At 46.6% G+C, this 72,089-nt stretch overlaps 1 protein-coding gene and 1 non-coding gene across 3 annotated transcripts; one reads left to right on the forward strand and one right to left on the reverse strand.

Moving 5' to 3' along the window:
• Positions 1-4,631: 4,631 nt before the first annotated feature.
• LOC8025989 (protein DEK) lies at positions 4,632-44,226 on the reverse strand. Of its 2 annotated transcripts, none has more exons than XM_029984189.4 (13): positions 44,064-44,226; positions 38,103-38,262; positions 34,304-34,450; positions 30,731-30,807; positions 27,717-27,811; positions 24,711-24,856; positions 21,355-21,428; positions 20,177-20,449; positions 15,995-16,115; positions 14,607-14,920; positions 8,464-8,547; positions 7,462-7,530; positions 4,632-6,179 (listed from the first exon to the last, which is right to left on the reverse strand). In XM_029984189.4, the coding sequence occupies exons 1-13, from the start codon at positions 44,163-44,165 to the stop codon at positions 6,168-6,170; spliced, it is 1,674 nt and encodes a 557-aa protein (XP_029840049.2). In that variant the 5' UTR covers positions 44,166-44,226; the 3' UTR covers positions 4,632-6,167. The 2 variants fall into 2 exon arrangements, with proteins under 2 accessions (XP_029840049.2, XP_042142742.1); XM_042286808.1 differs by having other exon boundaries at positions 21,355-21,431; positions 44,064-44,194.
• A 1,245-nt stretch (positions 44,227-45,471) lies between these two features.
• Positions 45,472-45,599, forward strand: LOC115323917. The gene has a single exon (XR_003919234.2). It is a non-coding gene; the product is annotated as a U11 spliceosomal RNA (small nuclear RNA).
• Positions 45,600-72,089: the final 26,490 nt, after the last annotated feature.

The raw sequence follows: 72,089 nt of genomic DNA on the forward strand, positions 1-72,089 counted from the left end.
GACTCCAATTTTCGTATTTCGAAAAGGGCCGTAGTGCATTCGCAAATGTGTTAAAAGACATGTTTTATGAATGCATGCTGTTACTAAATATTATAAAAATGACGCTTATAAAATTCAGAATTGATTAAGTCACAAATAAAAAAAAGCTAGGAGGTAAAGGGGTGTCCAAACAGGACACTACAAAACGCACGACTCCGACAAATCGTGAAAATTGAAGCGGACGCTTCTATTTTTACGATTTGTCGGAGTCGTGCAAATTTTTACGATCACGACTGCTCTCCTCGTCAGATTGACATCACACGCCACCTGCGTCTGTCTCACCTCGCCAATGCCCTCGCGTACCGCCGTCGCCTCGGCTCGAAGGCCAAGGAGGTCCGGCTTGGGTGGATTTGGGACATTCCTGTGTCGAAGGGTGCGTTTCGCCCGCCTCGGATCTGCTTTCTTTGTCGAGATTCACTTTCGTCGTGATGGCGTCCGATGCGGTTCCGTATTCCGAGCGGAGGTCTTGAGCGTTTGACCGACAGCCAACAAAGCGTGTGAGTGGCTCTCCGGACCCACGTGATGAGCAGAGCAAGGCTGCCGTGGAGGAAGCGAGGGGGAGATTTGACGGGGAGAAGTTTCCCCCCGGGAGCTTTGACGGAGGGAAATTTCCCCCCGACGGCCGGAAGCGGAGCGCGGCACGATTTGCCGGAGTCGTGAGTTTTGTAGTATCCTGTTTGGACAGGCCTTTAAAGAGGCACTCCACAGGTTTTTTCATTGTCTCCGATTTGCTTGAAATTTTGCTAAACTAACCAACAAACATCGCGAAAACATTATCCCAAATATTAGGTCCAAATATTGTTTTTTCGCGAAGTTACTGAATTTACAGTTTTGGTCCACACCGTGTTTTTCAAGCTCGAAGTCTCTACTGGCAAGAATGAAAACGTGACGTTAGTGGAAGGCAGGGGTTCACCCTTTGGGCTTTAGATTTTGTTTTAAACTGATTCGAAGCAGTTTCATGGTGTCAAATGAATGCTTGGGAAGCTCGCTGCAGTACCCGCGCTCCAGCACGGAACAAATGATTAGCATATTCTATTTTTTGGCTGCTTGCTCGACTGGCAAGCCTGCCTGCCACTGATGTAACGGCAGTGAAAAGCGCGCGTATATTTGAATTTTGGTTTTTGCATCATTTTCATTTGCCGATTTCACAATATCTATTATGAATTTCACGATTCTAAATAGCATACCGGAGAGAGTAAAGGCCGGGGAGTCAGAAAATATAGTTAGTTGAGGTAGCGCAAAAAATCGGTGGAGTACCCCTTTAAAGGGACACTGACACCCCCAAAAATTTTTTTAATGTTTTGCCAGGCGCTTCATTATGGTGTCGGAGGACTACCCAAGCAATATTTTGCAACAGAGTAGCGTATTTTTTTAATAAAGCCAAAAGACGCAACTGCTCGAAATCGAAACCGAAACCCGACGGAGGTCGGAGAAGTGGAGAGAAGAGTGTGTGTGGCGGAAGTCACGTGGCTACACCCGACCGTGTTTTTTTTTTTTTTTTTTTTTTTTTCTCCTTCCCGGTAGCAGACGACATGCGGCGTATGGGAACTGGTCGCCGTGGGATTCTTTTGCAGTTATGTATGTTCCGCTCGTTGTTCTGTACTCCAAGATGAGTTGTTTTGTACATTGAGGAGTTGGAGATGAGTAGTGAGTGCCCGTGGTGAATTTCCATGATCGGCTCCGAAAAGAATACACCCAAGATGTTGCGTGAAGAGCTGGCTCACATGTCCCGCGCCCGAAACAGAAGTGGAATTGTGCGACAGTTTCCGAAAGATCAACGGGATCGGGACCAATGGCTGGCTGCAATTCCTGTAGACCATTTACGGGCACCTCGGAAAGCGGACGCTACCTGATTTATATGCTCCTTGCATTTTGTGGAAAGTGATTACATTGAGTTCGCAGGTGTCAAAAAGGAAATCTCATACCATTTATTTCAGCGACGTGTCGTCCACAACATTTGTTTCTTATATTGTTTTTTTGTTTCTTCAGTGATAATTGTAAAAAAAAAAGAAGTGTAGACATCAGAGAATATTTGAAAAAAAAAAAAAAAAATGGACGGGGGATCGAACCTGGTCCTACCGCGTGTGATGGGGACGTCTTCCCCACTGCGCTACTGGGGCACATCGAAACTGGGGTATCTCTTTCCTTAGTAATAATTCAACCGATAAACTGTAAGTGGGAAAGTTTGCTGCCGATTTTCCTCTAGCAAAAGCACTCCCGGGTCGAAGTCGGGATGCACCACGCATTGGCGACATTCTCACCTAGTAAAGAAATCGTACGCGTGCATATTCCAGTCGAAGTAGACACGTCGCGCTTGACGTTTGCGCGAGCGATGTCTTCAGCCACAAGAAGGGAGCGACGGCTCGGCGACGTCTTCGTGCAAATCGGCTTGGTGGTCGGGCGTGTCGTACGGGATGAATACTAATTCTTTTGACCAGTCCCAAATTTCTCTTTTAAAGGCAGACAAAATTCGCCGGTACCGCGAACGACAGTTCTGCAATAGAGGTCCCACGCCCGTCGTCCGCTGCCATCGCCGTCCCTGCGAGTCCCACGATACGCGAAACGACGCACGCACAGAATGCTTCCGGTTGTCTGTGGAACTTTTTTTTCAATCAACGTATTTGCAGCTTTTTAGAAGCCACAAAAAATGGGTTTCATATTTTTTTTTCTATTTTTAATATTGAGTGTGTGCTTTCAGTGACCCACGACTTTGATTAAATTTGGTGGTCGCATCGATACCTTAGAAAACGGCCCGTGACCGCGAGAAAGAGGGTGAGCGAGACTCGAACCGGCCAGTTCTTGATCGGCGGTTTTCGGGCGGAAAGAAACCGAATTTCGAGCCGCAAATTCTGTTCTGGGTAGTTGAGCTCTCATATGTCACGTACAACTAAAAACCTCGGCGAGCATAAATACCCTGTCAGTGTCCCTTTAAGGGAAAGAAAATGCAAAAAAAAAAAAAAAAAAAAAAAAAAAAAAGACTCGCGCACACACGGGAAAATTTTTGCATGTCTATGAGTACAACTTGGTTCATTTTAGACAACAAAGAGAATATGACCTTTGGGGTGTTGTGTTCCTTACAACTTTTTTTTTTTTTTTTTTTTTTTAAGAACCGGTTTTAATTGGTTTGCACATGGTAGAATTGATAACCCAAGTTATTTCAAAAGCATCACTGGATCAGAACCAAACCAGAAAATACAATGCTGCTGAACCCGACTCGAACAACGACCAGTTCGATTTTCTGCTTTTAACCCAGTTGATCTTCTAGTGTTTGCATAAAAGACAAATAAAGAATTGGATAAAATATGTCAAGAAATCACAAGAATCGTACAGCAAAAATAGAAATCTGTTTTAAGGCAGGTTCCATATGGTACTTCACTCCCTTGTGCTGGCGCCGTAAACAGGTTGCACCTTCTCGACGGTTTTCTGTTCTTGCTGCAGAGCGTGGAGATTTGGGGCAGGCATATGCAGCGTCGCTTCCAAGAGCGCACTAGCGGTGCTGTTGTGCAAGTATTCAAAGCAGAGAGCAAGGTAGCTGCTTCTCGTGCCACGCATCAGACATTTCTAAGGCCTTATCAATAGGCTAATCGTGTATCTGTTGAGGGTATTGGGTCCATTCGCAAAGGAAATGGGAGGTTTTAATTTTTGGCGCCTGTTGCGACTCGCGAGCCTTTTATGCTTGATCGATGTCTGCATGGACACCAAGTGCCACCAGGCGCTTCGTGCGACCATCCTCCGGCTTAGTAGAATGAATGCTCAGAGGAAGTTCTTGCATACTTTTTATCAGTCATCTCTGTGTTTGATCATTTGCAACAGCATTATGCCGCTCTTTTCAGTAACAAAATGTGGCTGTCAATTGACATTTTTTTTTTTTTTTCATTATGGCATTAAGAATAGAATGATGGACTTCAACCATTCCAGGAGTGGGAATGAGACCCAGTGTCTTCATTCCGAGGAGTCGAAAAGAATGGAATTGTTGGAGGCCCCAATTCCCCGGAAGGAATCTGAATGGAAAGGGGGGGGGGGGGGGCGCATTCCACAACATTGATGCCCCTACACACCGCCGCTGAACGAGTTTCTTTGTTGTAGTTTAACCTCCAGGATAAAGAACAGACTTTCCTTCAACCTCCACCTTGCAAGACCCACCGTAGTCATCATGCCGTGGTGACGCTAATCAAAGGCAGCTCGTCGTAGATTGGACGCCAGCGCTCAACTGGGACTCGCAATCGACGCCTCTAAGGGCATTCTAATAGCCACCTGTGCCCGACCGCTATGGCAACGGGAGTAGCCAAACTCTACCAATGTCTGGGACTCGGCACTTGGCCTGTGCTTTGCCGACCCAAACACTACAATGAACAACGGCGGCGCATGATCGACACCAGATCACGCGGCCGTTTCTTCTGGCCACGAGTCGAGGGTGTGAACTCTGCATGCCCCCTTCCAATTTGGAGCCACGACTGCCATTGCATGGAGAGTGCAGCTAACGCGGGTTGCATGGGGTACGAACATCGAGGATCCATTCTAAGCAGTGTTTACTAAAAGTTCAGAAATTGTTGCAACATACCTTTAATGTAACCAAAAAGCAAAACTTTTGTTTAAAAAAAAAAAAGAACTTTTTTATTATTTTTATGCCAGGAACCGCTTGTGGAGCCGATACACTCGAAACATAGGTCAGTCAAACCACTGAAGCTTTCACATTACAGAAAAAGTACACACTGATCGATAAAAAATAATTAAGAACAAGGGTCTACAAGTGCTCTGCTGCTGCATGTAAACAGCATGCTAACAATGAAAAATGGTTTATGTACAATGCAATCAAAACAACTGTCTCAAAACCACTTCTTCGGTGTTCCACAAGATGGCATTGCGTGTTTGAGGGCGAAAAAAAAAAAAAAAAAAAAAAACAAGCAGGGAAAAACATTTCTTCAAAAATTATTTCCTTAGCTTCCTAAAAAAACACCTTGAAACCAGTGCTGCAGTCTTAACAATGCTAATCGTTCAATGTTGACGCCGTCGCGCAAGCTCAAACCTACGCTACACTTGTTTAAAAACTTGGCTAGGGCTGCCAAATTTGAGAAAAGAACTGTTCCACATTTTAAAAAACCTGCACGACCAAAAAAAAAAAGAAACCTCAGTTAAAAGTATGATTTTATAGATAAAACGAAACGAGTCCACTTACGGCCAAATCCTTTGTCCCACCGCAAAAGAAAAAATAACTATTTTCATTTTGTGTCTTAAAATTCACAGTCGTTTCATCAACCGTCAACCAACAATTCAACTGCTTCCGACAAGGCAAAGAAAAAAACAGAGTCCGAAACGTCTTGAAGAAACGAGAGAAATGCACTTCTCTTCAACCTCACAGTACCGCGGCACACCGTAAACGGGCGGAGCAAGCGACAGGTGCGAAAACCTTCTCAAATAATGATTGTTCTACAGGTATCCAGGATGGCACACATTGGACACCGCAAATAAACGGAACGTTCGCAACTAGGCTATTAAAAAATCTACGCTCGTCACACTGTGTACAACAACCACCGAATCTGCTGGCACAAACGTGTGGCTTCAGCTAGCGTCTCCTTTGCATAAACGCATGCACAAACAAACCCCACGTTCATACTAACAGCCTCTCAGCACTGTACACCAATAAAAACAAACGACAAGATTGCGAATAATCGAAATGGAAAAAAAAAAAAAATCCAGGAACTAGGTTCTGGCTTGCTTGCACCTTTTTCATTTTTAACTTCTAGTTGTCAACATGAAGGTGTTTTTCTCGCACACAAACGACCTTCGACTGTGCGTTCAAGGTCGTTGCTGCCGCCACCACTCACAAAAAAACTCTGGCCCTCTGCGACGAAACGGTCGTGGATGAAGACTCTGTGGACGACTTGCCGAAGACGCTGGTTGTTGCCGAAAAAAAAGTGCTTCTAAAATCTGCCCTAGCGGTATTTTTTTTTTCTTTTAAAAAGAGGCGACACAGTGGGGGAGGGCTCTGGGGTGGAAGAAATGGGTGTGCGTAGACTGACACAAGCACGAAGAAAGGCCAACCGTAAAAACAACGTACACAGTCGAGAAGAAAAACAAAAAACCTGACACATAGGTTCCTCGTACTTGAGACCGGTGCGGCGAACAAATCACGAAATCAGCTGCAAAAGAAAAAAAAGGGAACCAAAAATTACAACTAGGGTCGGAAAACTTGGCAACAGGTTCGTCATCCATAAGTGTACCACGATGGGTGGACACCATGCTCAAAACAACGCGAAACAAACTGCAAGAAGTCGTAAGACGTTTTCTTGATTCCAACCACACAGAACTCCGGGCTTGGAGAAGGCTGCGACAGTGCTTGCCCGGGAATCGGGAACAGGAATGCACGACAATTTCTAGTGGTTTCATCTTTAGTTTCTTAAATATGCCAATCTTGTAGCCTTTAGTTAGGGAAGGATTGACTTCCACCTGCAGGCTTTCATTACGTGAATACAGCAAAATCCCGAACACCCACAGTGACGGAAGATCCAATGGCATAAACTACGGGGTGGACGATCTTTCGAAGTGCGGCAGCAAACTTTGATAGAAGCAGGAGCAATCAACACGTGGCAGCCTACTGCGAACTCGCATGAGGGAACCAGTGCCACATATTGCAGACGCAGCGAACCACCATTCCAAACGCGCTTGCGAGTGACCCAAGTGCGTTACAGTTGTGGCAGCAGCCTATTAGCCCTTTTCAGTTTGGCCACAAACTCGTGGCATCCTCTATTAGGGAACTCTCACACAGTTCTGGTTCAGGTGCATTTTCCGATTCCTTATGTATCATTCTTTCACCAGAAAATGCGTAACAGTGGCATAAGCAATCGTTTCCCCTATACAGCGCATAGATCTGATTTCGCAAACACTGCAAAACCCACTGTCTAGTTCAGAACCGAAATTCTTTGAGACCCGTTTGCATGCTGTCGCCACCACCTTTCAACTCGCACCAGAAAAAGTGAATACTCTGCGTTTCCATTGCCCTACGTTCGTCCGTGCGCCAAGGCGGTGCCTTCAGTCTCGTCCGAGTTCTCCCCGTAAAGAACTGGTTGTGTGCGTAGTCTCCCACTAAAGAATTGTTTACACGTAAGCAAACAACGGGAATCAGGCGGAGATAGTTTACAGGCGTGGCAGCACACGACTTGCTGAACCCCCTCTACAGGCTGTCCGCTTCTAGTGGCCTCTACAGTAAATTTTAAAGCTGCATCACTAGACCCTTTTAAAAGAGCCTGTGGCAATTGCCGAAGCAACATTGGTGATTTCCATTTCTTGGGCGTGAAGTGTGCGACGAAACTATGGCAGTCCCGTACGATTGACGCAGCAGCCACTCAATGGCACACACGTATGAAAGGGGGCCTCTTCCTAACAGATGTTGCAAACAAGGTCGCACACAAGGTCAGCACTTACCGATCTAACCGTCGTCTTAATGTACTCTTTCTTATCCGAAAGGTCGTGGCCCGGGTACTCCTCGAACACCTGCAAGCAATTCAGTAAACCAATTAACCATTAAATGTACGGCAGCTGGAAGGAAATAAACTGGCAAGTTGTCAGGGGTAAAGAAAAATTGCCCCTTTACCACATTTTTTGTGGCAAAGGAAGTGCTAATGCAAAATATATTGCTGCTTTGCCAAGTCCCCGCCGAAAATCGCACCCTTTCTCGCGGCTCTCCAGCTTTCGTAGAAGTTCACCTCCTTCATGTCCGGAAAAGACCAATTGGTTTAAACCTGGCTGGCACCACTGGCGAACTTCCGCCCCGTGATCGGCCAGCAATCAACATAAACGTCCGTCCAGCCCAGTGGCGTCACTAAGGTCAGCGGCACCCGGGGCAGTCGCCCACTGTGACACTGCCCTCCCCCTCCTTTTCCCCCCTTCTGGTAGCCCGCTGCGACACCAAGATGACCTTGTTTGTGAAACAACAATGAAAAGTTGCTCACAGATGGCGTCACTTATTAAATAGCCAAATCGCCTGGGGAAGGCAATTTTCGTTTCCACAGGAGTGCAAACTTGACCCTCCCATTTCCCTCCTAAAACTCATGGAACGAAGGAAATACATTAAGAAAAAAATGGCCTCGCTCAACATGCTGTCAGAAAATAACCGGGAAGTATGAAATTGCGTTGCAAATGAGTTTTTCATTATATCTTTATAATGAAAACATCCCGAAGTCAGCTTGTCCAGTAGGTTGTTGAGCAGTCTAACCAAAAAGCTCCAGCTAGAAGAGCATAAGGCCTGGGGAGCTGCGACATCCTCTCGAGGTTTCGAGACACGCGACTCTAAGCGGTCACAAGTGTGTGAACAGGCCTTTACGTCGGACTACGACTCCGAATCAATGGGAATCCTACCGGTGACTACAGGAACTGGCCACGCAACACATTCCGCATCTAAAAAAAAAAAGGCAAAACCATTCTTACCGCGTTGATGACCTTCTTCATCGTGATCTCTTCGAGGTCTGCACCCTCCAGAATCTTCTTGATCAAATCCTTAATGTCATCTTCCTAAAAAAGAATAGAAAAAAGGAATAGAAGAAACACACAGTCTGGATTTCTCCCGACGAACCTGCGGGCATTTCTTTTGGCCTAACGCCCGTACAGCCACTAAGCGCCTAAAAAATGCGGAGTGTGACTTATCGCGTTCGAGATTCTTGCTTCGCAATTGGCCCTTGGCATTCCTATCGGCCAAGGCCGCAATCTGATTCACTGCAGAGCAGTAATGAGATGCTGGGAATCCGCCACACCCCGCACCTCTTGGGCTGTCGATGACCTTAGCTACTTTCTTGGAAAGCCAAAGGCAAGCTCGAGACCGACAGCAGACAAGGACAAACATGGGACTCGCTCCTGTCAGTTTGTGCCTTTCCCTCGCCCACACTATCAGGTCTTTTCGAATTTTAACCTATTTAGTTGTCATCTTTGTTTTTTGTCACTTACATGACACGTGCCCAGTAAGATGCAGTAGAAGTGCAGACACCAAATTCAAACAACTGAACGTCAGGGAATTGATGCCGGACAACATAGCATTAATGGTGACAGTCGAAAGAGGTATGGAAAGTCAATGGACCCGTCTGATTTTGCGAGTGCAGATGACTGAAAAAGGGCGATTGTTGGGTCTGAAGCTCGAGTCTTGCGAGTCAGAGAAACCACAGAAATTCAGTTGTGACTTCGCCCGGCGTCTCGTCGCCCTGAACCTTTCCAACTTTCACCAAAAAAGTTTCCCACGCACAAACCGGCTCCGACCAAGGATGCAATTTCCGAGACAAGCGGAACTTTTTACACCTAACATACGTACGCAGTATGTCCAACCGTTTCTTTTCCCACTTCGCAGAAAAAAATAAACCAGGCAGCCTGGCTATGCGGGCAGAAACTGGGTGAGGAGAGTAGGAAATGAGCATGCGGGGCCGTCACAATGCGCAGCTCTGGTTGGAAGCGATTAGCACGGTAGACAAAAAGTTAGCTGCCCTTGTCTCCACTGCACTCGTTGAGCGCGGACGCCAAACGCCTCGCTCGACAAGCGCACTGAAGACAACAGCAGCTAGCTTTGCGTCTGCCTACTGATCATTCCAACCAGAACTCGGCGTTCCGACGTCCCACATGATCTCATCTCCTTTTCTCCCTCTGTTTCTGCCCAAATAGGCCTAATTTTAGTTACTACCCCCAACAGGACACCAGGTAACGGGGAAATCATTAACCCGACTGTAAATAATGGTGGCAGTTACTAAGAAACGTTTAGAAAACTACGCATCACAAAGAAAAGGTTGATGCCGTTGTGGTCTGTGCCAAAGGGCTCATTAAGGAAAATTATTACTTTGAGTAATTAATTACTTTTTAAGTTTTTAATTAATAATTTTAAAGTAGGGGTGTGCGAATACCGAATAGTAGTTATCGAATCTAATACCGAATTGAATCAAGAAAAAAAAGCCGAATGTCAAATAGAATATTGAAGTGATTTAATTTGTAGGAATCTTTCAAAGTGTGCTGCGAATGAGATTATTATAGTGCAGAATATGCATCTTGTATGGAACAAAAGCTAAAATGTAAAAAAATTCAGGTTAAAAAAAAAAAAAAAAAGCAGTTGCTGTTGGGCACTAAAGATCCAATTTTATGGCACAAATATAATCTATCTACCCTAAACGTCACAAAAAAACCAAAGTTACAGCCAAGCATGCATTTTTTTTTTTGTTAAAAGCACAACCTAACATTGCAACTTTTTTAATAAATATTTCTATATTCTAGAAAAGGGGCATTTTGCGATATTTGGTTTCCATTTTAAGGAAGCAAAAGGGCACCCAGGATTTTAATTCACATAAATAAACAGATAGGTGTTAAATCTGAGTAAACAGGCGTAAACAATATAATCCGAAGTAAGAAAAAGAAAACGTGGTTAGTGGTGCAAGACACCGTCCAACAGCCGCAATGCATCCATTTTTCCGTCTATCTATCCTGTTTTAGAGAGCCTTGATTTTAAAGAGGGAGCAAGCAGAACTGAAACCACCGAGACGGCTCCAGCGCAGATTGGTCGTAAGTGTGCATGTGTTGTGTTGTCGCATGGGAAAAGGCAAGCAAACAAAAGGGTGACGGCGCCTCCCCTCCCTGCCCGATCCCGATCGACGCTTTCGTCTTTTCGTCACCTTCTCGCAGTTCATAATTCAAATACGGCTATCGAACGGTTGGAAACCATCTCAAATCTAGGCACACTATTTTTCCGTTCCGAATCAGAATTTGCAGCTTGCGGTTCCAAAAGAACGACGACGATAACTCTGCTGGTTTCATCGGCGTGGTTAACGTGGTTTTCTTTTTGTGATTGTGCAGTCGCCGATTTCTGCGAGTGCGGCCCAAGTGTGTTTTACATTGGCGCTTCAATTTGAAATGAGGGGCTTTAGTCGTGAAAAGAGTTAGGCATGGTGCGCGATTCCGGCCTCCCAACGATTCCTCTCTGGAAGCGGCGCAAACGGGATGTTTCAGTTGTGATTCAAGGGTAGATTGTCACGATCGTAAGTAAATCGGCGCGCTATAAAGTTTCCGGTGTTCGTTACTTTTCTTTTTTCTAACCTGTGCGTTAGATTTTTGTGGAATGGTAGGACTAAGAGCTGTTTTTCGAATGGTCTGTCCAACATCACGGCACAAATATCGGGAGAAAAAACGGCTTTTTTTGTCAGCTCCACGCGGACTGTGCGTCTTTGGCCAAATATATTGAATATTCGAGTGACCAAATACTAGGACGACGAAAATAACTAGGAATTCAATTTGCAAATCGAATTATTCGGGAGCTTTCTATTCAATTCGAATTCATATATTTGCACACCCCTATTTTAAAGGTATGATTTTAATGGGAAACTTGATGCAAATCACTAAGTAAGAGATGCACGGCATTTTACGAAGTTTAACAAAAGTGCTTCATTTGCTAGGTTTTGGTTTCTTATTGGAGCACATCTCCGCACCAGCAATCCCGCTCCCTGGTACCAAAACCCGCAACATATGTGCACCGCCACGCATCAAACATAGACGAGACCAGATTAAAAAACAAGACTCCGGATTGCCAAATGAGGTCTGCCGTTTTGACGCCGGTGCCAGTGTGATGCACGCAAGTTGAGTGTTTTGGCTATGGGAAGTGAGATTACAGGTGCAGAGATGTGCTCAGATAAGAAACCAAAACCTCAAAACAAGTCTTGAGCAATTTTTTTAAATGTCGTCAAATTCCGCATGGGCCTTATAGCATTGTCATATGATTCGATCTATAGATGGGGACAGGCTAATAGGGGAAAATACTAACCCCTCCCTCCCCCCTTTCCACTTTAGCAGAGCAAATGCTAGAAAGGAGGTGACCTCCCTTTCCAGTGTTACTCTGCGAAAGTGGAAAGCGATGCAGTTTTCACAGGAGCAATTTAGCCCGCGTTTCCAAAAAAAAAAACACATCATATAGCCCTTGTTTTTTTTTTTCTGAATTTCACTGGTCCGACTGGGCAGACTTTGATTACAAATTCATTATCATTGACTTTCAAAACGGTTAAAAGCATGCTTCTAAGTTTGCCACAGTAATACCTCAATGGTGTCGCAAGGGTTACCCACCGACAACAGTTCTCTTGAGGAGCAAAAATAACTACCCCACAACTCCAACTTACCACAGAAATTACCCGAGCTATTTACAATCGATAAATGCGAACTGGAGAACATTTCAGACCACTCAGGAAACAAAAAACACGCACCGCCGCCAAAAATCCCGTCAACCGCAGCAAAGCGGCAATTTCTCCCGCCGGACAAGTTGGAAAACGACTTAGTTTGTAGACACTGCTGCAAGTATGCCACCCAATACAAACGGGTCATTCTGTCTGAATTTTCTACGCCACCTACCGAGGGACTTGACTGCGGCGTCAGCGCTTGGCTATGACTCGCTGTTCCAACCGATTGTGAGAGAGTTCCAGCCGACATAGCATCCGTTGCAATACGTTCCCCAAACCGGCGTATGCACCACGGTTTTCCGTCCACACACAGTTGCACCGGCTTCTACTACAATTCTCTGCTCTCGGAGGGCGTAAAAATTATACCGGTTACACAGACCAAAAGATGAACCACTCCCTTCACCTTTCGTTTCAGCGTGTTACTTTCAGAAATCTGTTTACACCGAGCCCGGAGGAAGGACTACAGCAGACGACGCCACTGCTTCGTGGCTATTCTTGTCCGTAGAACGAGTTTCACCGGTTTGTCAATAGCTGCGCATGTCAGTTTTATAACCCCCAGGTCATTATGACTAAATATTTGTAGCAACTATAACCCTTCTTTAATCCTCCTCCTCCTCTCCCCCAACACTGTTATGATGTCCTTACCAATTGAAACGAAAGACCTTTCTTGGAGGACGCTATTCGATGAGTCAAAAACTCTGGGAACTGCCAAACTTTTTTTTTTTTTTTTTTAAATCTTTATATATATATTTTTTTTATGCTTAGCGGGTTTATTTTTATTTATGGAACAGATGTTCTTGAAACCTATGTGGCTACTTTCCCAGGAAAAATGCTAACATTTTTTAATATGCACGACATGTATAACTACTTTAATTTCTGATTAATGCCACTCTCTGGCACATTAAAAAAAAAAAAAAAAGTTTTGTTTTTAAGGGTCTTGAAGCCAAGAAAAATCCACTAAAATATTTTTTTGAACATGTTAATATTGAAATATACAGCTATTTCTCTTTTGATCTGTCAAGTTTCTTACTTTCAGGATTAATATTTGAGCCATAATATTAATTTATAATATATATATGGGCTGAAAGTGCACTGAAGCTGATGCAAAAACAAGATTTTCTCAAAACAAAAAGATTTTGGACTCCTTACAAATTTTCAGGAGGGATATCTCAGCATCTAGGGTAGAGAGAAAGGCAACTTCTGTAGCACCATATTAGCTAAATGTTGGAAGCAAATTTTTCAATATAGGTGTAGGAAAAGTTTTTAACTGATATGTTTTACTACTTGGTAGCCACACATTGAGCACTGAACTTCAGTGTGTTGTAATGTCACGAATAATAGTCCAAAAAGTAGTTCTGACATTGCATTTTTTATAATTTGTACTATCTAATACTAACATACTAGATATGTTGAAACATTCTTTTCAAAATATTTTACCTATTATTTTTAAAACCTACTAATCGAAAAAAAAAAAAATTAGCTCAAAAGTTTGAACAAGGTTGTGCTGTTTCATTGGGCTTGGTAAAAAAAGAAATAAGGAAAAAGTTTGAAGACCAGTGTTCCCCTTTAACACATCATCTTATTGATCGTCCACAGTTAAAGAACTACAATATTTTTTTTTTAAAGGCAACATAAAGATAGGAACTTTATAGTGCTCGCACGGAGCTCCCGTTCTGTCAAAAAAAGGTTCTTGCGCACCACGTGAAATTAAATTTTGAAAAAGTGGGCAGGACCACTACCTAAAAAGCACAGCCACGAGGCAAATGTCATTACCATAGCAAACACGGTTATTACCGCACAAAACTAAACGTTTCAAGAGCTCCAATTAAAGAAACCAATCATGTGCGCAAGCCTAAGACTCCAAAGAGCATCATCCTCCTTTATTGGTTCCTCCAACAAACAACATAAAACAAGCTAACCACCACACCTCAACACATCTCGAACACAAACTACTACACAACAATTTAAAAGCACATTCCGCAAACGGAGGACAGCAAAGTTTCACATTCGAAGAATTGTCATAAAAAAAATGAGGGAACAAACACAGGCAATGTCTAGACATAAAATCTCAACCTCAATAGCCAGACATATAGGGGCTAAGTGGCGACTGGCCGCTTTCCCGAACGTGGCTAGTCTCTGCTGCGGCATAAGGAAGGCCTCACAATCTCCTTCCACAAAGCCTTTCCCTTTTTGTACTTTAACGGAGAACAGAACAACCCCAGGCAAAACGGGGAGCTTTACAGGAGGGACTTGACCCACTTAACTTGCAACAAACTACGGCGGAGTGAACCAAGCTGACAACAGGAAGGGGAGGATGGAGCCGAGGTCTTACGCCTCAACCCCATTGGCTTCAACCGCCGCGCCCCGGCCCCGCCTCTTTCTCACCGTGGGCGGAGCCTTGCCGTCCGTGGGACGCTTGGTCTTGGGCTTCTTATCTTCCTCCTTGTCCTCGTCCTCGTTCTCCTCCTCGGACTCCGCTTTCTTCTTCTTGGGCTCCGCCTTCTTCTTCTTGGGCTCGGACTTCTTCTTCTCCTCCTCCTTGGGCTGCTCCTCCTCCTCCTCGTCCTCCTCCGCTGCATCCTTGCCCGCGTGGTTCTCCGCAGCCTCGGCATCTCCACCGACGTTGTTGTTCTGCTCCTTGTCCGAGGCGGCGGCGGCGTCATCGTCGTCTTCTTCACCTTCGCCAGAGTCACTCACTTCTGCAAGACGAGACCCAAGCGTCACAAGCTGCCCTAACATTCCGAAAGCCTCGACGGACCCTTTCCAAAAGTTGGAGACCCCCTGCTGGCGATGCACCCGACCAAAAGCATTGTCGTGGCCGGCCCCCTTCCGCCATTGGCCAGACAAACTCTATTTCTCGAGTATGGCAAAACTCTGCTTTGGTTAATGCAAGTAAAAACAATGTCAGACAGTAAACTGCGACGGCGTTGATTTAAGAGGCGTATTATTATTATTATTTTATTTTTTTTTAAAAGGGGGGGGGGGGGGGGGGTATAAGACGATGCAAGTTGAAGTCGGACACGCAAAAAAATACCATGTGAAAAAAAAAACATATCCCCACACACACATCTTTTTTTTTTTTTGTTCTCAAATCCTTGCTTTTTTTTTTTTTTTGGAGACGTCAGAAATGATGAAATTTAGAAGCTTTAAAAGTGACCTTTTTTACGATATTTAATAACAGCATTCGTAAAACATGTTTTTCAACAAAACCGCGAAAGCACTACGGCCCCTCTTTTCGAAATACCAAAAATACGAGTTGAGAGTGATGTCGCCTCCTGGCTTTTTAAAGCCTACCTCAGAAAACACGGCGGCGCCGCGGCGCTTGCCACATGTAGCACTGAGAATGATCAGTGATTCGGGGAATACGACGAAGTTCTCTTTAGGCGCCCGACGACCTCTCAGACTTCGAAAAGGAAATCGTCAAACGGTCAAAAAACAACTGGGTTTGGTGTCTGTGTACCGTAATTTTGGCTGCGACTCCGCCAGGGCAACCTTTGACGCAGAACCGGCGCGACGTGGCCCCTCGGGGTCTCTCACAAAAGTTCACTGCGTGCTCTCTTCGACCTTGCACAGTTTCAGAGAATTTGAGATCGCGGAAAGGGCCCTAAAAGAATTTCAAACTTGAAAATGAAGCGTCGTCTGCTCAAAGCAATAGACGGCACGCATGGAGGAGAGCGGTTGATTGCAGGACACGGGCGAACACCACACTTCAGGTCGTGGCGGTTGCGCATCCACCATCTGCGGGTGGAGGTGCTTCCCTCCCTGGGACTCACCTGTCTTGGACTTCTTTGCGGCGGCCTTCTTGGGGGCCTTCTTAGCGGGCGCCTTCTTGGCCTTGGCTGGAGCAGCCGCTTTCTTCTTCGGAGGGGCACGCTTCTTCTTCTTCTTGGAGGCCTGGCGAAGCAAAAGGAGAAGGGTGAGAGGCGGGCACCAACGACACCTCGATCTTGAGGAACCCTCCCTTGGAGGCGGCCGAGAAAAGCCCAACGGTCTCGGCGTCGACCAAAGGAGCGGTATGACCCCGTAACGACAATGTGCGTTTTTCATATTAGCTAAAATAGTATGGTGCCATACTCCGTTTCACCTAATGACTGGTGCGGGGAATAAAAGTCGAGATGATTTAAAGTCGCGATTTATATCGCACCGATTTTACTATGATGATTTAAATAAAATCATTCCCATAAAAAAAATTCCTAATTAAAATACTTTTCTTATTTACCTTGTCTTTCATTTGATGCATTGTATATGCATTTCTATGTTTATGTTCAAACATCCCAAAAATGTGGATGTTTGAACCACTTGTCCGATTTAAATGACATGTACAGGACTTGTTTCTGTTGAGAAGATTTCTGTCAAATTTTGTTAACCTAGGTGAAGTACAAAAAGAAATTGTAAATGTTCTAAGATGAAAGTGGGCGTGTCTACGCAGGAAAATGAAATTGCTTATAAATTTGTCGTTTTCATGTGTTATATTGCTTTAGGACAGCTCAGAGCATATAGCTATGGAGCTATTTATCTATATTATATCATCATATCGCGCACAGATTAATCACGTGACGACGTGTCCGCGGTTTGTCTGTCTCCCAAGCGCATCCACACGAGGGAGACGACGAGCAGACGCCAGCTAGGAGGAACCGAACCTGTTCGCCACCCCGCAGTGACGCGAAACCAACATTGCACCGTGGCACCGTCATCCAAGAAAGAAATCGATGTTTGCTACCGCGATAATGAATCGTACGCTGCTGTTACATACAGATCGAGACAAGACACTGTGATAGGCTTTGCGCGAAGCGCACCTAGCTTTACTAACCCAAAGCATGAAAGTGACACGGGCACGGGCATGATCCTGCTTGAGAAGCATACCTGCCAACATGTGGACTTTCAAACTCGTAAAAAACCCGCGGCCGCGGCAGGGGGGTTACGCGAATCGATGTGCAGCTTAATGTCAACCTGGCCAGCGTGTGAAACGCTTACATCACACATGCACATGCTACAGAATCCAAACTTTTCTCGCTTTTTGGGCGGCACGTAGCACGGAAATTTCGACGTGTAGGACTTCAGGAACACCTGAAAGTACCTCTTTCGAGGTTTCGAGTTCGGCATTGCGCCGTGAAACCACAGTGACCAGGAGAATGGTACAGTTACACATGCAACAAACACAGACGCCGTACTTCTCGCCTCGAAACTGGCCGAAACAACGAGGCCCAACATCTGAACACGGCGAACCAACATGCACCCGTGCACCACCGAACACACAAACAAAGGCTTTTTTGAACTTTGGATTGGTTTTCTATCCATGGCCACTGGATAGACAGATAGTAAAAACCACGACGCTGCTGTGGACGGTACCTATCGTCCTCTTGTGGTGGTGCAAGATACCGCAAACAAAGGAGTTACAAAAACAACAAAAAATAATAATAAAATAAAATTTTAAAAAAATTAAAAATATATTTTTCGTAAGATTTGAAGCAAGGCTCGTAAAATTAGTCCCAATTCATACATTTTACGAAAAATTCGGAAGAGCTGGCAGGTATGGAGAAGGGTTCCGCGTAGAAGCGACGAAGTTCTGTGGCTCGCGGAGGTGCGTTTGGAGATGCCTTCACGGACTCTGCGCTCGTGCACAACACTCAAGTTCACTACAGCCACAAGAGTGCTCTTGCTCGGTGAAATCCCGATTGAACGTGCAAGACTTATCGCGGCGTGCTATAGTCGGTTGCAAGCTAAGAAAAAACCGGAAATGCCTCTCAGAGGACAATGTAATCCTACGCCGAGAAACGCCAGCCAATCGTTTTCATGACGTCACGATTCCGTGGACCAATTGCGATCCTTTTGAAAAAAAAAAAAAAAAAAGCTCAACATGGCTGCTGGCCTTAGCAACGCGACGCTAGTTTCTCGTGACAATTATTCTGCTTTTTTGCACCGTGTTTTACGTGCCCGAGGTTACGCCACGAAATCTTAATGGTATCGGCTTGCGTTTGCAGCAGTTTTTGCGCGACAACGTGAGAATCCAGCGACGCTATCGCCAACGAAAATTTCGAAGCGGGCGCAAGGCTTAGCACTGCTGAGAGCTGGAAGACGGTATGTTAGACAGTATCTTGGACAGAAAATGAATTGAGAAGACGGTACATTGTACATGACTTTCTTTCTTTACTAAACAGCTATTTTGTTGACAAAAACATATTCTAACTTATTTAAATGTCCTGAATGAATTAAATAAATATTGTAGCAGTTTAAGACACGTTTCCTGAAGGAAGAAAAAGCAACGTTGCTAGCGAACTACTTTCTCGACGGTGGAGGCACTTCAGATGGGCGCAATGCGCTTGTGGGCGGAGCTAAAAGATTGTTCTTAGCTTGCAACCGACTATAGACAAGTTTTGACGGGCGCTTCTTGACGCGGACGCAGACGAGTACCGGAACCAGCGTCGCGTCAGCCAGACAAAGTTTCTGCAGTTTCCTTCACACGTGGAACCCAGAAACTCGCGACAAAATAAACGAGCGAACGCACAAGACACAACGATGCGCCATTTTTGTTTTTATCGTCCAGAAACAGAAACAAGAAAACAATGTATTATTGCCAGACTAAACGCTTTTCAAGTCCATCTCCCGCCATAAATCCGCGAGTGAAAAAGGCGCTCGACATTATCGGTCCGCGCGTGCGCAGACGAGGCGCGGATCGCAGGAATCGGTGACGTGTCGGTCACGTGGTACACTGTCCACGGATGAAAAACGCGATTCGGTCCGTCGTGTGAATCTGCTAGTACAAGACGCCAAGAGCGCGAAAGAAGAGACGGCATGGCGGAAAAAACCATGCAAGACCAGATGAACGATTGATGCAGGGTATTTTGTGTCCGGCGGCAGCTTGCGCCACCTAGGTCATGCATGCTCAATTACGGTACCTTGTTTAGTTTCGGTTTCGAAGGGTTACCAAAATTGGCCCTTTTGCGCAGGCTTGGCGCAGATTACCCATATTTTGGCAAAATGTAGCAGGATGCGGCAGAGTCAGCCCCTTGGTGCAGTTTGGCGCAGCAATCACATCACTGGCAGCGGAATATGCGCAGAAATTTGATATTTTGAATGAAATTGATTTTTTGGATTGCTTGGTTATTTGGACAATTTCAGGGTCCCCTTCGAGTATGAAAAATCGGTCGGCGACTGTATTGCGAGGTTTACGTTAGTAAAAAGTTGTTCATTAAACTGCACCTTAAAAGCTTAAATCTGTCATGTTAAAAGAACACCTGATTATCACTTTTTCTCGCTACACCAATTTAAATCAAAGAAATCTAATTTCATTAGATTTTTTTACACCCTGCTACGACTGACCGCAGAGGATACTACAAACTGTCAAAGCCAATCCAGGGCCATGTGAAGGTCACGTGACCTTGGAGAGGAAGCCCACGAACGTGCAGAGCGTGTGTCACATGCTACTTTCACGGAGCTGGATTGACTGGGACGGCTTGTCGGTTCTGCTACGAGCAGTTTCGCCTTACGACGCAAGGTGAAACGGAGTACAGAGCCTTTCACCGCTTACAAACACAAGCCGTCCCTTGGCTCCCCACACTTCCAGTCACTCAGTCTCGGCAAGCCTGTTGACGCGAAACACATTTCTGTGACGATGAAGCTCTACGGCAATCATAAACGTTGGGGGCCCCAACGTTTATGATTGCCGTAGAGCTTCATTGTCATGATTGGATAACCTCTAAATTTGGAAGCGGCGCTCCTCGGTAAGCATATAAGAAGAAGAAATCGGCCCTTTAGCTAACCACTTGAAGAACTGGTCATAGAACATTTCATGATTGTTACAAGAAAAGGATGCTTTGTGCTCTTCTTTGACTGGAATTTTGCAGTGATGTAAATTGCAAGCAATCTCCTTCCAGTGAAAAAAAAAAAAAGGGGGGGGGGGGGATGTACACTTTTTTGGGATCCCTTGGCTACGCCACAAGAGGGTCAGGACGCACCTCATAGTCGCTGTCCTGCTCTTCTTCCTCCTCGGCATCCTCCTCCTCCACCGCGCTCCCCTCCTCCTCTTCCGCATCTGAGGCCTTCTCAGCCTTGGCAGGGGCGGCGGAGCGCTTCCGCGAAGGCGTGGCCTTGGGTGTGGGCGCCTCCTTCTTGGTCTTCTTGGGAGGTGGAACATCTTCCGGCTCCTCCTCTTCCTCATTCTCCTCCTCACCCTCTTCCTCGGGCTCCTCCTCCTCGTCCTCCTCCCCGTCACTGCCCATCTCCTTCACCTGCAGAACACGCCGCACCGATTATGATAATGTAAAGGTACATCGATGGTTGCACCGTTTATGATAATGGAAGGGTCCATTCAAACACTATTTTCTTACCACAAAAGCTCGTCCGTATTTTCTTACGGACGAGCTTTTGTGGTCTCTTACGACGAGAGCACACTGGCACTTTCCATAAGGAAACCCTGAAACTGCATTTTGCAAGAGAAAAGGTAATAGTGGACAGTGACTATAAGAGTTCGGTGTTTTCCGAGTTTTATTTTCCACCGACTTCGGGGGCGCTTTAGAAGGTTTTCTTTTTTCCCCTGCAAATTTGCCATTTCTCGGTGTCAATATTTGGGTGTTGTACAAGAAAAAAGCAGTTTATGTTGAAAAAAAAAAAAAAAAACAGACCACGGATGTGGGAATTACTAACACCAATACCCCCGACGAATGCCATCAGACAAAAAGACTTCCCCTCCTCCGGCAGCGCCCTCAGGTGTCTGCAGCAGTTCCGAGCTGAAGCGCGAAACACATCTACGACGAAACCTTCCGATCCGACATGCGGACTGCCGGAATGACCTTAAGGGGCGAGGGTTTTCGTAGCATCGGAGAGCGTTGAAAACCCTCGCCTCCGACCGTCGTATTGCCTGGTCGGACGTCGGATCGGATCGGACGGTTTCGTCGCACATGTGTTTCGCACTTAATCTTCGATACCAAATTTAATAGAAAAAAAATCGGCCACGCGTAACGTTACGTAAAAACTTGATGTTTGGTTTACCGGGATGCGTAGAGCCCGTGCAATGAGCTACGGCCATGAATAAACTATCGCGGAAGGTGGCTTAGTGTCCCTTTAGCAACGGTACAATATGTTGCACGGCGTCCACGGAGAGGTCCCACGGCGGCGCAGCCGCGAGGGTACGCACCTTCTTGGAAGCCTTGGCAGCCGCCGTTCTCTTGCTTCTTGCGGGCCTCTTCTCGCCCGAAGCCGCTGCCTTCCCTGCTGGGACGCGCGGCAGGGGGAAGGAACACGGCGTCACAAGGATGCCCCCACCGAGGGCTGGTTTGCACAACCTTTAGTTACGTTACAAAAGCTGACGCACAAGTCACCGGGACATCCATGCTTCGCATTAACCTGGCACGCGACGCTCGAGACACGGACGTTTCGGTGGCTTGTTCGTAACGCAAGAGAATGATGGTGTGTGAACCGGCCGTAAAAGCTGGTTCACACTGCTCGGTTTTCTTCCGTTACGTATCAGTCACCTGTGGCATAAGGAGTAAGCTTCCGTACCGTAACAATTAATGCTGGTTGAACCAGCCTTTAAACGTTTCAACTAGGGTCACCGAAGGAGCCACTCTTTGGACTAACAACTTTCGACCATCTCGGAGAGCAACACCACTGTTGCCAGTTATCCAAAGCTTTACCGTAAACAACCTCACCTTCATGAGCTCGTTATTCGACAAATTGCGAAGCGCGGGTTTAAGGCACAAAAATTTTGCTACCTGGAGCGACGTGCCGCATATTCCGCATTGCAGGTCAGACGCCGTCCACACAATTCATTTGTCGCAAAATTATTAAGGGGGGAGGCTGGTCTTTAACTTTTTGTTTTTTATTCTTAATTTATCGTGCCGATATTTAGTATACTGATGTATTTCTCTGTGGTGATTTCAAATGTGCAATTAGTTTTCAGATAGCTTTACTAGATCCTGAGTTACCGATGAATTAGTAATTTGAATTAGGTCCTCTTTACGGGTCGTTAGCGTAAGAGTTTTCAGAATATATCAGAAATTTTTATAGAATTGCATTCACCAAGACATGTTTTGTGCGGTGATGCTATTTTTGTTGCTTTATATATCATACAATAATTTTAATTAATTAGTCTCAAAAAGATATAGCCTCCCGTTTTAAGCAACTTGATTGCAAATGTTTTTTACCAATGTAATATCATTAAATCAGTCTTAAATTAGCATCACCGCACAAAACATGTCTTGGTGAATGCAATTCTATAAAAATTTCTGATATATTCTGAAAACTCTTACGCTAACGACCCGTAAAGAGGACCTAATTAAAAATGACTAATTCATCGGTAACTCAGGATCTAGTAAAGCTATCTGAAAACTAATTGCACATTTGAAATCACCACAGAGAAATACATCAGTATACTAAATTTCAGCACGATAAATGAAAAATAAAAAACCAAAAGTTAAAGACCAGCCTCCCCCCTTAAAGGGGCGGTGCAACGATTTTCAGACTTCGGTCTAAGATATCTGGAAGTTGCCCCCTGACACTTCTGAAGTACAGAACAGAAAACCAATTTCGCCTGCGTGTCCTAGTTCTTGTGTAAAAAAAAGATAAAGATTGGCATTTCGGGCACCCCTCAACTCACTCCCAGTCTTCAGGGTCACACCTGGTCGCACTCCCAGTGACGTCATTCGGAGTGCCGTGTAGCTTCCCGTGTGCTATCTCGGAGGACGCTTCCCCTCCCTCTCTCTGCGTACATTAGCGGGCGCTATGCTGCAGCTTAGAGCCGAGCGAGGTCACGTAATCTTTCCGCCGTAGTTCCTTCGGCTGCCACTTGGGGCTGCAGGTGGGGGAAGAAGCTCTACTTTTGTTTTGCGATTGTGCAGCGGAATCGCAACATTTTTAATGAAGGAAGTGTTTTCTCTATCCTCTGGGACATGATAAACAACGTAAAAATGACGAGATGCAAATTGTTTTAATCATAAAATCGTTGCACCGCCCCTTTAAGTCATTTATGGCATCTGAAACGGCTGGAAGCGCTTTTCCACGCTACAGAAAAGTCTGACCATTTCACGATCGAGTAGAACAATAACCGAGCTCTCCAATATTATGCCCAAAGCTCACGGTGCCACGTTTTCGAAACAAAGCCAATTGCACCCATGCTGCACTCAACACAAAAATGGCAGCGCCAGCGAGTTGACCGGGCAATGGAGTGTCCACACCCTAAACATAGCATATTTAAAGGCTCCGGTTTCAACCAAACACGTTACAAATCTCGCTCCCATAACCAGTCCCAGATAAGACCCGCCGCTCAAGAGAGCACTCCCGTTTCCCTTCCGAACTCCTCTCTTCAAAGAGAACGCGAAAAGCTAGCTTAGCCTCACACTTCGTTCACCCCCAAGCCAATGGTGCGGTGGGAACCATGTGCCCACCAAACCGATCAATCGCCACCCTTTCCTCATCCGACCCCGCTCTGTGCACCTGGGTATGAAAAAAAAGCGCTATAGCGAGGCAAAAAGTCGACTATGACTGGCCCAACAAGGACATAGCTTCCACCAAACTGTCACACTCACTACAAATGAAGCGCGGAAACTGCACTGCGTCGCTTCGGGCAACTTGTGTCATGGTGTGGGAATTTCGAGCTTCAACGATGACAACAGTTCTCCGTTTGGCAATCCCTTGTTCACTTTCAATTAGTAGATGCGATGTGCCCAACCTAGTCGGTAGGGCATGTAATCAACCACCAGATGTGCAAGAAAATCCACGGCGCTGCATCTTCCTCGTTGCCGTCAGTTCTATTTAGGAACTCTTACTGTGTTCCACTCTGGAACATCCCCAAACACAGGGCGTGCAAGAGGAGCCATCGCTCCAAGCATTCTATCCGTATCTTGCCCAGCCCTCGACGCTACAGTTGAACCTCGATTTAACGAAACCCAATTTTACAAATTTCCCAATTTAACGAAGAAATTCGCATTCCCCGCGCAGCCTATGTGCAAGGTCTCCCTTCCTCGATTTTACGAAGTTCCCGATCTAACGAAGTAATTAGCGGGTCCCGGTGACTTTGTTAAATCGAGATTCAACTGTAGTACTATCATTTTGTTTCCAGACGCAAGCTCGCCCCGCTAGACAGTTACTGGTTTTCTCACTCCATCACCAATCACTCATCAATTCGCGAGAACACTATTCAAGCACGAATACGGCCGATGTGCTATTGTTTTGAAACGGGTTCTCAAACTTTTCAACCTCAAGGAACCGACGTCAACTCGACCGAAAGCCGAGGAGCCCCCGCTGCTTTCGGCTCCTGCTTTCCTCTGCAACTTCTACGACAAACCACCAGTATCGTGACATCCGACAGCATGACACTGTCTTTCCGGTTTCGACGCGTGGGCGGAGCAGGACGCCAAACGCGCCACTCGAAGACCCATTTGCAGGCACGATACCTGCGCTCCGAAGCGTAGCCGATTTGGGGGCGCTGGCCTAGAGCGGCCGAAGCGGAAATGGTTCGTAAGGGACGAGAAGGGCCTCTGGCTGGGCACTCACTCTTCTTGGCGCTGCCGGGCAGGGGTTTCTTGTTGTCCTCCGGGCAGAGCAGGAAGAGCAGGATGCGCTCCGCCCGCTCCTCCACCGTGCCCCCCTTCTCCAGGTCCAGCAGCCCGCAGATCTCCTTCTGGCCCTTGACCGTCACCCTGGGCACGCGGCGGCGAGAACGCAAGGTCAGTATGACGGTCTAGAGGGAAAGGTCCCACGCATTGTGTCGGTGGCCCCGATGGACCCACATTGCTGGCGACGCCCTAATATGCGCAAAAGGGGAGGAAAACGTCGCTCGCAAGCAGCCTTGTATGCATTACTCAAAAAAAAAAAAAAGTAATAGATTACAATTACTATTAGTCTAAGTTAAACGGACACTTGGTTTGATGGCTCCTTGGTAGGAATGTTCTGGAAACATAAGCTGCCATTACGAAGGGAGGAAAAACATAGTAACGGTTACAATGAATTTGATTATTTTCATAGGTAACCAGGTTACACTTGCGATTACTACCTAGAAAAGAGAATTAAATCATAACAAAATTACAGAAAAAAGTAATGGATTACAAGTAATTTGATCGCTCGTAATGAGTGCCCTACAAGTCCGCCTTTCGACGTTCGTACATACTGTATTCCTAGCTTTATTTCCTACGAGAAAAAGAAACATGACGGGTGCACCAACGACTTCAGAGTCGTCGCAGACATACGGCCGCGCCCAACCTACCGTCGCTTTCTTTTTCCCTTCTTCCACCGCGCCCTTCCTCACTCCTTCTCTTGGTGCTTACGACCTGCTGCATTCCGCTCCAGTCTTTAATCCCCCCGTCGAAACGGACAGTGAACTCCCAAAAACACGTCCTCTGTTGCAGTCAACAGCACAGCGAAAACGACAGGGCACCTTGAACTGCCCGCAAAAGTCGGTTTGTCAAGGCGTTGCGCCGCAATCGACTTCAGAGGTATGTCCACTGGCCTCGTTAAAAAGAAAAAACTCAACAGAAACCTGTCCTGGGCAGCCTACGCCACCACTTCGCAGACGATGCACGCATAGTGAGAAGCGCTGCCAACGGACTGCCAGCCGGTACAAGTTCTCTAGCGGGATCGTTTGCCATCGTAATCCCAACCGGCCGGCGCTGCCTCGATGTTGCCAGTGCTTCTTACTACGCATGAATTGTCTGCGAAATGGCGGCAAAAATTGCCCAAAACCGGTTTCCATTAATTTTTTTTATTGTTTCGAACAAGGTAAGTGTAATTTTCAACCTTTTTACCGTTAAACTCCACCACCTGCTTCCACCTCTGTAGTAAATTACAGCTCGACGTGGATTTTTGCAGGCCGTCTAAAGTGCCTTAAAAGCTTTAGTCTACAGGCTGTATATTGAAATGCGTGGATAGGACATGTACATTGTGCAATTACTTTCTTCGTAAAGCTTTTTTTTTTTTTTTATGTATTTAGCGTTGCGGGTTACGTTTTGGGTTGGGAGCAATTTCGATAATTTGGCCCATCGACCCAAAATGGAAGAGTTTCAATCGCTCTTGAAAATCCTGAACTCCTCAAGAAATACCGTGCCAATATGCCAATATACAGACTTTTTTTTTTTTCCCCCTCCCGTAATGAAAGCATCTCCAATTTCGGCTCCGCGAGTCTCAAATTGTGTCCAACTCACCAAACCAATTTTCTTTTGCAGCCAAGCGGTCAGGCCAAGTCGAGCCAAGCCACTCTCGTAATGCTTGCAAGTGTGTAGGTGCGGAAGTGATCAACCGTGAGACCGAGCGGCGCGCACACTTGACAAAGCTTGGGTCAAGGAATTGCCCAGCCCCAGACATTCTTCACCTATCGGATGCGTTGTTTTTTAACAAACACTCCGTAGTCCGTGATCCACTTTCGGACAGTGAAATCGTGACAGTGGTTAGGCCTAAGGGAGGTCACGTCGCTCTCCATGCCGAGTGCGCTTCGTAGGACGCTTTTCCTTCCGCAAAAGGCAGAAAAAAAGTGCCCTAAAAAGGTTTGCAATTTATAAAGCATGGTTACTGCGGCGCACCCGACCAGTCGTGGGTGCGCCTCTATCAGTGGACGTGCCACAGTACCTTGCTGCGTCATATTGGCACCTAGTATGACATTTGCACAAAGTGCGTAAAGGAAAAAAATTTTACCCCACGTAATCAACGCTCTATCTGAATACGTGTAAATTTTTCGAGAAAAAAAGTGTGTTCATTATGCGAGTAAATACAACATTTTTTGAAGTGCCTAGATTGTGCACAAACACAAGAAAAACAAACTTAAATGAAAAAAAAATAAAAGAAAGGTTATATCAATATTTAAGTTGCACATAGTTTCGAGTAAGAAGCGATCCCAAAACGCCCTATTCTGGCTCATCGTTCCAAAACAGAAGCGTGCAACAAAAGCAGATTGTGGTGCTCACAACGAGTCCACCGACCTAAATATTTCGCAAGATATTTTTCCACCATGCAAGGTGGAAAATCTTTTAGAGAGACAACCTCCTCATACCCAGCGCTGCCGCATCCGTCTCACTCTCGACCGCTGGTTCACTAATCGCTGCAGGCACATTGCCTGGCAGCCAACTCCCTTGCAAGAGCGATTTTCAGCTCATGTGATCGGCTGCGTGGGGACAGCAAACCAAGCGTACCGGCATCGCAGCGAAATGGCGGCCTGTAATTTCCTCCTCGCTTTCATTGTTAAGGTCCGATTCCGAGTTAAAGAAAGGGGCAAAGAAGAGGCTTAAGATGTGCGGTAAATGGAATTAACCACTTTCGCATACTTTACAAATGGCACGTGCAGGCATTCTGGCAGAAGATTGTGCCAAGCGAGAATAAAGTTTAATGGAGGGCAAGGTTCACGTCTTCTAAGCGGAAACCACCAGAGCGCTCGGCAGTCTCTCTCCGCCGAGTCAGTCGCATCGCCTAAAACGCCTTCCTGCAACCACTTCGCCAATGGTTCAAACACCCCGACACCGACGAGCCGCCGGATGCGGAACGACAACGCCGGCGCCCACTCTTTCTCCGACTCACTTGATAAGCGCTTTCTTCTTCTTGTCGTAGTCTGCCGAGTCTTTGTCGAAGGTGAAGCCGCTAAACTTTTTCAAGTTCTTCTTAATCTCCATCGGCTGGAAAAAAAAAAGTTCAATGTTTGATTAGATTGCTTCTTTATCTTTTTATAATGACGATAGCCACCGTTTGGCTTAAAGGGGTACACAACGAAGTTTCGGTGCTTATTTTTTGGTCTATACGTGTTCAAAGGAGCAGTATCAAATCACACACCAATATCTTGTTAAAAAAGAGACAACTTTAATACAAATTAAACAATCAGCAAAGAGCACCTGGTGGATGTTGCTAAAGCCTCGTTTGTAATGCCCGTCTAGGAACCTTGACAGGTAGTGACAATAAATGTCTCGCCTAGAATTATACATGCTTTGAACCTGATGACATCCCAACAGCTCTACGGCCACCACTAGAGAGGGGAGGGAGGAACTTCCAACTCAACAGGACTCTCTTTTGTGTGTCCCAGATGTCGCTATTCTTCCTCGACAAGATTGTAGAAGATTAACCCATCACTCAGAATTCACACAAAAGCAGCTTTGCGGTTAGTTGCAGTGGCCCAATCGTTGGCGTGCTTCGACCGCTTTGGTGGCTGGAAGGGCTAGGGCATCGTGACAATGTCAGCCTCGCCGCAGCTTTGCTCATCCCAAGAAAATCTATGTCACGATTGCGCCGGATGTGACGTGCTCTCCGCTGGCTGCTCTCCGAGCGCTTGCCAGAGACTGCCGCTTATAACGAAAAATACAGCCATCGAGCTCAGAATACAAACGTGCAATAGTCATTTATGGATATTGTGGATCATATTCAGCCTATTTGTGAACATGACGGGTATATTTCAAATTTCGTTGAAGTATCCCTTTCAAATCTGTGCACGGTTTGACTAGGCACCGGAACTAGGAGTTAAAAGCTGGTTCGCACATTTGCGTTCAACTGTGACGGGACGCGTTCCGATCTCTCGTGGCTGCTTACAAGAAGAGACCGCATCGCAGCGTTTTTCACACTATTTTTTCACCATTGGCCGAAACCCTTTAACAATGTTACGGGCGACAATTTCTCGCAGATAATGCGTAGATATGATCTTGCAGATACCGAAAAACCTCCGATCTAGTTGTACGCAGTTGCGGGGCCACCCGACAGCCCATACGGGTGTTTCACCGGTGCGTGACGGATGTGGCGTGTTCTCTCGTCAGGGCGCTTCACAAGCGATCACAGTTTGCTCGGTCACGGTCGGAGGCCAATGCGCGAGCCGATCTTAAGGTGTTCAACTGCAATCCTCGGTCTCTTCGCGTGTCGTGTGCGTCGGGGGAGTTGTAAGGCATGGGAGCAGTGATGTCCCATACCATGTCCGAAAATGCCCTTTCTGGGGTACAAAAGTTCCCTATTTGAGGTATGTTTTCCCTGCAAACTTCAAACATCGCTGCATATCTCCCTACATTTTTCTTGCCTTTCTTTTCACAGCAGCTGATTTCTGCGTTCATGCTGGCCACTTTGAACGCGTTTAGTCAAAAAAAAAACGCATGAAATCGCAAGTTTAAAGAGAGGACAATGTTGCTGGTCATGTTATATATTTGTTAACAGGATTATAGAACCTTAGGGTCATGCAGCCTTAGGGTTATTCAGACACCTCTCCCTCCTACACCGTCACTTTCTCTTGAAACTTTTAGACCACAAAACATTTTTAGGGGCTAAGCTCCTGAGGGGCTAGCCATGTCCGTATGTCCGTCCGCCGTCGGGTGCACGTGCAGCACGAGCACGTGCTTGTGTAGGGAAAAAAAACAAAAAAACCGCATCTGCACGTGGTGAATGATGTTGATTGGGGTGAAGCTTTGGTGGTGCTTGTCTGCGTAGACGGTGAGCCGCAGCATGCCGAGCCTTTCATTCGTTTTCATCCACGTCAGAAAGAGAATGTGGTATGGAACGTGGTTATATACGCATTTGAGCATTTGACCGCAGCGCGACATGGATGAAAATGAACGAAAGGCTCGGCATGCTGCGGCTCACCGTCTACGCAGACAAGCACCACCAAAGCTTCACCCCAATCAACATCATTCACCACGTCGAGATGCGGTTTGTTTTTTTTTCTTCAATCTAGTTCTCTCTAAAGTTTTTTTTTTAGAATTCTCTTGTTAATCCTTCAAATTCCCTGCAATCAGGTTAACATCCCCATTTCCCTGTTCGCCGAAACCGAAAGCTTAAATTCTCTAAAAATGGGAAAATTCCCCGCACGGAACATCATTGCACGCCAAAAGAATGGGGTTATTGTTGACAGCTCGTAGTTTTGGCCACCTGTTGAAGGCAGAGCCACTGAACGAGCTACGTCTCAAGCGTTCGCACTTCGTTTCCTGCCTTTCGCGTAAGAGTTTCCACTTTGGTGCCCAGTACTGAGGAGGCGCAATCAACGGCTGCCGTGATCCGAAAATGTGACTCCCCCCGAGCTTTCGACAAGTCGGAAAGCTCGGCGACGTCATTTTGCTCCGTCATAAACTGCTTGACTGTTTCCGAAGGACGGAAAAGATGCAACTTCAAATGGCTGGTAACAATGATTTTGAGCACCAAATGGTTGAGGTGTCCTCACTCCAGGGCATAGCATATACCGAGTAGCTCTGGTTGGAGGAAAGAGCGACGAAGTAGGAGAGAGAGTCTAAAACACTCAACTCTAGTGCATCCCACGTCCCTTCGAGCTAAATTTCTTTTCCGACATTCGAAAACGAAGTTCTTTCTTTTCTCGATCAGAGTCAGTCTCTAAAGTTTCAGACGTAAACTTTTACAAAGTGCAATAGACAAAAAAAAAAAAAAAAAGCGTACGAAAGAAAGAGGCTATTAAGAGGAGGGCGTCAGTATGCGTGCTATTCCGTCCACGAAAACAAAACCTTTGACATTCAATTTCCCCCTTTTTACGTTTGACACAATTAAAATCACATTTTGTGTGCGAAGCGACGTATCTTTTGCAAACACTTGCCCCTGGGACAACGAATCAGGCTACTCACCGCTCCTGCCCTGTTGAAAAGAATCTTGTGAAGGCCCTTGAGGCTGTCAGCCTTGTGCTTGTTGATCTCGTTTTCGACTGGGAGACGAAACAAGACGGCAGCAAGTCACAATGTTGCAGTCGTGCGGTCAGAAAGACTCTAGTGCCTTCTGACAAAGAAGGGAAAACGATGCTGACAAAAGTTTGTAACAAAATAAAAATGAAGGGACCTGACCTAAACTGGAAGACAAAACAAGAAGGCAAGGCAATAAAGTCACAACATCAAGATTGCAGGTTACAAGCACAGAGGTGGGACAGACCAAACTGGTTCTAAAGCAATTTTTGGGGCAGAAAAAAAAAAAAAAAAAAACATGTTATGGAGAAGTGTAGGAGCAGTGAAACCGCTTTTTTAGAATAGCTTGGGTGAGTAGAACGTTTGCTTTGGAGCCTTAAGGATAAAGAGGAATCGGTAATTTTGGAGCACCTTAGGAGCAACGGCGACATCATTTTAAGAGAACATCTGAGCTAGATATACATTGAGTTACTATTCGAGCAAACTAGGTTTCGACTATACGCATTGGAAAGTTGGAATGTCCGAAATTACGCATAGTTTATTCTAGGAACAAATTTCGATCGAAAATTAAGGGGCTAACCATTAATGCTACAGCTAAGTTTCATCGTACATCGTAGCACGAAGGATGTGAGAGGTGTGATCAAAAAGTTCTGAAATTGGTTTTGTAGCGTACAAAGAGAAAGCAGCACGGTGGTGAGCAGTCGAAGGCAGGGGCCTCTTGCATCATTATGACAAAGGACATCGCTCTGTAAACATTTAAAACAGTGCTACACGAGTTTGTTTGACAACATGCACGAGCATAATGGCGATCCCTCCATAGACTGCAAACCAAAGCGAGAGCGAACATTAATAATAACTCTAAAACAGACCTCTGAAATGATTTAGAAGGCTTATGTCAAAAAGCGGTGAGGTGCGCAAGGTGTTTTGAGAGGCACTGGCACCTCAACATAGCCGAACGTCACTGAAATCAAGGAGAGGTCAGATAAGGTTGCCTATTGCTCTTAGTCTTCCAGCACTTTTCTGCCGTTCCTGAAGCTCAAGTGCCAAGAACGCTTCAGAAAATTCACTGCTTTTTGACTCAAGCCTGCTGAATCATTTCAAAGGTCTCCGCTTTATATTTTCCAAGTTTGACGCAGAACTGATGTTCGCTTTCGCTTTGCAGTCTATGTTGAATCGCCACTGTGCATGTGCATGTGGTTACAAAAACTCTTGTAGCACAGCTTCATGTTCAGAAAGAGACGCCCTTTCATATAACGAGACACAGAGGTCTCTTCCTTCGACCGCTGCGCATGCGTCACTGTGCTGTCCTCTCTTCTTACGCTACAAAATCATTCTCGAAACTTTTTGATCACGCCTGAACATCTACATCGGTGGACAAGAAGTACCCAAGCCCAAGGAGGTGAAGATCCTCGGCCAGATTTTCACCCAGTCGGGAAGAGATCTCAGCGCCATCATCAAGCTTGCCACTTCCACGACGCACATTGTCGGGATGCTGAGGAGAATCAGGAACCAGTGGTACCGATTCAGAGAGAAGAAGGCTATACAGCTGGTATATGCCTTTGTGGTCTCTCAGGCCATGCACGCCACACCGTACCTGAGACTCACTTGGACCAAAGTCAACAAACTCAACGTCATCATTCGAAGGGCTTTCAAGTGCACCCTTAAACTACCAGAGTATGTGGAAACGGAGGACCTGCTCAGCACAGCCTCTAGAACAGCGTCAAGAAACACTGGGAAGCCTAGAGGATATCACAAATCAAGCTTCTCAGCAAAACAGAGAATGGAAGATGGCTCCTGGAATGGCTGCGACCGGCCACACCGGATGTCATAATACACCAAGAACCCAAACTGCACGAGGCAAGATCACGGTCGAGAAGATCCCGAGGAATATGAACTCGGAAAGGAATGCTGACAGAAGAAGAGTTTGTTTACAGACCATATCCAGGACATGGAACAAGAAGCCCGGAACCCTGTATGCCGACGCAGCCATCCTACCAAGGGGCAACTCCGCCGCCCTGCCCGTGGCCGATCCTCGTGGCAACATGGTCAGGAGGGCGTTGGTCTACACGACCCTCACAAAGCATGCAGAAGCCTAAATTGCTCTGTCTGCCAGAAGTGCCAAACAAGACCACATCACCGTCATCACAGACTCGCAACGGGTGTGCTGCAACTTTGCAAAGGGTGAAATAGGCGACCAGGTGGCGAGAATTCTCTCCGAGGCGCAGTTTACGAGCATGAAGATTGTCTGGGCACCAGGTCATGCAAGCGTCGAGAGAAACGAGGTGGAAAACGCCGCAGCCAGAGCCTTTCATTCGAACCGGGACCTCGTCCACACCTTAACCAAACTTGTCGAACTCCAACATGAAGTATGAGTACTTGAGGATGATCAGGAAAGCCAGAAACTCTTCCAACACCACCTTCAAAGTTCACCACACGATTCTATGGAGCACCCCCATAGAAGACTGCAGACAGGAACCATGAAGATGTCAATGGAGCTCCATCAACGGTACCTCCAAATACATCCTTTGCCAACTTGCTCTTTTCGCGGGTAGAAATGGGGGGACCTGTACCACTTGATGTGGGAGTGAAAGCACATTAAAGGTTTGGCTTCGATTTCCGAACCCGACGAGGAACAGCTGGAACGCGGGCCTCTGTTTTAGCGATCCAGGAAGCTAACACTGTTAAGTACTAGAGTGACGGTGGTGCAAACCATGATTGGGGAGCCCTAAGGGCACCCAGCCAAAATTGATTCTTCGATCAAGATCTCCAATCTCGTTCCAGTCCCCATCCCCTTTCTTTCCTGAAATAAATGTTTTCAACACCACCACCACCCAGTATGATGCAACGACACGACGGTTATAATGTACAGATGTATACACTGAATGAACGGTTGAAAGAACAGACCCGGCCGAACCAAGGAATCGGGTGGCGGCTTGCACCACCCGGCAACAAAATAACCGAGGTTGTCGCCCAAGCTTTCCTTTCACTTCATGCTAAATATAGTGTCACTGTGACCTTTGGAAGAGCGTGGCATAATTTTGCATGATTTCATGCTTTTGGCACTGCTAGGGACAGCAAATTGTGAATGCATCGAAATGGCAAAATTGGCACAGCTGTCCCACCCCTGCAAGCACATAAAAATCTTCTAAAAATAAAAATAAAAACACCGCTAGCAAAGGTTTGGGACAAAACCAGGACAGGGACCGAGCTACTCTGGCCTAACATTGTTCTTGACAAGGTCACAAGTCAAGAGATTGCACAAGGTACCTGATTGATCAGACTTAATTTGGGCGATACAAAAGTATGATGGGTTACGATTGTCCTTGAAACAAAACTATTACTTCACTGATAGGATGCACAAGCAGTCAAAGTATACAAAAGGCAACGATCACGTTCAGGAGGCGTCGGGAAGAGACGCCCCGTCATTCCCATCCCACGAGTGATCATAGCAAACAATGAAATGTTAGTACAGAAAGGATGGTGTTGCTCCTAGCACCCAAAAGACCGTCTGTGTGCACTCACTACGTGGGCACTGTCCAAGGGGAGTGCCTTTGCCCTGGGGCACCTCCGTCTTCTCCTTGGCCGGCTGCTGGAAGCTCACCTCCAGACGTTCCACCTTCTTGCGCTGCCTGGACCCGGACAGCTCCAGGGGCTGGTCCAGGAGACCCACTGCAGAAGACGGGCAGGTGTCACACATTGCGGCATGAACTCAAACTCACGCGGACTCGCTCACACTCGCGTAAGCTCCGATTGCAGTAAGACCTTGTATGAGCCCAAGTACCTTCGTGACGTACTTCTGCGAAAGCTGATGATCTCATGTCAACTCACACTCTTGCAAACTCAAAAAAAATTTACCGGTGGGTTTAGAACACTAAGCACTCCACATTCACACCTTAAGAGCAATAAATGCTAGCGTGCACAAGATGTAAAAAAAAAAAAAAAAAAAACTCTGAAACCACTTTAAATCCTCCGGAAGAATTTCCCAACATACTCGCAACATGACTGAGTAATTTCGTGAACTAGTATGTATTCACGTACACTCGCAGAAAGAATGTGAATGACTCGGAGCATCTTCCACTAAGCTAGGTTAGTTTTAAACGTGACGGCGAGCGACTTAGAGAACTGTGATGAGTTTGTAATGTGATGACAGGTGGCTTTGCGAACACCGCGAGCGTGTAATGTGATGGCGAGCAACATAGTGGACTCTGGTGCCCAGCAGACACAGTCTTCTTCCAACAGAACATCCTCCGTCGTGCCTGCTGGTTATCACTTCACGAAAAAGATGCCGCACAGCATGGATGACTTGGTCACATTTCAGGCAAGGCGTCACACTCGTAAGAGCATTTGCGACTCAGCAAAGTCTCGACCTGGCCAAACCAATGCCACAACGAAAAAAAAAAACGCAAGGCCCACACACTTTTCTCTGTTCGCCCACAAAGAGGCGGTGGCATATTTTATTTATTTAAAAATACCGACATCAGAGCACCGGCTCGACTCGAGCACCACGACGTCCTTCCGCTCACGTCGTCTTCTAATCGGTGCATTGCACCGGAACGAAGCCGGCCAAGGTGCTCTAAAGTACCGACGATTGCGTCACGACTGCTCATGTTCCACTGCGACACATTGCTTGGGCTTCACTTGCCCCAGCCACAACGAGCGCCTCGTCACAAGCCGCCGTAGGGCAGTCGGCCATACTCGGGAGCAAATGTCGGAACCAGCCTCTAGGTAATGTCTGGCAAACTCGCATGCTGTATACAACTTCCATTCGCTGCACGAGAGCACACTAACATTGAGCCCACCACAGACAGGATAACGAGCGCAACGACACTTAGGTGCACTCGGTGCCCAGGTTCATTGTTGCCAGTTATCCGATGCTCTCCTCCAAATTGTGGCTGCAAACACATTCCTTCGCAAATTTTTAGACAGCACAGGAGGGAGCAAAATAGCATCGCCCGAGTTTTCCTAACACCCCACAACTAGGTCTCAAAAATCTGCACGTTTGAATTCTGGCCGTCGAAAATTGCGTCTGCTCTGCGCTAAGTGCCCAAATGGCGGCTTCCGGAAGATGATCGGAGAATGAAGCGCCTATAGCCCTTTTCACCCTCCGCCGCATGGGCGCTGCCATCTTGGAATCACGTGATGCGGCCGCCATTAGGTTGCTTCAACTTGGTTGCTCCGCTCTCCCGTCCGCGCCTTGGCGGATGCGTTGAATTCGTGTTTGTCGCCGCGTCTCTTGCCTTACTCCGTAAAGTGTCGTCAGATACTTATACTTACCATGCAATTCCATTACATCATTATGCGCGCATCTTCTGTAGTTGATTTTGTAACACGTTTTGAATATTTTTTTACCGTCTGCGTGCGGGATACAGGAATCAGCGTTAGAACTTGCGCACATTGAATACATATATGACTTGAAGAGAGCCTCGAGGGTTCAAATACCAACATCTTATGAGAACTGAGGTTTGGTTACTAATAAGAGCGGAACATTTGCAATAGGAAGACTAATGTTATTATATAAATGAGTGCGCATTGGTGCCAAGGAAGGAAACAAAAACACCCAGCGTAATTAGCCACGTGTTTTTCCCGAAAGCATGGTGTTTTGTAGTTACAACAATTCGAAAACAGTTTCTTTTGATTACACTAGAGAACTTGTGGACAAGACGCGGGAATAAATGTTTAATTTGAATTACTTTTTATGCTAGAAATAACGGTACCTTAACATTAGGCAACTTGTTTCTTCGCAATATCCCACCTATATATGTTTTACGTTCTTAATCACGTGTGCGATATAAGCATTCGCTTTATCGGTTTATTTATGAATTCCACGGAATTGTATATCGTGCTTGGTTCCATGTCCATAGTCTTTAAATTGCTTAAGTCATTTTTTAATATAACCATGCAGATTCAATTAATTTATTTCAACACAAATATTTGGACTCCCCACGTAAGAAACTGTCACAAACAGCTTGATAGTGCCTATGATTCACAAAATGTAACGCCGAAAAGAATCCTTCAGCATGAAAATTACCCGAGTGCAGCCGGTTGTCGACGGCGAATAGGGAGTTACTTTCAGCAGCTGGCGACGTCAAAATGTGCAAAGCGCATCGTTTCCAATCAACGAACAGATTTTGTTCATTGGGGGACGCGTGGCGTTCGACTTCAGCCAAACTTATCGGAGATCATTTCTTTTGCGCTCTTCAATTTCATTCGGCAAATTTTACGGAAGATGAATATTAGACTTTACTTGAAGTCTGGCATTCACTTACCTCACCCTTCTCATACCTTGAGAACGTCGTAAGCAAACATCCATATAACAAAAAGTTTATTTTATAAGGCCAATATTTTGAAATGCTGTTAATGAGTACTTTAGTTAAAGAAATTTTCTAGTGAACCCTACTATAGTTACTTTAGTTAAAGAAATTTTCTAGTGAACGCTGGTGTATCAAAATATTTTTTGAGCGCTTAATTTCCTTAAATAAAACCGGTCGAGACAATATCACTTTTTATATTATCTACGTGATTATATGAAACTTTTGTAGTCATTATAAAAGACGTTTCCAGTCTCGCAGTTAGAAAAGGTTGGTGTACGGAAACCAAATATCGAACAGTAAACTTGTCAGTTCATCTGTTCTTGGTGAATCAGCAGATTGTTAATCGTGTTGTCGACCTGCTTTTCCACCAAGCACTCATGCAATATAGTCTGTTGGAATATAAGGTTAGCAGTAGCAGCTCTGACTTGGAGCGCGAGCTATATATATCTACCTTCCGTACCACTCGGTGCTTGCACAGCCAAAGCACGGCGGCAGGCAACGAGCGCACGCTGCAGGCGGAGATTGTCCTACTCTTTATTTATTTATTTTTCTTCTGGAAAGTAGTGTTTGCGGGTACGGCCGTGGACAATGGTACTTTTCCCTGTGCATCAGCGGAGTTGTTTCACCGCCGAACCTGGCCGAAATTAACGATGGACGGAATCAGACGCATATAGTGTTCGTAAAAAAAGATCGCAATTTAGGCTCGAAACAACTTCGTGGTTTGCCAAGTGGCTCAGTACCAATATTTCATTCGCTGTGTGCTACAAGAAAAAAATTATATCGCAAAATAATCGAAAATGGCATGAAACAGCATCACAATCCCGTGCACGTTGAAACCGAAACCGACCAAATTGAAGCAACCTAATGGCGGCGAGTGCGCCAGCGCCCTCTACCCGCCGGTCAAGCAACTACTGAAATGAAAAGGTCTATACCCGAAGCGCAGGTGCTTGTTCCCGCTACAAATGACCTCGTTTCGACGCCAAAGAGGTGCCGATCGGCAGCCTGCTCACGTTTGGGTTCCTCGTCGTCCCCGCTGTCCCCTTCCTCGCTGCCCTCGTCCGTCTCCGGCTTCTTCTCCTCCTTGGCCTTGGACTCCTTGGCGCGGCCCACCCCCTTCTTGGCGGCGGGCTTCACGGCCTCCGTTGACCCCGCATCGTTCTCCTCGGCGTGCTGCAAGGAAAAACCCGACCAAACGTCGCTTCAGTGATGCTCGTAGTTCACACCTTCCGGCAACTACCGGAGAAGCGAAACAACCGTTGTGCTAGTGTGAACGAACTCGAGAACCAGACCGACAGGGACGCCGACGCGAGTTATCTGTCTGCGTTTCTGACGCTGCGCTCGGCCGACGTGGACCCTGTGTTATAGTTAGACTGCGACTTGTGTTGGATAAGTAAAGCGCCAATCAAACACGAGTCAAAGTCAAATGCAGTCAAGACAATGCCAGTAATCCAGTCTACGGGCCATTAGTTGGCTAAACACCGAGCTCTGTAAAAAAAAAAAAAAAAAATACGGACAAAAATAAAAAAATAAGCCCCTATACTTTGATCTTCTTGCCAATAAACAGTTCCCATGCAGGCTTTGCCACCTCAAACTACGGAACTTCCGGTCAGGGGAGAGTACTGTTTTGCTCTTGCCACGCAACTAGGAAGCGTTGACGGTTTATTAGCGACTGCCACTGTTCTTGTCTTGCCTCTTTTTATATTTTTTTTACTAAATTCAAGTACTAACGTCTTTTTTTTTCGTCGCCCATATTGTATACACAAACTATGTAACTGGGGACGAGATTAAACGGAAAGTCTATACCCCATTCACCACCAAGCTGGAAGGGGCAATAGAAGGTATGTTGGACCCGCTGTACATCTATCTTTTGCCACGCGATAACGCTCCTGTCCATATGCATTCATACCCGGCGAGCGCACAGCTCCCACCACGCTGTCAGCTTAGGGGTGAACGGAGCAGGGGGGACGCTGTACCTAGCTCAAAGCATGCCCTTAGTGTACCATCCGGTAAGGCAGAGACTATTTTAACGCCCAATTTCAAATTAATTCTTAATATTATTTTTACGCCCGCGATGCCACTTTTTGTCCCCCGCTGAAATATTTCCTTATCTTGACATCTCAAACTTAGAAATTTGGGGCTTTGGAGCTTGTACTAAAGTGATAGAAAGTGGCAGTCAAACCAATATCATCTAGCTTGCAGGCGGCGGCGCGGTTCAACACAAATTTTCTGAAAACAAATGTGCAACCGACTGCAGTTTGTATGACCTTCCAAGTAATGTAAAATGCAAAAAAAAGAACTTCTTAAAGTACATTACTTATCAGGCACACTAAACGTTTTATTGGTTGTGCTTAAAGGGGTATTCACACGAGGGAGAAATCCCGGGGATTTCTCCCCGGCACGCGCGCATCACGAGATGAAAACGCGAGGCTTTTGCACATCGCAAAGCCCGACGTTTTCGTCGTGGGATGCGCGTGCCGGGGAGAAATCCCCGGGATTTCTCCCTCGTGTGAATACCCCTTAAAGGACACATGCAAAGGAAGAAAACATTTTTTTTAGACAGCTTAGATGGAAAAAGGATGTCATAAAACGATTTTACAACGAAGAAAAAAATTTATTAGAGCTATATTTACGGCGCTATACGAATTTGTAGTTGGCGCTCGCGGGAGCCGCCGCTGATCACGTGGTAGGCCCGCGCGACGCCGCACTGCGTCGCCGCCGCACGCTGAGCGTTGTTCGAACACCGCTTCAACGCCTTTCTCCACGCTGCCGCCGCACAAGTTCGCCTGCTTCGGGGTGCCGCCGCCGTCGTCTGACCGGCGCACAGGTCTATCATATCTGCTTGCGCCTTTTTAAGGAGTTTCCTTTGGGCTCTAAAAGTTACTTATTCATCTTAGTTTTTTGTTATACTTCAAACAAAGATGAATAAGTTACTTTTAGAGGCCATAGGAAGCTTCCGAAAGAACGCAAGCACCACGTGATAAATAAGGACCAGTCACATGATAAATACGGACCACTTTTCCGTGGTGCCCGCAGGCGCCAACTTCAAATTCGTTTGGCGCTGTAAATATAGCTCTAAAATTTTTTTTTCTTCATTGTAAAATCGTTTTATGGCATCCTTTTTCCATCTAAGCCGTTTAAAAAAAAATGTTTTTTTCCTTTGCATGTGTCCTTTAACTTTACAGAGTGTGGCACCGCTGCTTTTCATGATTTATTTTGTTTTATATAGACAAGAGAGCGGTATGTCGCATCATAAAATTTGCAGTTGATTGGAAAATGTGTGCACTTCGTACAACCGCACCAAGACTTTTGTTCATTTGCACCGGTCAAGAAACATCAAGAAGAGATTTTTTCGTTCACAACCTTTTATTCAACATCCCGATCGTTTCAAAGTTAAGCCGCTCGTTATACATGAACTAAACTCTAAATCTAAACTAAACAACTCGTGAAACACGGTTAAAAACAGGGAGGAGCCAGACGCAAAGCGAGACTGCGACCATAAGAAGGCGCTCGCACAATATGGAGGCACAAAAAGCGTGCTGCATTTCTCAGTGTTACGTAGTACACTGATCACAACAAGTGTGCCACATTTCTCAGTGTTACGTAGCACTTACATTTGTTACGTGCAGGCAAGACAGCTCGCCCTTGTTGTAGATTCAAAATTTTAAGTGAGACGCGTGCCAAAATGACATGCAAGCTCAGAACGCTCAGAACATCGCTGCTAGGCGTGTTGTGTCCGAAAGGATCAATTGCCGAGCCAGTCCCACTCACACGCTGAATAAGAGATTTCCACTGCCAACTAGAACCGTAACTTCTAAGAAATGCAACACATGAATCCGTCAAAACGTCAACACAACACCATCAGAAACTAAACAGAACGAAATGGCTACCACTGCGACAGCTGTAGTGAAGTGGGACGTCGAAATAATAAAGCCACTAGTTTGACATCTTACGGAAGCAATGTCACAGACGTCGAAATAGTCATGGCCATACGGTAAACACTCGCACAACTGCTTGCACCCGACTGGCATGTACACCAAATCCGGGTTGTGAAACAGATCACAATGCAGTTGCACCTTGTGGAACGAAAGGCTTCTTGTTTCAGAAGTAAAGGAGGGTTCTGCAGAGGCCGAAATGCTTGCATCGCACAAACAAGGTGTCCCACGGACGCTTAAGTATTTGTTGCACCTCTCCTTCTGTCCTCCTTATCTTTCGGTCTCTAGGAAATGACCATATTACGTTTTCCACCAAGCTGTATAGGCGGTAGAAACTTCATCCTCGCCGTGCCAATCTATTGGGCAGGAGATCGAACTATAGGGGGCGCTCTGACCCGTTTGTTTTCCCCACGCTCGGTGTTTACTCAAAACAAGGCCTGTGCACATGCCGACAGGCCTTATGGGCATGTCATCTTCTACAATAGAGCGCGGGGCACATTTTAATGTAAAAAATCTAACAATCAACGAAGCGACGTTAAGTGCCGGATCTATCCTCAGAGAATGGGAGCTTGACCCACTTCGGCTTTTGTGCTAAGCTAGGATCGTGCATGCTGCATTGTTCATGCAGGCCGTTGTGGAAACAAAAGAGCCCCTCCTCCCCCTCGCTGGAGAGCACGAACTCCAGCCGAACGCTGACGCCGCGTTCGGTTCTGTCGGCCGAGCGCTGCGTCATTGTATTTGTTGTCCCCATCCGTGTAGTTGTTAAGTTAACCGCTTGGGGCGTCACGGTCTGTCCTCCCCAATTGCCCGCCATTTGTCACCCCACCCTATGCTACGCGTAGTAGTATGAGCAAGAAGTGTGATTACACGGTGCAGAACCGACAATTGACCAGTTCAACGAGCGCAGTTTGCACCGCCCCATCAAATCAGCTTGCTTGGGAACAGCCTGGTTAAAACATTCGAACACGCTTACAATCATTGTTATATTTTTCGTCGCACTCAACATGTTGTTCCAGCAAAGAAAAAAGCAGACGAGTCAATTGCACATAAATCCTTGTCGCCACAGAATGCGAGATTTAATTTGCTCGACATCCACGGGATGCAACTACTCTGCTTAAAAGTACAACTATCCACTCTCCCAGCTTCTGCCCGAAATTAAAAAAAAATCTCTCGGCTACTTGCATCATCTGCGTAGTCCCCGCATCTAAGCACTTCGTAATAGCGATGCAAGACAGCCTGCCGTAACCATTATCCCACTCTCTCTTCACGTTACCTTTAACAGAAAGCTGCAAGCTAAATCGCTGACTTGTAGGAACCTGTAAAGCTCGCCGCCACAAAATGCCGCCGCTGGCAGCTTTTCAGAGTTTTGAGAACTGCTGTCACGGCTTCACATCAGTGAGGATGAGTACAGCTGTTTATGGCTTATTACATCCAAAATTTGCGTCATGTAGACTAAATGTGCATGCGTGTCGGGAAGTGACAACTTCCTGGCAACCCTGCCGATGAGGACGTTTATCTATAAAAAAATAATGCAGGTAGAGCCCCACAGCATTACCCGTAAAAGTCTCACAAAATGTACTTGTAGCAGTTGCATTTTGTGCAACAAAATGTAGAAACAAAGATGTGGTCATTTGCTATTGTCTGAGCACATCTGGCATTGGGGAGTGTTCGACGAGATTTGATCAAGAGTACACAACACAGAGAACAAAGAGATGTGCCAAGTTATAAGTAGCAGAAAGCATGGACGTCTGTCGACCATAGTTGCTGCGTTTCAGAAGGGATCATCTTTTTTACTTGCCCAGCGTCTAGTAAAAAGATTGTACTCAACAAACAAGACAGTGTTTCATTGCAAGCGGTGCCCTTTTCTCTCAGCATCTCCACAAGTTACTCATACCACATTAACCACAATATGTCACTGTTTACGCTACGCCTGTTCAGTGTACAAAAGTTTACGAAGTGTTTGCCACATTAATTTTAATCTACACACGGTAACATACGACAAGGCTCTCCACTTACAGAAAAAAAATCTGCGACAAAGGGGTAATAAATAGGCGGCTTATCTGCTCCCCCAAGTAGAGAACATGTTTCTATTTCACGCAGAATACCAGGAAAAAATTTGCCTTGTTCTTATGTGCGGGTGCACAACGGAGGATACTGCGCACCTTGTATGGCACGCTGTAATGCTGCCGTGCTTAATCTCTTTCTACTTTTGAATGTCAACATTTTTTATGTATACAGTACCATCAGGTGTGGACAGCACAGCCCCCCCCCCCCCCTCAAAAAAAAAAAAAAGACGATTGAACTGTCTGCGCAAGTAACTTATACTGAGATAAGCTTACTAATTAACCACGAACGAACACCGATATCAACGACGGTATAAATTGCCCAAATATGAGACTTGACGCTCAGGCACCTTGCGCAACGGCAACCTTCGTCCGGTACGCAGCGCATGTCAATCAACCCGTGGACTTGTAACGCCGCACGAAATGCGGTTCAAACCGGACAACCGCGAACACGAGCTCGAAAGTTACGCACGCGTTAAAATGCGTTCATTCCCGCATCGAAACCGAAGAGTTGAACCACAGTTAGTCCGAGTCGAGTGAATACCGTCAGGAGAACGTGAAGCGAGGAAACCCCCCACGGCGGACTCGCAACGTCGCGCGAGCCGGCAACTTGGTTTCTCGATACTTTAGGCGCGACCTCGCTTAAAAACCCCGTGCAAATTTGGTTCGTAAGAACCGCGGAAAAGTTTTAATGAATTCGTACGCTCGTCCACACCAAACTGGAGCCGCAAATCGCCAAGTACAGCGACGAAGCTGGCGAAAGCCATGCCCGCGTTAGGCCTAAACAAGCGGCCCGCGCGCTGCCTTTTCCCATTGTTTTCAACGGGATCTAGTCCTAGCTGCTAGCGCCAAAAAAACCTACGGCGATGGCCCGCGAACGGACGATTCCGACGCTGTCAACAAGCTACGTGCGAGACAGACGTCCGACTTTGCTCCCTTTCGAAAGTAAGCATCGTTTTCGACGAGTATGACTTACGTCTTTGACGTTGTTTTCGTGCGGAGTGCCTTCCGAATCCGACATGGTGATTCTGAGCTCCTGTCGTAGGTCGTATTCAAAATGGCGGGTAAACGAGTTCATTTCAGGCTCGTCCAATCGGAGAGCAGCAAATTTCGTGACTTTGCCAACTTCTGCTCCTTTGTAAACGGCGGGTCAATATTATTTGTTTTCGCCCGGCAATATTAAACGGTCCTTTTAAATTAATCAAATATCAGTAATTAAACTCCGGAATTCTGAGAGAACCGGGCTGTTTTGCAGACAAGATAACGCAAAGGCGTTATCATTTTTAATAGTAATAATATTAATAACGATAACCACGATGACTAATCTTCAAGGATCAGTAACAGACGATCCGAAGTTTGTCGTTGGTATTTTAACTTAATTTCACCAAAATCACAATTTTTTTTTTCAATATTACTAAAAGCTTTTGCTTAGCTATGCTCGTCTCTGTGAAGTCCATAGCTGCTACACCACTAAAAACTTTTTTTTTCTTTTTTTTATATATATAAGGGGGTTTTGAATTTTTTACAAGACAGGTCTTGCTCACCTTTTAAAAGTTTGACCGTTTGACTTTTTAACAAAACTCCGAAATCCACTCATAACTTTTATTCTTATTTTTTACTGTGTTCTTGTAGGAGATGCAGTTACAAAAAGAAATCTAAAATATCGTGGGTGCAGGCTTTCCCAGCTTGCTGGCCTAGCTACGGATCCGTAAACATTTGCTTCAAGCATAGCACAGCATAGGCCATGCCAACGCAAACAACAAACGGGCAACCGTTAGTAGTCTTTGATATTTGCACACCGGACACGTACGTTGCGACGCACCAGCAAAGAGCAACGAGTACGAACATGCCGTTTGAGACTGGTCCGGTGCCTGGAGCGCCTGGAGCGCGTCTCTGACTGGTGTGTTTAGCCGTAAACCATACATCAAAAGTGGTGCCCAAGGGGCAACAAATGACGTCGAAAAAGCCGGAATGTCGTGCAGCACATGCTGTCGGATGTCGCGATCCTAGCGCTTGATCGTGGAAATGCTCTCGAACATATTCGCGAATGTCGCGAATACGAACACTTAAAAAACTTTCGCACAGATGGCAGCACAAACCCCACAACGTGGCGTCTCCTAACCACAGTTAAGAGAACTATATCTTAGGCACTTGCGGTATCTAGAAAATGTTTACTCATTTAATTAGCTGATGCGTTTTCTTATCGTTGTAATCATCTTTAAACAAAGAGATAGGTCTCTTTGCGCTTCACTATTTATAATACATTCACAGAAACTATTTTGACGCGAACAGTAATGTTTTTCTTTATTATTTATTCAATCCCTCACCGCGGCAGAGACGTACATGATCGTGGTATAAGAATAAATATTTGTACCGTCGTTGACTAAAAGGGCATTTGGCGTCGCTGCCATGCATTGCACTTCGTGCAGTGCACAGAATCGCCATCAAGAGATTCTGAATGTATAATTTTTAGAGCTGGGGCAGTTGGTTGTCGTAATGCACCGGCGCCCCGCATAAACGAATTCAAATAACAGATCATATCGTATGCAGCACTACTGTTATAAGAGAACGGATTCTGGCTTCAGAAATACATTTAGTCCGGAGGTGGTGACATAGCATTGCTGAAAGTCGGGTTACTGCGCAGGCGAGCTGACGAATTGAGAAAAAAGATAACTTGCGACTAGGGACAAGAACTGGATAACATAATACCATGTTGGTGTGTCGTCCAATTTTTGTCCCTGGTCAAAATTATTTTTTTTTTTGTTTTGTTTTTTTTCACCATAACCTATTACTGCTTTCTTTCAGACCCTCAGATAACCTGTTCAGCACTACCGGGTGAAACAAGGAGACGGTAGGCTCTTTAGATCGACCAGAAAATTCGGTTTCTTAACCTATCGCGCAACGACTTTGTGCAGCGTTGCCCACAGATGGTGCATTTTTTTCGTAAAATTTGCAAAGAGCGAACTTACCTGAGGAAAAAGTAAAGAAAGAAAAAGGCTTAGCTCCTATGGAAACGCAGCGACGCCTCCGGTCTGCAAATAAAACGGCGCCGCTTCGCACGGGAGACAAGAGATGGCGCAAGCGGTCGCGACCCCCATCTGCCGCCAACGAACGGGCAGACGACGCCGAGAGTCGGCCCTTTTGCAGACAAGAAACTGCAGTTCCTTGCTGTTACCGCGCCTGTCTTTTTTGTTTCTGCGACTGTCGCCGCCTACGGAACGCGCTCCGCTTTTGAGTCGAGAAGATCGTCTGCTAAAAAGGCCTGCTCTCGGCGCCGTATGATCGTTCGTTGCGGCGTTCGTTGCGCCATCTCTTGTCTCCCGTGCGAAGCGGCGCCGTTTTGTTTGCAGACCGGAGGCGTCGCTGCGTTTCCATAGGAGCTAAGCCTTTTTCTTTCTTTACTTTTTCCCCAGGTAAGTTCGCTCTTTGCAAATTCTACGAAAAAAAATGCACCATCTGTGGGCAACGCTGCACAAAGTCGTAACGCGATAGGTTAAGAAACCGAATTTTCCGGTCGATTTAAAGAGCCTACCGTCTCCTTGTTTCACCCGGTATTATCGCGGTCAGCCTCTGCGCTACTAATAAGAAAAATTCGGATAACAACGATAAAAAGCGACCGAGGTAAAGCTTAGCAGTGGTGAGAGCAACTGCCGCTACTTTCACGTGGAGTAAAAAGATTCAAGTAACACCTTTTGGCGGGCTAGTTGGTTCATGATTTGTAGAAATAAATGAACTGCGTAACGGACGTCCTCGTCCGTTACGCAGTCCTCGTCCGTTACGCAGTTCATTTATTTCTACAAGTAAAAAGATACCTACGATTTGTGAAACTTGTGACTGGATAAGCGAAATAGATGACTTCTGGTATGACGTCATTTTTGCGGAACTTTAGTTTGTGCCGAGATCGTACTAAAGGCAATTAAAAAAAAGATAACATGAAAAACAAATTGGTTAATTTTAACACACACTTTTGTGCGATCTTTAATTCTACAGTTTCCGTCTTCCTCGTTAGTATAGTGGTCAGTATCCCCGCCTGTCACGCGGGAGACCGGGGTTCGATTCCCCGACGGGGAGAACTTTTTTTTTTTTTTTTTTTTTTAAGTAAAATAAATTTATAAAATCGTGTTTTTATGCATCATAAAATCAAGATACGTCAAAAGCGGTGCTCTCGTTGTCGTTTTGTAGGAATTACTGCAAATATACAACAACAAAACGGTATGACATGATCTCATGTTTCCCAAACAATGTGCCGCTTGCCCAATGCTGATTCGCGACAGATTCAGCGGGGAATCACAAAACAACTCGAAACTTCGGAAAAAAAAAAAAAAGAAGTGAAGTTTGCTTTTATGCCGTAACATAAGAGAGAGAGAGAGAGAGAAAAAAAAAAAAAAGAAAAACAGCTAGACATTGAGCCAAAACCGAGAGTAGAGATGTCCAAGCTTTGCCCTCGTTTGAGAAACTATGCTGAAACAAACGAGCTCACTTTAATCACTGGGAAAAGCAGTGTTGGGAAGTAATTTGAGTACATTGTACTTACAAGTACTACTTCAAGTATACGTTTAGAAAACCTGTACTTTACTTAAAGTACATTCTCTGGGTATGCACCTATACTTTAATTAAAACATTTTTTTCGGGTACTTTCCGAGGAATGTAAGACTTCCGACTTGTTAACCTTGAAGAAATACTGCGGAAGATATTCTACTTTTATCAGAAACGGGGCCAGACGACGCATCGCCCACCTGGTTATTTCTCTGAGTGAACTAATGGCAGCTATAAGACCGATACAAATAAGTGCCTTATAAACTGGTTGTGAGAAATAGCTTGTCAGCGACACTAATACAAATACTCTGTGGCCATTTGACATTATCTAATATTCGCCGCCATCTCCGAAAATAACGGGTACACCCAAAATTACCTCTTGGGCAATGCATGCCAGTTTTAGAAAAACACTGTATAGGGGCATGAAAGGTAGGGATGCCGCGGACCCTCCCGAAGTTCGGTTTCGAAAGGCTCAAAATGTGCTAACCTTGCTAAGGTTCGAATTGGAAAAGTTCGCAAATTTAGAAGCCCGCTGAGGTTCGAATTCGAATAATTCGAAAATTTCAAGGTTTCCAAAAGTTCGAGTGCGAAGATGTCGAATTTATTTTTATAGGTAGTTCGAAATATTCGAACATTCGATTTTATTTAAGAATCAAATTCGAAAAAATCTAATATTGTGAATTTTTCGAGGCACAAGGTCGAAGAGGTCGAAATTTTCGATTTTAAGTTCAGAGTCTCAATTTCACGGATGGAAATCAAAGTCCGCAGTTTCAAACTAAGTTTTTATGAATTCATCTCAAAAAACATCGCGAAATGTGCTACAAATTTTAACAAAAACGTTGCTCATTTCTCTGATGCCGTGAATCCTTCATAATTGTAGAATTACCCGAGACTATTATGAGCTTACACCAGCTCACTTGTGCCCTCACATTTTGTTCGTTAATGCCCCCCCCCCCCCCCCCCCCCCCCCATTAATGCTACTTCCTTCTCAATTCGGTGTTTCTGATGGCACTACCTGAATTACTATAGTTATTTGTCGTAACTGATGAAACAACCGCTGAACTGGTTGAAACGGTTCATCGAAAAGCCACGAGGCGCTCAGGTGAACTACTTCCTACATATTTGCGAAATAGTAGCAATCCGATCACACGTCGCCTAAATGCAATGCTGGCATAAGACAACTATGAATGTGCAGGACAACGCATTGACATAAAGGCTTTCGCTTCCTGATAGTTTTCAGCTGCTCCGGGCGTTTATTTTCGGCAAGATGACCCGTGGGATGGAGAAGACACTGAACACAGCACCCGACACAAGTCAGGGTTGAGGAGTATGCAACCTGACTAAATTAGGGGACCACCCGGCCTAATACAGCTGATCAGGTCAGGCCCGGTTGTTATCGGGCTAACCATATTACCGCTGCCTGGATCTTTTATTCTTCGACGAATTTAGATATTGGCCGCTCTAAAATGCAGCCGGTTAGGTTACTAACGACGATAATGAAGTAAGCGCCGATTCGGCGTTCGGTGTAACGCATCGGTGTCGCTCTCCGCGCGCGCCTTTCCTTGGCTTGCGGTCAAAAACAACTAATGCTTTGAAGGACGTTCCCAGCGAAGCACCCCGCAGTGGTCAAGACTATGAAAAGTAATATGTGAAAATTGAATAATAGAGGAAACACAAGAGTGAAATAAACTTGTGAAAACCCTGACGGTAACGTCTTCAGCGAGTGTTTTCCCGAATTTCAAGGCTGCAGACCAGGGATCCGTTGGCCTGCAGGTTACCTCGCGGCAACCTACGGAGCTGTGCGATGGAAAAGCTCTGGGCGGAAGTCGAAAGAAAAAGATGTGAGGTACGAGGCCGAGGCCACCCCCTAGTGATCATTCAGCGCTTTACAAGCGCGTCGTTTTGTAGCACGATCAGCTAACGGTAAGGCTCTGAGTGCAATTTCAACTAAACTTCACGCATTGACAACTTGCGTTGTTTATATTTGTTGCCTCGAACCTATACGGGGTGAACTTAATTCGAACTTTGTCGAATATTTGTTCAGAAGTTTGAAGTTCGTCGAACTTTAGAATTTTGCAGGTCCGTAAGTTCGAAAATCGTCGAATATCTTAGCGTAGCAAGTTTAAAACTGTTGATTTTCATAGCACAAAAAATGTAAGTTCGAAAACAATCGACATTCTCGACGCCCGAAATTCGAAAGTTCGAAAACCGTCGATATTTTATGTAATAAGGTCGACGTTTCGAAACTTTGCGAACCTTTCGACCTTCTTGGTTCGATCTTCGAGCATAAGGTTCGCAAAAAGTTCGCCGCATGTCTAGTGAAAGGGCATCAAAAAGTATTTGCACTTTACTCTGAAAGTACACTTCATTTTAGTACTTTACTTCAAGTACACTGCACCCGGTGTACTCACTACACATAACCTTTCATGCACTTCATTCACTTCAAGTACATTTTAGATGTACTTTACCCAACACTGATAAAAAGTAATTCCTGCTGGCATGCGCTTTCTTTTATTTATTTTGCGGTGGTTTCGAGCCTTGCTGAATCGCTCTCGGTTTTTTTATGCATGAGCTAGGCGTACTGCTGAGCGATATCCTTTACCTCAAAAGTTGGAACAGCTGCAGATTTGTGAGACAAACATAAAAAAAAAAAAAAAAAAAAAAAGTTTTTTTTTTTTTTTGTAGGCTGTAGATTTTCTGGATTTGTAAGCGAAATCGGCGGATGTTCTCGGTGTTAATTTATTCTTTAAATATTGACGCACTTAGGTGATTTTTTTTCTCTTTTTTTTTGTGTACGGTTAACACGGTGAATATCGGGGGAAAATTTGACGTAAATCGAAGAGCTCGAGTCTAAATGAGGGTAAGGTTTCGACAAAAAACAGTCCTCGTCGGAGCAAAAACTCTCAGAAATAGTTTTTTTTTTTTTTTTTTTTTCGTTTTTAATTGACTGTGTATTTTTTGACACCAACAAATGTTTATCCATCCAAAAAAAAAAAAATTATCTCGAAATTTTTTGGCTTAGTTGTGGGTAAAGAATAGCCAGACAGACTCCACCCACGAAGTTCTCAACTCTTCCCACTTCAGCAGAGCCAATGCTGGAGAAGAAGCGAGTGGAGAGGAGGAAAACACCCACCATGGCGACCTGAGAGCTTTTGTGGGAGGGGCTCTGGCGTCAGGGTCTTGGTACTGACGTCACGCCGATGCGGCGGCGCTGCTAGTGATACGGAGCATGCGCAGACGGTTCACTTCACGCGAATCTAATAGCGAGTTCGTTTCACGGCACTCGTGCCCACGCGTGCCCACTCGCAGCGTGGAACGGGTTCGTTTCGGCCGGCACCCCACGAGTGGTTGCACTCTCCGAGTTCGTTTCAGCGCTGACACCCCACGCGTGCATGCACTCGCTACACCGAGAAAATCGGGAGTGCGCCAAAATGCAATCCCGTCATGCCTCGCTCCGGTGGGGCCGGCGAGGAGCGAGAGCAGACGACGAGGGTTCGTCTGCTACGATGTGTCGCAAAACAGAAAAAAAAAAAAAAAAAAAAAAAAGTAGATTTTCTGATAGAAATCGCGTCCCGCGGGCAACGAAATCAAACGCGAGCTTGAATTGTGGGCGTCTGCTATTTCACGAAGGAGGCATTTGACAACCCGTGATTTATTTGCAGGTTTTAAATCGCTTTGTTGCCGTACAAACGCTGAAATATACCAGTGTGTAAAGAAATGCTCAGAACAAACGCAACAGCGGCCCCCGAGATGTCTATCACCATCCGTGTTCGGGTGAAAAATTTAACAATTGTCGACAAAACTCCCCCAGCAGAAAACTCTGACTGCCCAATAAGCATCAGAGAAAGCTAAAGATGGAGAGTTTACCCGAGGATTGGGCAACATCATCATGTTTAACATTTACCTACGTTAGCTAACTTGCCCCGTCGTATTTTGTTCGAGAAAGCTCTCGTTCTCGACGTCCTCACCAAGGCTAATATCTAATCCACCTATAATGACGATCCAAATCGAAAGTCGCAGTTTTGCTGGATATTCCAACAGGCTAGTTTTAAGCCGTACCCTTTCAGTGGTTCACGCATAATACCATACTCAAACGGATCAAGCTTCTGCTCGGACAGCATCATCAGTCTTCTTCAGTGTAAACGGTTATAAGAATTGAAAGATCGCAACCAGCTGCTTTGTAGACAGCTGGTTGCGGAAATTTACGCCGTCTGTAATTATCTCTACGGCAGCCTAGCTGCTTGAAGTCACCGCAACTATAAACTACAGGTTGCAGCGACCAACGGTTATAGATGAACGTTGGTAGCGACTGCATTCTCGCATTCCCACGCGTCACTCCGAACAGAAAGGCGCTAGTTTCGGTTTGAAGTCGGTACCTTTTCTACAACATAGATGGCGGCAGCATCAGTCTTCTGCACTCGGTGCATTTGGCGAGTTCGTTTGAGTCCAGTTTTTCGTGGCATCGCACTCGCAGGGTGTTGCACGGAAAACTGGACTCAAACGAACTCGCCAAATGCACCGAGTGCAGAAGACTGATGCTGCCGCCATCTATGTGGTGGAAAAGGTACCGACCTCAAACCGAAACTAGCGCCTTTCTGTTCGGAGTGATGGGTAGGAATGCGAGAGTGAAGTCATTACCAACGTTTATCTACAAACGTTGAACGCTGCAACCTGTAGTTTATAGTTGCGATGACTTCAAGCTACTCGGCTGTCGTAGAGATAGTTACAGACGGCGTAAATTTCCACACCCAGCTGTCTACAAAGCAGCTGGTTGCGATCTTTCAATTTTTATAACCGTTTACACTGTAGAAAACTGGTCATTCTGTCCGAGCAGAAGCTTGATCCGTTTGAGCATGGTATTATGCGTGAACCACTGAAAGGGTACGGCTTAAAACGTCTGTTGGAATATCCAGCAAAACTTTTCGTGGGACTTTCAATTTCGATCGTCATTGCAAGTGGATCAGACATTAAGGACGTCGAGAACGAGAGCTTTTTCGAACAAAATACGACGGGGCAAGTTAGCTGACTTAGGTAAATGTTAAACATGATGATGTTGCCCAAGCCTCGGGTATAGTCTCTATGTTTAGCTTTCTCTGATGCTTATTGGGCAGTCAGAGGTTTCTGCTGGGGGGTTTTGTCGACAAATTTTCAATTTTTCACCCGCACACGGATGATTATGAACATCTCGGGGGCCGCTGATGCGTTTGTTCTGAGCATTTCTTTACACACGGATATATTTCAGCGTTTGTACGGCAACAGAGCGACTTAAAACCTGCAAATAAAGCACGGGTTGTCAATTGCTTCCCTCATGAAATAGCAGACGCTCACAATTCACGCTCGCGTTTGATTCTGTTGCCCGCGGGACGCGATTTCTATCAGAAAATCTACTTTTTTTCCTTTCGGTTCCGCGACACATCGTAGCAGACGAACCCTCGTCGTCTGCTCTCGCTGCTCCTCCCCGACCTTGCCGGAGCGAGGCATGATGGGATTGCATTTTGGCGCACTCCCGATTTTCTCGGTGCAGCGAGTGCATGCACGCGTGGGGTGCCGCCGCTGAAACGAACTCGCAGAGTGCAACTACTCGTGGTGTGCCTGCCGAAACGAACCCGCTTTACGCCGCGAGTGGGCACGCGTGGACACGAGTGCCGTGAAACGAACTCACTATTAGCGAGTTCGTTTCACCGCCCTCGTGCCCACGCGTGCCCACTCGCAGCGTGGAACGGGTTCGTTTCGGCCGGCACTCCACGAGTGGTTGCACTCTCCGAGTTCGTTTCAGCGCTGATACCCCACGCGTGCATGCACTCGCTGCACCGAGAAAATCGGGAGTGCGCCAAAATGCAATCCCGTCATGCCTCGCTCCGGCGGGGCCGGCGAGGAGCGGGAGCAGACGACGAGGGTTCGTCTGCTACGATGTGTCGCGGAACCGAACGGAACAAAAAGTAGATTTTCTGATAGAAATCGCGTCCCGCGGACCACGAGATCAAACGCGAGCTTGAATTGTGAGTGTCTGCTATTTCCCGAAGGAAGCAATTGGACAACCCGTGATTTATTTGCAGGCTTTAAATCACTCTGTTGCCGTACAAACGCTGAAATATACCAGTGTGTAAAGAAATGCTCAGAACAAACGTAACAGCGGCCCCCGAGATGTCTATCATCCCCCGTGTGCGGGTGGAAAATTTAACATTGGTCGGCAAAACTCCCCCAGCAGAAACCTCTGTCTGCCCAATAAGCATCAGAGAAAGCTAAAGATGGTAACTTTACCCGAGGATTGGGCAACATCATCATGTTTAACATTTACCTACGTCAGCTAACTTGCCCCGTCGTATTTTGTTCGAGAAAGATCTCGTTCTTGACGCCCTCACCAAGGCTAATTTCTGATCCACCTATAATGACGATCCAAATCGAAAGTCCCAGTTTTGCTGGATATTCCAACAGGCTAGTTTTAAGCCGTACCCTTTCAGTGGTTCACGCATAATACCATGCTCAAGCGGATCAAGCTTCTGCTCGGACAGCATCATCAGTTTTCTTCAGTGTAAACGGTTATAAGAATTGGAAGATCGTAACCAGCTGCTTTTTATAAAACTGGGTGCGGAAATTTACCCCGTCTGTAACTATCTCTACGGCAGCCGAGCTGCTTGAAGTCATCGCAACTATAAACTACAGGTTGCAGCGACCAACGTTTTTAGATAAACGTTGGTAGCCGACTGCATTCTCGCATTCTCACGCATCACTCCGAACAGAAAGGCGCTAGTTTCGGTTTGAAGTCGGTACCTTTTCTACAACATAGATGGCGGCAGCATCAGTCATTCGCACTCGGTGCATTGGGCGAGTTCTTTTGAGTCCAGCTTTCCGTGCAACACTCTGTGAGTGCGATTTATTCTGGGAGAGAACTCAAACGGTGCCAGTGCGTGTGAAACGAACTCGCTATATGATATCTGCGCGCGCGCAGCGCCCTCGCCCGGCCTGGGCAAACACTGGCTTGTTTGTAAATGGCGTGTTGTTGGCGCACAGTCTGTTCGTATACGGACACGGTCTCCTTCCAAAACATTTGTCTAATAAAGCTTCGGCTGCTGTTGTACTCGATGGTGCATTGGTATCGTCCCCACTTTATCAACCCACTTTTCTTCTTTTGTCTTGCCTTTTACAAGATATTATTATTATTATTAAACTATCACAAGTGCGCCTTACTTGGCGCGCCGCTTACTATCAGGGCAGGCACTTAACCTCGTTCGCGATATCTAAATCGCCGACATCGAGATACACTCTATAATTACCAGACGAAACGCCGCCCCACCAGCCAACTCGATTTGCAATAGGAATAAATCCCCCACACACGCCCCAGTCAATTCCGCGAATAGACAGGCACATCAAAAACATAAAGCAATCACGTGGGCACTTTCGAACCAACAGAACGATCACGTGGGCCCCTTCGAACCGACAACACGACAGCCCGCCGCGATGCACATATAATAGCGAGAGCGTCGTATAACGGCTATAATATTCGAAGATAAGAGCACGCCGCCCGTTCGCTAATAACTTTCCAAAATAAAATCTAGTTCATGGTTTCGATTCTCAGTAATGTAAATCCTTGGACACCCGATCGACATTGAGCGAGGCAAAACCGAGGGTGGGTTCGTAGTGCACAAGGAGGCGCGTGAAAGCAAAACTTTATTATTATTCTTTTTTTTTTTTTTAATTCATCGCCGACAATAACAACCTTTTGCGAAAGGGAAACGTTATTTTATGCACGCAGCCTTGGGGTGCACCGGAGACTTTGTTGAAGGCAATCCCCAACCGCCGCACGACAGGTTTTTTTCTTTCTTTCGATAAGCAGACGATTGTGACGTAGCAGACGGGCAGGCAGAGACGCCGTGGGGGTTTGTACAGGAAGTTGACCTCTGAGGCGGCTATACGCTTCGTTTCACCTCAAGATGGAGTGTAGCGAACGTTACGAGCCGTCGGAGCCAATCAAATACTGCGCGAATGTCACGTGACCTTAGGAAAGGCCGCGGGGAGAAACGCCTGGGGCGCTTGGTCACGTGATGCGCTTCTAGCGCTCTATCTGAAGAGAAAGGAGGGGGGTGATCCCCCAGCCTTGAATGCTCTTGCTGAGGGACTTTAGCGGGAAATGTTTACGGCGAACTTGCGTGTGGCCTTCTTTTTACTGAGTCACGTCCACAATGAAAGAACGGAGCTGACGTGTGTGAGACAAAAAATAGTAAAATAAAAACGGGTAGGTAACTGAGCGGACATGTCGTTCATCCTTGTTTGTTGCCTCGAAGTTCGCTGCCGCAGTGTGGGCTAACGCGTCTCAGCTTGGAGCGTGGAGCGAAAGCTTACGCCGCAGAACCTCCTGGTTCGATGAAGCCTTAGGTTCGATCCCCACCCCTTGCTCGTTTCGATCTGGATGAGTTTCGTATCGGCGCGCGTTCGTGTAATCACTAAAGCGTGATGCACGTTCAAGACCCCAGGTTAGCGGTTGTACTGCACTGGATAAATTTTTCACCTACATCTAAGAGTCAATATCACCCGTTAAGGCGTACTATAGTATCAAGGCTGTCTAAACACACGAGCAACAGAATTTTTTGCTGACGCAGACCTTCTCCTTGGGGGGGGGGGGGGGGGGGGGGGGGGGAGGGAGGGAGGGAGGGGGGGAGGGGAGGGGGTTGAGTATTTATGATGATGTGACAAGAATATGTGAGTGTGCTTCATTTTTTTAAACTTTTTCTATTACTGTAGGTATTTTCCCAGATTCATAGCCTCGCTTCTAGATGCGACCCCTACCTTCTCACGGCTGCGGTTTTGATCGAGCATGGTAGAAAAATACAAACAATGGACTGTCATGCGTGTATGTCTACAAAAAGGAGGCGGCCAAAAAGACAACCGAAACTTCATTCTCTTGTTCCTTGCCCTAAAAAGAAAAAAAAAAAAAAAAAAAGTACGTTTGGCAATTTGAGATTGAGATATCGTAGAAAAGGGTTTCTGAGGATGTTCGAGCCTTTGGACTTTGGGGGGACAGTATTCGAGGTCTTCGGGCCATTTTGTTTTTGTTTTGTTCGTCCGGCAAGGGGCCTTTCCCCGTGCACCTCCCGCCGGCAGCGGGTAAGTCGGGCGGGTTTTTCATTTTAGCGGCTCTCTTCAGCCTCCTCCGAGGCTGAAGAGAGTCTGTGAGTGCGTGCCAGGGGACGCTGCGCGCGCTGTCAGCCGGGTTCCGTTACAGGCTTACCCAGTAAAGAGTGTCGTACGTCTACAGTGTTGCACTGTATAGTTTTACATTATATGTACACAACTCAATACAAACCATGCATACGCAGACTCCGTATGCAAAGTAGGGGACTCCGAGCCGGTCCGCTATCAACGCATCCACATAGGGAGTTTTTTCGTAGACCGCTTTCCTCCCTCCGCCAAGGTCACCGCGACGAAGAGACCGCGCTACTGCACCTGCGTGCCGCTAGCCGTGGCGTAGCCAGGGCTAGCGGCACGCAGGGTCAAGGGTCGAAACACTTTCCGAAATTTCAACGTTTTCTCCTTTCCCTCTTTCCCCTTTCCGTTGTGAGTTTGTGTGTGTGTTTCCTTGCTTTGTCAAGGCAATACAAATCATATGTGTTTCTTTTTCTGTTCGACAAAAGCAAGGGGCCAGGCCCACAACATTCCAAAGCAAAACGAAAATGACGACACTGTCCGTGGACTGCGTAAAAAACGCAATTCTGGCTCCAGACTTTCGTTTTCACGACATAAAGGCCCACGTCGTTGAGGCCAACGACGTCGGTCTCTATGCCGCAAGCCTCGACTTCGAGCGAATCTCCAGCCTGTGCATAGCATTCGTTTAAATAAACTGCCTGGGGAAGTTCTGGTTTAAACACAGATGTGGAAGAACCGCACCACTTTGCGTGTCTCAGCGATGCAGGCAACTTGTCTTTGCCCGGAGGCCTTGTATCCTATGTAAACCGTTTGCTGAAAATCCTCCGTTAGCACAGCTAAAACAGGACGTTCGTTCTTGAGACTGTTTAAGTCGTACCTGAGAGCTTCAACGTTCAAGGAACGCTTGCTAGGGGTTGCGCTTCTGAGCATAAACCGGAACATCTAAGTCAGCCCCGAAAGTGTCCTCTAACTTCTTTCTATCGAACGACGGCGGCTTCCACTAAATGTTTAGACCCCACAAAATGATAGAACCTGGTATTTTTCTCTGTCCCTTTCTCGTAAAACGATATCGAAGAACGGAAAGAACCTAAAGCATGACCATACATAGCACGATAATTTCTGAAGAATGTGATCCGCGCAGGAACAGTGAGCGTGGCCCTTCACTTGCTCATTTTTCCCCAGTGCGCCTCGCAGTTTTTATAATTAATCGTATTCTAAAGTTCACTATTATTATATTTTATGATTGCGTGTTTTCCTTGTTCGCCATTAAAGTTTCCCTTTTAAAAATTAAACGAACGAGATGTGGCAAAAAAAAAAAGGTTGAAATTTTATCTTTTAAGAAACAGAAAAGTAGTAACTAATTTTGTGTTTGTAGAATTTCTTTACCTCTCTCTAGTTTTTTTTGCTTGCATTTTAAATGGTTTTAACACACACACACACACACACACACACGCACACGCACACACGCACACGCACACGCACACGCACACACACACACACACACACACACACACACACACACACGCACACGCACACGCACACGCACACACACACACACACACACACACACACACACACACACACACACACACACACACCCTGAAGCCACTTTTTGGTTTTTGGCTACGCCACTGGCCGCGTAACCCTTGGCTGAAGAGTTCCGGGTATCGTAGCGGGTTGCGGAGAGCCTTGCGGTACGGCGAAAACGATCTACGAAAATTCCCTAACCATCTTGTCCAAGTTGACGCCACATTACAAACAGTGTGGTGTTCGAGTGTATACTTGGACAACGTGTTGATCTTTGCCTCAACTTTTGATGAATTCCTGAAGCTGGCTGGACGACGTCCACGAGCTCATGTTCCAAGCGATGTACGACCCGAGCGTGAAGGCGGGGCTGGTGCCCTTCCACGTGAGGTGGGCCAATCTCAGGGAGACAGTGGGACCCCCACTGCCTTCCCGTGATTGACCCACCAGCCGCACTGGAGATACCCTTGCGGAGGATCTTGGCAGCACTCTTGAAGTCCCCCACTGTGGGGAACTTCGAGAATGCTGTCAAGATCCTCCGCAAGGGTATCTCCAGTGCGGCTCTTGTGGAAAAACGCAACGCAACCGAGCGTCTTGTCCGGCGAATGAAGCGGTCTGCAGTAAGTACGGAGTTCCCGTCTGACTCAGGTGCAGTCACCGTACGGCGTGCAGGACTACTGGCGCCACGCCGACCAGGGGCCTTCGTCGTTAACCCGCCAACCCGCCTCCGGAGCCTCGCTCGCCCACAGATGCTCCCGGGCTTTATGGGCCACGTTGCAACTGCAGCGTCTAAAAGCCTGTCAATATTAAAGGCTATCCCGACATAAACCATTCACGAAAAGCCAAGCGGCTTCGAGATATTCATTGCCCAACTTTTGCGTTTTTAATGACGGGTGCAAAAACCGCGCTCAAGCGCGTGCCAAAGCAAAGCGGATCCTCGAGTTACAAAGTGGGCGCTGAGCCTTTCAAGCTTCAAGCTGATCTACAGACCACGACAACAACAGTTACGACTTTTTTGACGCGCGGTGCGGGATCGGTTCGTGGAAGAGCTCGTGGGCGCACCAAAGTTACCACTCGTGAAGCAGGCGCAAAGCTAGCAGCGGCAAAACTCGGATGATTAGAGTATCATCCGCGTTCCGCCACTGCTAGCTTTGCGCCTGCTTCACGAGTGGTAACTTTGGTCCGTCCCCGAGTGCCAGCCAGCCAGCCAGCTAGCCAGTTGATGTCAACACCAATTCAATTTCCCCGCTAAATTTAGCGGGGAAAGTGACGTCACTTGACTGGGTGTCGCGTCACTCATGAACAAATTTTGTTTGTCCGCTAGGGGGAAACTCGACGTCACGTGACCTCAACGGGAAGCGCCTCCGACCACAGAAGCGCTGCTGAGCGCCCAGTTTACCCATGCAGAAATCGACTCCATTACATCGAATTTGTTGTACAAGCACGAACCACATTTTAAGAGCTAACAAACAGGACCGCCCTCAGTATTTTCCTATTGATAATGTATACCCAGTCGCCCTCTACGATATCCGGGTTCCTTCAGTCACTAACTAGCGGCACGCAGGCGCAGTAGCGCTACAGTGGCTACAAGGCCACTGTAGTAGCGCGGTCTCTTCGTCGCGGAGAGCTTGGCGGAGGGAGAAAAGCGGTCTACAAAAACTCTCTATGTGAATGCGCCGTTGTGAGCGGGCCGAGTCGGAATCCGCTACTTTGCATACGGAGTTCGCGTGTGCATTGTTTGTATTGAGCTCGTATACATATAGTGTAAAAATAAACCGTATAACACTGCAGACGTACGACACTCTCTACTATAGGTTTTGAATGCAGACCTCGCGTGTTTGTCTATACTCCCCGAATGCGCCCACGTGCCCTTTTGATTGGCGTGCCCCCTGCTTGGTTGAAACGGATAGCTAATCATCAGCTATTCCCGCAGCCAATCAGGCTGCGGGAATGAAGGCAGAAGAACGAATCGCGAAGCGTTAATTGAGCTGTTCGTTATTATAAGGAGAGCAAACGATCGTAGCACTTTCTTTTTTCTTTCATATCGTAGACAAACACCGAATGACAGACTGATACACTCAAGAAATACAATCAAAATTAATTTCACTGAGCGTAACGTTACATAAAGAGTGAGAGTCTCGAAAACCAGAGCCATGTAGCCCACACATCTCTCCCGTGACGCCTAGCAGGTGGCGGTTTGCGGGGAACAGAGCCCACGCGAATGCTTCGCTCCTTTTTTTCAAATAGAAACCGCATGCGCGCTACTCCCGGAGGAAAACAGCCGCGTTTATAAATAATGAGTGGTTGCAGACTGACAAACACGCGTGCGGGCGAGCACGTAGTCGTTTATTCCAGGAGTACCGTCGCTGCTATCTTAGCAGACAACAACTTGTTGTCTGCTAAGATAGCAACATAACGATTCCCTCAGTGCGGCGTTTGACTGGGCCTGTCCCGCCGAACGCTGACGTAGCACTCGTGTCTCAATCACGTGTTTCGCGTCGGCCTCCGGTAGATGAAGTAGGAAGGCCATCATTAGGGCCTTGTTACCTATATTCTCGTTTTCAACTCAAGAAGAAAGGAAGCTTTTCACATTGTTCGTACGTTACGCAAAGTACTTAGAGTTCTTTTTTTACTATTATGTTAAAACACCTGAAACTGGGTGTGAAAAAAACCTTGAAACAACCAAAAGGAGAAGAGACAGGAAAAGAAGTCACACAGACGACACCTCAAACTCAGCTAATAAGTTTATTCAGCAAACCTCTTACATACATGATGCACATTTGAAAACAAGGTCGTCACCAATACAACAAACAAAAACAAAATCATTTTTTCTTCCCTATCTTTGGGATACGGTCCATTGGTCACATGCACACTCGTCACGGGACGATTCGTCACAGGACGATTCGTCACACAGGAACATTCGTCATAGGATGACTCGTCACGCGGCCGACCGGTCCCACAATAGTTCGTCCCCCCAAATATTTGTTGTTCAATTTGGTTCGGGCGGACAAAGTGGCTCACCTCATACCTTAGTATCTGTTTGGCTTCTGAAAGGCGAAGAATTTGTAACAAACGTTTTAGCTTCTGTTTCGGTCCCGAACATTGAATGTTGGTTCGGCCTCACAAAGTGGGTCACATCTTATCTTGGCATGTCTTTCGCTTCTCAAGGTCAAAGAATTTGTAACAGACGTTTTAGCTTCTGGGTCCGTCCCGAACGGTGAATGCGAAGGCCATATAAGAGTGACAATTTTTTAACTCTGACTACATTTAAAATAATACAGGTGATCGCAACAGAGAGAGGCTGTACACATTCCCTCGTACACATTCAGCAGAAAGAATTCCGATACTTATTGATTTTGTCGAATAGGTGTATGCAAGGCAAAAGTAAAAACTGATTTAGCTGCCAGTCGGATTTTTGCTCTTTCAAGCCAGCAACTGAGATCAACCTGCTGAAGACTCGCAATATAATGAAAGTAAAAGCGGAGGAGGAGTATTGTAAGATTAGTTTTCCTAACCATTGGTTTATGTGACAGTGGGAAGTCGTGAAAGTCCTCAGGGAATGTGGGCAGTTGTTGAAATTTGCGATTTACTATCGTCGCCTGCCCGATCGATGTGACCAGTTACCCGCATGAGGAGTCATCCTGTGACGAATGTTCCTATGTGACGAATCGTCCTGTGACCAATCGTCCTGTGACGAGTGCGCATGTGACGAATCGTCCTCATCCCCCTATCTTTTCCAAACGTTGCAGCCAGGTCGTCGCCAACCAACACAACAAACAAAAGCAAATTCATTTTCTCTTTCCTGTCTTTTCTACAAACTTTGCGGCTGCGAAGTTTGTGGAAAGGATATGCCTTTTTTTCTCTTTTTTGAGCTTAGATGAGGAGGGGCCGAAGGCTGCACCCACCTTGCCTTCTCCCGCAGTTTTATTTATTTATTTTTTTTCTCAAATGCATACATAGTCGAACATTCTCTCTGCTATGTCCTTTTGAAGTGTCTTTTTCTTTTTCTTTGTTATCTTGTCCAGCAAAGCTTTACGTACCTTGAATACTCTCCGTGAAGTGTGAGATTAACAAACAGATGTCCAGTTAGAGACACCGATTCTTTCACCTCCGACTTCATTCTTTTATGTAGAGGCTTTTCGAACTGGACGGCTCTTTTTGACATTCCATTCGCCGCCGAGGTTCTCTGTAGCCCGCTGCGCAAAACCCAGGGATATCCTGCGTTCAATCTCTCTCCCCCCCCCCCCCCCCCCCCACGCGCACACACACACACACACATACCCCTGCCAATTTTGATCTGGATGAGCATCTTACCGGCGTGTAGTCGTGTATCACTACTGCGTGACGCAGGTTAAGTAGGCTGGCAGTGGTAGCCAAATTTATCATCCACAGAAGCTGTCTAAAATATATACACACAGCACAATTTTATTACCACTTGCTGGAACCGAGACACTTTCCGGTGTCGTCTGAAACACGATTCAGTGTAGTATACTTGATTGATAAAACGGTCACGAAATCGTTCGAGCACATGTGAAAGCGTATATACACGAGCGGCGAACACTCCGTTCCAACCGAGCTGTCCTTGGAGGCCGTGCAGAAACGCCAATTAGTAGGGACTCGTAAAGTCGTCGGAGTCCTTCCCGGAAACCAGTCGTTTTTGCGGCTGTCTTCGGTATACTCTCGACGGATCATCAGCGAACGTGAAAGGCCTTCGTGAGAGAAAACGCTCAAGTGGAAGCGACGCACGCGGACGCTGTCGTCTGCCGCCACCCACAAGTTCTCGCGTATTCGTGTGCGGTATATGAGAACACTTCGATGAATCGCGGAGTCGCTCTTGCTTACTTCCTCGAAATCTGTACTTCGACCAATTCGCTCGTAATCATAGAGTTCGAAAGCATAAAGTTTTATGGGTAATTGCTTTTTTTTTTAGGTTTATTAAACAACATTGGTGGTTGCCATTTCTTGGGCACGAAGCGCGTGATTGGATCCGAGACGACTCCGAATGCTGACGCAGAGCTCGGATCCAATACGAGCTCAGCCGAGTACAGGCCGAGCGCTGAAGCAGCCCTGATGCTCAATGGATGATGGGGGGCACGTGACCAAGCAATGGCAAACTCAGGTGATTGTCGCCGCAGCTACTACAGATGCCCGCAAGTTTTGAAAAGGACCCCAAGCGCCCCCCAAGCGAGCAAGATGGCCGCGTCCGGAGGCCGTACTTGCAAACGTGTATGGGCCCTCTCCACAAGGGCGCCGCCATCTTGAATTGTCGTAGCTTCCAGTATGGGCGAAAACATTTTGCCGTCACCACGCCAATAGAAGGCAGTTACGATATAAGCGTAACCGTCACAAATTCTCGTCTTGCCTCCCCTCTATTCTTTGACGTTTTATTATTTTTTTCGTCGTCCATACCGGATACGCCTACCAGGTGGCCGGGGTCGAGAGTAAGCGAGAGAAGTCTATAGACAATGACTTGTAACTCTTGAGGCGGCTCTTGAGAACCCGTCTGCTTCGGGCGGAGACGGTTCCCACTGCCAACTTGACATGAAAAAGCCGTTTTCAGCTCTTGCATTACCTGGAACATACTGGCGGCACCTGTCGGTTAGCATATATATATATATATATATGTGTGTGTGTGTGTGTGTGTGTGTGTGTGTGTGTGTATGTGTGTGTGTGTGTGTGTGTGTGTGGGTTTGTGTATATATACATATATATATAGTATACGTAGTACGACTGCGTCATCGCGCGCGCTTTAACGTGCAATATACATCACCTGATAAGAAAAAGTAATAATGTACTAAAGAAATGCTTAGATGGACCAGTTGGTACATTATGGGAAAATAAGCGCCGAAAGAACACGGGCTAAGAGTAGAATAACAACGACACAGGGCACACTCTCAACTGAATTTATTAGGAAAAAACGAACAAACGGGAGCACACCATCAGACATAACACGTCACGTTAGTCCCCGCCCAGCCCACGTTTCAAATATTCAAACTCACCCGTAGATAGAGCCAGAGGAGTATCGCTAATGCACTATTCACCCCTATTCCTAATCTGAAATGCCTCATGAAGCTCGCGTGACACTTTGTTTTTGTACTTTGCCAAAATTATAGTGCTGTCAAATGACGGGGCGCAAGAGCATCTGCTGCAATGTACAGCCAAATGCCCTGACGGTGTGGTTCTAGTTGAAGCGGCGTGCTCGCGGACCCGATCATGGACATATCTTTCAGTTTGCCCTACCACACGTCATTGAAATTTCGTAAACGACGGCGGTTGTGCAATCGGTGTATTTATTCCCATGCTTGGTATTGCACGGGTCTGTTTTCGGTTGGGGATCATTGGTTCTCCTGCATAATCGCGAAATTTTGTTAGCCGCTGAAAACGCGACCGGACATCGTAACGGCCGGCCACCTTCTTAAGATTATGTGAGACACCGTGCATATATGGGATCACCACAAGCCGATTAGTTACTCTTCTCGCGCGATGGTTTCTGCGTCCCTTTGAACTTCTTTATCAAGCTCCCAGCCACTTCGACCAATGAGCTCGTTGGGAAACCCCCTTCTCGCAGACGATCTACTTGTCTAACCAAACTATCCTGGGCGCTATGCCAGCTATGCAGGCAAGACTTTCTGAGAGACGCCACGAGCTCGCGATGCCTCTCTTTACGAGCTTGGTGTAGCATGAATCAAAGGGATGGAGCCCCTTCTTAGATCTAGGGGTGTACTTCCAGCAAATATGCTCACCTAGAAAACTCAGCTTGAGGTCAAGGAATTGCATAATCCCGTCTTTAGGTGTCTCGTGAGTAAATGACAATCCGTGGCAGCAATAACTAAATACCTTTAGCGTCTTTGTAACTTCACAGCTAGAGAGATCATTATTTTTCCGTAATAATGTAATTTATTTCTCGTAATTCTTGCCATCGTTCGTACTTTAAACACGGTTAAACCGTTCTGGAAACGAAAATGTCTCAATTGAGCCGCCCGCAGCTCAATCCGCGGGCATTCGCCGCCCCTGCGACGCCAAGGTGAGATCGAAAAGCCGCGCGCCCTCTAAAAACCATCGAACGAAACCTCTGTTTGTCGGCGAAGGCGGCGGGACGCAGACGAATCAATTCATTCGGAAAAACAACCGAGCGAAAAAGGAAGGAAACACACAATAAAAGCTCCCAATAACCAACGCCTAGTCGCGCGCGCGCGGTTACTCACAAAGTTTCCAGAATAGATAGATATATATAAGGCGCGCAACCTAAAAAAGAAAGACCGCCAACTGTCTGCAGCGGCGTTTCGTTGCTCGCGCGTGAACTATCGTCTTCGATCTTTATAGATCTCATTAGGAGTTAATCACCAGAAGGGTGAGGAGCGTGCTGGTGCGCAGAACGAGGTCACGGACACGAGCCTCCCAGAGGGCGCCACAGAGAGGGAACCCTGGCCCATTTTAGCTACCGCTTTGTTTCCGATCAGTTAGGCATCTTTTGGAGAGCGGGTGTTTTAGCTGCCGGCGCTCCCGCCTTCTTATAGTGCGCCGGGAGATACGCGGCGGCGCTATAAATGGTTCGCCACAAGTCGTCGAATAAGTGCCGCGGGTGCGCCATTGCGCGGTCGCCTCCGACTGTGACTTCAGGGTCAAGTTTCTGGGTTTTCGTGCCGCTGGTTCAAATTCCGTCTGCGTTGCCCTCTTTATTTGACGGAGTGATTGAGATTTCGGTTGGTACGTTTTGATTCCCCGGCGGTTTCAGTCGATTCCCGGACCTTCGCTGCGCCGTGAAAAGTGCCGTCCATATGTGGGTGACAGATTTTGACAGCTCAGTAGCACTGCTGCGACGGTGGTGGTGGTGGTGATGATGATGATGATGATGGTGCAGCAGGGGAACGGCACCTAGTAGGAAAAGACTGAACTGAACGAAACTGAGGTTCTTTCACGATTTTTGCTCGTGGCGCGTCCCTTGCGGCTTCCGGGATCGCATGCTGCCGGCGGTTGGTGCGACGGAACAGTAGTCTCGGCGACGGTTGTCACTGTCGTATATAAGCGTGTTGGCCAGGTCGCTCTGAACGCCACCTATACGCTACCGCGCGAACCAACTGTTGCGCGTTTATCAACGTCCATCGGCACCGCAGTCCTTCCATCGCTTCCCCGAGGAAGGTCAAGCCTACGGAAACTTCGCCAACACATCGCCGCAGGTTCGAAACGTCGCGAATAAAAACCATTTTGAGTCCCATGCTTGCCGGGTGAAACCCGGGCGTTGTGCGTTGAGCTCGCACATATGCTCGACCTGTCCAAGGAACGATGAGACCACATCGGTTCCTTTACGACAGGCGTAAATGCGATTTTAAGGAAGGACAGCCGAAGGAAGTAAATAAATACGCTCGACGATCATCACGGGGGTGGGGGTGTAGCATAACAGTGAATGATACGGAATACGTTCTCGCAGGTGGGCACGTCGTTTTAGATTCGAGAAGTAGACATAAATAAAACAAAGTGCTAGACAGTTGTGTTGCATACGTCAAACGTTCTTGCAATAACAGACTTGTATATCATCGTTTAGCGGCACGTCTTGCCTGTTTGGGTAGACGCCTACGTTCACGGCGTTCTTCATCCGATTAGTTTACGCGAGGCACGTGAATACTTGAAATGATAAACCTAGTGATCTCCCAGAACCTTCCAACCCACTCATCCTCTCTCATCTCGTCTACCTCACCTCCTCCCCATTCCACCCGCCCCTCGCTCCTCCTCTCCCACTCGTCAGCCAATCAGTGTCGAGCCTCACGGCCACGCTTTTATCCAGGCTTCACGAAATGCCGAACACTTAGCCCCAAAACGTTTCACGTTATAAATTCAAACATGAAAGATCGTAATCGCCGACCCAAACGCAAGCTCCAAGAAACAAAGAGTCACAAATAGGGGGTTACAATAAGGTTGGTGATAGAGATTGTGGGGATTCCTGCGGTCTCTCTTCCCCGATGGCTGTGATAACGGCCGCGGTTCGGAATGCTCGGCCTCCTTCACCGTGAGCTCCGAGTTTTGCGTGAAGCGGACGGTCCCTTGTCTCTGAGGGCCCTCGTCTCACTCTCTCCCTGGGGCACCTCTCTTCGTTCCCCAACTCGGTTGCGGATCACTGCTGACAGGCGAGAAGATTTCGCCTCTTTTTTTTTTTTTTCTTCTTTCGGGAAAGGGGATTCGTCCGGTGACCGCGAAAGAGATAGGACGTTTTATAGGAGACTTCTCCGATGCTTTCCCGCCCTCTGGCTCTCCGGAACCCCCGCGTCCTGGCAGGTAACGACCTTTTCTTACCTTTCCGGCCCGTGGGGCATTTTGGATGGAGACATAGTAGTTCCTCTTGAGAGTGTCGTAATAAATGTTCTTGGACTCTGCCCTTACTCTGGTACGTGTGCTTTCTCTTCCACTATATTCGAGAGAGTGAGACAAGGTGGTCGATCATTGGCACCGAAGGAGGTATCTATCGAACCGACGCGCGGTAATGTGGCCCTAAACGTCGTCAACATTCCCGCTGAGATGTGGGGACCGCGCTTCTAGGTTTGACGTCTCCTTTGGGATCGCCGCCGCTGTTGAGATAACCCTTTGGTTAGTCCTCGGTACCTCAATTACTAGCTAGCAAATAACGCAAGATCTAGGGAAGTGCAAAATTGCGTACAAAATTAATGGGACTTATAGAGTACATCGGGGTACAAATGTGTGACAATAAATTTTAAAGGCAAGTGCAGAGATGTTTCTAGGCTAGGTGGCGCAAGCTACCGCCCAATATAGAGGGTATAGTCACCAGCATCAATCTATCCATCCATGTAGACACCGCCGGCAGCTCCGTCGCCGCTGGTTCGAGCGCGAGGAGCCGGACCGGATGGGTGAATGAGGCAGGAAGAATGAAAATGTGGGAACATTTATTCAGTTTGGCTCTATATACCGTTTTCGTGTGGTGATTGTCATGTTGAAATATGACGGTTGGGCGACAAAATTAAAGTAAATAATTTAAGCATAACGGCAATAAAATGTACAACTCCTTTGAATCCGACTTGCAGTTGGCAAAATCCAATAAAGTGATTTGCTATGTTGCCCCAACTCAGCCACATCGAAATTCGAAATGGCGGCCGCCAGGACAAAACGGTCTGTATATGGTTCGTCGCAATTTAATCAGCGTATTATGGCTTTCGTAGAAGACACGCAATTCTATCTCATTTCGACGTAGTTGCACCAACGTAGTCTGAGCCGAAGAACTGCAGAAACGGCCGGTCCGTTTTTGTTTTTATATATTTTTTCTTTATTATCGCGGTCACCGAACCCCCTCGCTGGGTTCACGCCGACGGAAATTAGAGCGTAACACACCGTTACTGTTCATGCCACAGCGCGCACCAACGGGAATGATTTCTGAGTCTGACAAATCGCCACCTCCGCATGCAGCCACGCGCGCAAGCTCATGGACGGACACACGAGCGATATCATGCAAAGAAGTCACGGATGGAGGTATACTGCACTGGCTCCCGCAAACATGGCGGTGCGGGTGTGTAGCTGTCACCAGACGATTAATCAACTCCACAAGGATAAACGATCGCGATGCCCGATCCAAGCGGTGCTATGGAGGGGAAAAAAAAAGCGGTTAGGCACTAATGGTCCGACTGTACTTTGAAGTCTACGCTGACCTCTAGTCTTTAGCCTATTCAGCTGGCTATAGTGGGCAAATTACCGAGCAGAAGAAATACGCTACATACCCATTGTAGCGTTCGACGTCTCTTGAGAAATGGTCCGGTGGAGATAGATTTTTCAGCCCGTCTAGATACACGTGGGCCACCGAACGATTCGTACAGACAGAAAGCTCATAGGCTTGCGTCATTTCTGAAGACAGATCCGTTTCACCTTAGCATGGACCACGGAGGACGTATGCGAGCCATCTAATTAGTCAATCCAATGCAACGTGAATGTCACGTGGCCTTCGCCCAGCCAATCCAAACGCTCTCAACAGATCACGTGACGATCTGTTTGCAGCGTTTGGATTGGCTGGGAGGACTCGTCGCCTGTGCGTCGGTCCATCATGAGGTGAAACGGAGTATATCTGCTTCTGGATAGAGTCACGTCTTCGAGGTGTCCTGAATAGGTACTTACGCCCTTACGCGAAGTCGTGAAAGAAAAAGGAAATAGGTTTTTTGATTTATAGCTTGGCGCGTTTATAATTCTGTCTCTCTGATGACTTTCTGGTCGTGTTGGTGGTCTCGTGCGCCGCGGAGCGCTATAGGGGCGGCCCCCACGTGTGTGTCTTTATAATGACCCTGCTGTTGATACATTCGCGTCCTGGTAGAGGTCATTACTTTCTCTACCAGCTTACGCGATTGGTCGAATTAGACGACGACGCCAATCTAGCTGTTAGTGTCGCGGACGATATGAAAAAATCCGAGACGAGCGCGTGGCTCTGGTAGAGTTCCTCGATATGCTTTATGTACAGGAACTCTAGGCTCTGGAGGCCTCCAGAGCCATCTAACGGAAGAAGCTGAGTTGTCATCGAGGCTATTGCGTGATCGAGAGGCATGCCAGTGGCTGTACGATTTTCGCCTTTACTCCCACGTGGTCAACAAATTGCTAAGTCAGCACCGATAGTACACAAAAAAAAATGGTCGTAAAAGAACTTTTAGGGGTTTATCGACTTGTCCAGATTTTGAACCATAAAAAGTTATTTTAGACACCCCCTAAAAGGGCTCTTCGTGAAAAGCCTATAAGGAGTTCTGCTTTCTTGAGGCGAAAGAGTTCTCCATCAGCCGGTTGCGTTTCTAGTACGCCAGGGGACGATAGCAGTGGCGGTAGTGCTTGAGGCGAAACTGTTCTTCACGAGCTGAAAATTTCTTAGGGCGTCGAAGAACGTTTCAGGAACAGGCGCTCGCACTTTTTATTGAACACCCGAAAACTGATCGCTCAACCTGTCCGGTACGGTGGATTCAGCTACGCTTCGAGGTTTACTCGACCGTCCTCATGTACTCCATTTCACCTAACGGTCAACTGCGGCGGATACTACACAAGCAACTCCAGCCAATCCAGCACCGTGAATTAACCACGTGGCTGTGACGCACCCCACTGGAGTTCAACGCGCCACCTACACGGCGCTGGATCAGATCTGATGGCTTGTAGTGTCTGAACCCGTGGTCTGAACTTTAAAAGGGTACTTCGGTGTTTTCTTCATATAGTCGCCGATTTGCCTGAAAATTTGCTAAACACGCAGACATCGCCGAAATAGTAACACCACATATTGGGTCAAATATATATATATATATATATATATCTTTTCGAAGTTATCGAATTTGCAGTTTGAGTCCCCATCGTGCCTTTCAAAGTGAAGGTCTCTACTGGCAACAGTGAAAAAGTGATGTCAGGGGAAAGCAGGGGTCAACGTGTGGAACTCAAGCGGAAGGGGGTACCCCCCCTCACTCACTTCAATCCGCAAAGTGTCGTTCGAAGCGCCATCTAGATCTTCGTTTCATAACTGTGCGTTCCAAGGAGCAGAGATAAAGCGCCATCTAGACGCCGTGCTTCGAAACGTACGTTGCGATCCCGACCCGATTTCACCGTGCCCGATTCCCATAGAATACGCTGCAGTTACCAAAGCAGCCGTCCGGCGGCGCGTCGAGCGACGCTTGGCGAGTCGTGGTGAGTAAGGGGGGGTACTGTTCGTGCATGCAGCGTCTATGAGCAGTTCCGTAACTGAGCTAATCTAATAACGTTGGCAGGGGTTCACTCTTTGGACCGTAGAGTGTGTTCCCAACTGATTACGAGCAGTTTCACGGTGTCAAATGAACGCTGTGGAAGCTCGCTTCAGCACCTGCGCAGCAGCACGAAACTAATGCTCGCGGCATGATCCACTCTGAGACTGCCCGCTTGACCTGCAAGTCTGCCTTCCCGTGACGTCACGTCACTCAAAGCGCGGGTACATTTGAACGTTGGTTTTGGCGTCATTCTCACTTGCCGATTTCACAATAACTGTTCTTGAATTTCGCGATACTGAATAACATACCGCAAAGAGTAAAGGCCGGTGGTTCCGAAAATATCGTTAATTGGGATAGCTAAAAAAAAAAAAAAAAAAAATCGCTGCAGTAGTTATTGCCGGTCTGCTAAGACCGGCAATCTTGATAGTACGGAATACACGCTGCAAAAAAGCTGCGGAAGCTATCCCTCCACACGTGCTCAGCAGTCGCGCACAGTCGCCGCACATGGCCATTATTAAACACACCCTATAACCGTTTTTTTTTTTCTTTTCGGTCAGACAAAATTTTGTTTTTGCTTGCGTAGATAATTTGCACCCGGCGCACTGTCCACACTTCAGCGCCGGGGTCACACTGGTCATACATCATAGAAAAGACTAGTCTGCATTCATATTCCACCGCGCGTGATCCGTGCTTCCAATGCCGCACATAGGGCACTGAGTTCAAGGAGCAAACTTGGCACGCGGAATTCGAACCACGGATATTGCGCTGACTGGTGTTAGTAGACTGTATTTTTGTACGATATATGAGCATTCTGGCCCCGGCTTAACGCACGACAAATCTCATATGCGGCACACCTCGAAAAATGCCTGCTGTATTAGCGCATAAAGAAGCGCGTATCGTGTACAGAGATCATTCTTATCCTTATCTATAATTCACGAAATCCCTCACGTCTCGTAATAATAAACGATCTTGAGAAGAAAGAAAGAAATATGTCTATTAGCGGTGAGATGTTTTGGTGGCGACCTCGTATGGTTACCTTTCGTGACGTCATTACCTTGCGAACAACAAGTTCGATCATGTTTCTAATGAGCATGGTCGAAGCTTGA

The sequence above is a fragment of the Ixodes scapularis genome, unplaced genomic scaffold, assembly GCF_016920785.2.
Source record: "Ixodes scapularis isolate PalLabHiFi unplaced genomic scaffold, ASM1692078v2 PGA_scaffold8__174_contigs__length_109621045, whole genome shotgun sequence".
NCBI lineage: Eukaryota > Metazoa > Arthropoda > Arachnida > Ixodida > Ixodidae > Ixodes > Ixodes scapularis.

Coding starts and splice junctions, on each gene's coding strand:
- LOC8025989 (XM_042286808.1), bottom strand. CDS start 44,165: ATGAACTCGTTTACCCGCCATTTTGAATACGACCTACGACAGGAGCTC. Junction 27,812..30,730: donor TTTTCAACAGGGCAGGAGCG/GTGAGTAGCCTG, acceptor TTTTTTTTCCAG/CCGATGGAGATTAAGAAGAA. Junction 20,450..21,354: donor CTGCCAAGGCTTCCAAGAAG/GTGCGTACCCTC, acceptor CGTGTTCTGCAG/GTGAAGGAGATGGGCAGTGA.